Raw genomic sequence first — 63422 nt, 5'->3', positions numbered from 1 at the left:
TCTCTGTGTATCCATGTTTATGTACATAGATATGTGTGTATGTGTGTATGTATGTGTATGTGTGCATATTTGTGTGTATGTATATCTTTGTGTATGTACATGCAGATAAATATGTTTGTATATATGTGTGTGTACAAGTGTTGCAAGCGTGACAGTGTATTGGTGTAACCAAACATGCTCACATATGTGGAACCAGAGCAGGATAGGATGTTGCATGTCCTCTGTAGCCGGAAATTTCTCTGGTCCCACCTGACCCTGTGGTCCAGACGAATCTCTTCCACCCATGGTCCCACAGTCGCTTATAAAATAATCACTCAGAGGCTTAATAATAATTACAAACTATATGGCTTATGGCTCAAGCTTTTTGCTAGCTAGCTCTTATAACTTAACTCAACCCATTTCTATTCATCTATGTATCGCCACATGTTCTGTGGCTTTATCTGTGTCCCATTACATGTTGCTCCTTGGATGGCAGGCTGGCGTCTCCCTTCCCACCTGTCTCTTTCCTGTCGCTCTGCTTGGATTTCCCGCCTGCCTGTAAGCTGCCTTGCCATAGTCTAGTGCAGCTTTGTTTATTAGGCAGTGGGAGCAACATGTATTCACAGCGTACAGAAAGACATCCCCCAGCAGTCCTCCTCCAGAACTCTCCACTCTATTCCTTGAGGCAGGGTCTCTCACTGAACCACTGCTGTTTGGGCTGGGCTGTCTGGCCAGAGAGATCCTGGCATCTACCTGCCTCTGCCTGTCCCAGTGCTGGGGGTATAAGCACATGCAGACATCCCTGGACTTTTATGTGGGTACTGAGGATTCAAATCCAGGTCCTCACATTGCACAGTGGTCACTCTTACCCACTACACTATCTCCCTAACTTTACACATCATCTCTCAAACTTTTATTTATTTATTTATTTGTAAATTTGATTGTTTCAAAAAATTATTAAAATTTTAAAGAGAGGAAGTGATCTAATAAGTTGCTGCTTAGCTTGGATGTGGCTTGTTTAATAAATATACAAGCAATGTTTTGGAATATTTTATAATTAACAGGATCAAATCTCTGTGTTCACTGGTATTCTGAGAAGTCCTGTAGGTGGCTGTTGCGGAGATGAGGAACTTGGTAAATTGTGACCTTGATTTGAGGACAGAGGCTTTCTCCAGTCATTCTCTCTTGGCATCTGGCCAGTGGAAAAGGCTAGCCACAAAGGACTCCAAACCTCATGCACATGTTCATTTTATTGTTAACCATACACATACTGCATGAATACATTATCATAATTTTTAAAGATTTATTTTATTTGTGTGTGTGTATGTGTGTTCATGTGCACACGTGTGTATGAATATGCCACACCCCAAGTGTAATGCGCTCAGAAGCCAGAAGCCAGTGTCAGATCCCCTGAAGACAGAGTTATAGGCAGTTGTGAGCTGTCTAAAGTGGGTGCTGGGAACAGAATTCAGGTCATCTGAAGAGCAGCAAGCACTCTTGACCATCATCAATTTTAATTCAGGGTTGAAGGTGGAGCTCAGACAATGCAGTGCTTGCCAGGCACACAGGAAGCCCTGGGTTTGCTCCCCAACATCATACAAAGTGGAAAGTGGTAGGTAGCCCTTATCTGTGAGTCCACATTTGGGGAGGATGAGGAACACAGGATCATCCCCATTTCCATAGCAAATTGGAGGTCCCCCTGGGCTACATGAGACCCTGTCTCAAAACAATTAACAAATACAATTGAACACATTAGAGGCAAGTTTTCCCTCTTTGACCACATTCATTGGCCTCCCACCCCAAACCCTGAGAGCAAGCTTCCCCAACAGGCCTTTTTCTATGCCCGCGGGCTTTCCTCTGAACCAGGCTTGTTGGGTGCCTTAGCCTAGCTGGCTTCAGCAATCAGGGCTGCAGTGTTCCCAGGCAATGATCGCTCACACTCTCCCTCTCATGGATTCTCATTTGTCAACTTTAATTTCCCCTCACTCTTTCGTGACAAAAAGCACAGTTATGGTTAGGGAGCGTAGTCCAGGGGCAGAGTACTTAACTTGAGTGTGTGAGGCCCTGGGTTTTATTTCCAGAACTTGGGGGGTAAAAAAAAGTCTTCACTGTGCAGCCCTGCTCTACACAGAGGCCTGGAATTTATTTCCATCTCAGAGTGAGGTTCTAGTTTGCACCCTAGAGCTGTCACAGAGAAAGTCTAACCAGGGTTGCTGCGTGGTTCCCTAACAGAGATCTGTGCTCTTTAAACAGCTGTGACCGCGAAAGGGAATATATCTTACATTTAAAAACGAGAAAGAACTCGGGAGGAGGGTGCGCTAGCTGGGAGGCGGTGCTCTCGTCGGTGGCTGTGGGTAAAGAAACCTTTATCAAGTCAGTTTACCCAGAGCCTTCAGAAAACGGACTGAGCTGGCAGCTGAGGACACCTTCGTTTGTTCGTGGGTATTGGGGTATAGGTCAGAGCTCAAGGGCTGGCAGTGTGAGCTTCCTGCCTGCTATGGTTTGAACTGGGAATGTACCCCAGACACTTAACACTTGGACCCCTATTGGTGGCGCTATTTGGGGAGGTTATGGAACCCTTGGGGTGGAGTCTTGCGAGAGGAATGGGGGCGGGCTGTGGGAGCTCACCCCACTCCCAGTTTGCTCTCTTTCCTGTGGGGAGGTGGGATGGGAGTTTTCAGCTCCCTTCTGCCACTATGGCTTTCCTCCCGCTGGGGACATGTAGCCCTCTGGAACCATCCTAAAGCAGACAAACAAACACACAGAAACGGAACAAAAAACCCAACAACAACAAAAAGCCTTCTTCCTTAAATTGCTTTTGGTCACAGTATTTCAGCAGTAGAAAGGCAGACTGGAACACTGCCCAAGGTTCTGTATGCTCGGAAAAAAGGACCCGGCACTGAGAGCAAATAGAACTCTCTGAGAGTCCTAGTAAAACGATAAATGAACATGACATTCTCTTAAGCTCACCTGCTCTACAGAGGGAGGTGTCAGGAGGGTTGAGAGAAGCCCTGTGAAGGCCACCCTCGGTCACCTCTACAGGGCAGGGAGTCATGCCTTTCTTCTTCAGGTTCTAGTCTCCACTCCCAACCAGGACTCAGTCTTGACTCACGCGTAGTGTGAGGAACATGGAACACACTACTGTGTGTGTGCGATGGTTCGCTGCAATACTCATTTATATCCGGATCCTGAGGAGATAGCCGGGAACGGGGATTTCTTGGCCCTTTTTATCACAGGTCCCCTATCCATGTCTAGGATTTGGGTGGCCAGAGTTGGATTGTGTGGGACTCTCAGAGTTGGATTGTGTGGGACTCTCAGAGCTCCAAGAATCAACACCACCAGGCAGATAGGAGTAAGAAGATAGGAAACCCTGTAGCCCAGGCTAGCCTCTATGTATAGGTGTTCCAGGATGGCCTTGAACTCCTGATCCTCCTGCCTCCACCACCCAAGTGTAGGGGTTCCGGGAGCTCACCACCATGCCTGGCTTAGAGGAGGAATTTGAGAGCACTCCTTAGAGAAAAAGAAGCAAGGAGGCGCAGGTCAGAGAGGCTGCCTGGGAGCTGGGACGTGGGACCAGCAGACCCTCCACTGAGACCATTGGCCTAGGTTTGTTTCCAAGGCTGCAGAGATGCCACCTTGAAGATTAGTCTAGGGTGATGGGTCTGGCAAAGCCTGGCTGAGGATCATAGGGCTCCTCCCTGAATCTTTTAGATGGCACGATTCCCTCAGGACATTTGCACAACCCCCAAAAGAGAGGGGCCTACAAACCATGGCCAAGATGGAACTTTCCAGAAGCTAGGGAGGTGGGGAGAAGGAACTTTTTTTTTTTTTTATCCAGTGATCAGGGAGCTTGACCCACACCCACTATATAAACACTGACTTTGAGCCACAGACAGTCTCCATCCTGGTACCTTAAATTTGATCTCTATGGGTGGATTCCGTTTAATAGTTCACGAGTCTCACGTTGCATTTTGGCAGCACAGAAGGCAGGTATCCTCTTGTTTGCTGAAGCCTGGGGAGGAACTTGACCCACACATTCGTCCAGGAGGCCTCCCCTGGGTGTCACTCTTGAATCCACTGGCCTCAGGAGTCCCCCAGAACTTGCTTGCCTAACTCTCACTCCACTGTTGGCCTTGTGCCCTTGCATACGAGGGCACCCTATGGGTGTCCCTTATCGGTGCTCCAGGCCTGGCTGTGACCCCAGGAAATCCACATAGGGATGTGTCCCTCTTGTATTTGCACCCTGTTCATATGATTACACCTGCTGTGGGCACTTCCTACGGCCAGCTCTGGGCGAGGCATTCTCAGCGGGCACCTCGCTTGCTCTTGTGTGTGGAGCAAAACCACCTAGGGTGGTTTGAATGAGAAATGCCCCCCATAGGCTCAGCTGTTTATCACTCGGTCTCCGGCTGGTGGTGCTGTTTTGGGGAGGTTATGATGAGGTGCAGCCTGGTTGGAGGAAGTAAGTCACTAGCTGGGGGCGTTGAGAGTTCTTAGCTTTATCCTACTTCTTGTTTGCACTCTGCTCCATGCTTGTGGTTGAAGATGTGATCTCTCAGCTTCCTGCTCCTGCCGTGTGCTGCCATGGCTCCCCATGATAATGGACCCTTGAGGCTCTGGGACCAAAAAAGCTAACGTAAACCTTCTCTTCCATAAGTGGCTTCTGGTTGTGGTGTCTTGTCACAACTATAGAAAAGCAGCCGATATTGCCTGAAGTTTAGAGTTAGACTCTGCAGGTCAGGAGGGACATTCAGAAGGCCATTCAAGGCCACCCAGATAGGAACTGGTGTGACAGGGATTCCCACCTTCCTTCCCTGAGTTCAAGCTTCCGGTTCCCAGGCTTCTGGCTATTTTCACGGAGAAAGTTAAGGTCGAGGGCTGGTGGCTCAGCTGGTAGCGCGAGTGAGCACTTACCTAGCAGGCAGGAAGCCCTGGGTTTGATCCCCGGCACTCATAAAATGGACATGGAGGTGTACACCTCTAATCCCAGCACCTGGGAGGTGGGGGAAGATCATCACAAGTTCAAAGCAATTCTCGGCTACAAGTTCTCGGTAGCAAGTTCAAGGTCAGCTTGGACTACGTAAGACTGTGTGTGTGTGTGTGTGTGTGTGTGTGTGTGTGAGAGAGAGAGAGAGAGAGAGAGAGAGAGAGAGAGAGAGAGAGAGAGAGAGAGAGAGAGAGAAAGAGAGAGAGAGAGAGAGAGAAAGAGAGAGAGAGAGAGAGGAGCTATCTACCCTGCTCTGCAGTTGCCCAAGGTGTAGGACTCAGTCTTGACCTTTACCTTAGACACGTGGCCACAACAGCAACCCTAATTCTTGTGCCTCAGTGTCCCCAAGTGAATCCCATGGGACAAACAGCTGTTGCACTGGATGTTTTGTGACCAAGAGAAGCTGCCGGCCAAGTGTGGGGATGGGGTTGAATTGCAGAGGGACGAGTGACGTAAATGTATCTTACAGTGTCTCCTGAACCTTTTTGACTACAGAATTTCCTTGGTCCCCTTTAAGTGGAGTCTGTGGGTCGGCTTTCAGCTGCTCTGATAAAATATCCAAGATAAAGAATTTAAAGGGAAGAAAGAGTTAATTTGGCTCCGGCTCTCTGAAGGTTCAGTCTGTCGTTGATTGGCTCCGTCACCATGGGATTTCAGTGAAGCAGAGCATGGTGGTAGATGGGGCACAGAGGAGCGAAACTTCCCACATTATGATACCCAGGGGCAAAGAGAGAGAGAAATGAAGGGGCCAGGGATAAGATACAGCCTTCAAAGTCATGTCCCCATGACTCGCCTTCTCAAAGTAGGCCCCGCCTCGGGGTAGCTCGGAACAGCATGACCTCGTGAATTAGTCTACTGACGAATTCAGAGCCATCTTGACCCAGTCAGCTTTCTGGGGTCCCACTTCTGAATGCTGCTGTCCTGGTGACTTAGCAGTCAACGCAGGAGCCTTTGGGGGAATGTTCCACATTTAAAGCACACCCTGGGACCCCTTCCAGAGCCGCCTGAAGCAGGAGAAAACTTTCTGACTTCACCATGGTCTCGCAAGAGTTCAAAGCATCTCAGTTTCTCCCTCTAGCCCCCGACAACCACCAAAGCCATGTCAGTCGGTCGCTGCCAAGAGCTAGAGGAAAATCTGCGCAGATGCGCCTGTCCCTAGCAGAAGGGATTGACAGGCACAGTCTGAAGGCTAAATGATGCCAGAAACAGCCCCCTCAACTTCACAAGGGACAGCTGTGTCCAGAAAGAGAAGATGAGCCCCCCTAGCCACGTAGCCAGGACTCCAGCCCCAGAGTCTCCATGCTTGGCATCAAGGGGTTAAACCTCACCAAGAAGCAGGAACTTTGTATGTTTTATCTTGTTTAACTTTGAAAGAACATGTGTACACAGAGCATATGTGCTTTTGACTTCATGGCCGTAATAACCATAAAAAGGAGAATGCCAGGCCATAGCCAAGAGGGCCAGCTGCACAGAATTTCAGACAGAAACAAATAATACTTGTACTAAAAAATAAAAAGTAAACCTATCCATCACTTATCTGTATTTTTTGTCCATTAACTACTAACTCCTACATGGGTCCAAAGCCCTTGGAAGACTTCTGGCCACGGTCCAGAAGGAAGATTGGAAGCATTTTGATATCTGGTTAGGATCCTAATTTGGCTGTTTGCAGACTTTGTGACCTTGGAAAAGTTACTTAACCTTTTGGTGCCATGAAGAGCTGTATTCAAATTCACTCAAGAGCTCACTTCCAGGAAAGTGAGCTGCACAGCACCCGGATATAACTGGCCCTCAAAAGACGGCAGTTATTTCATGATTATAATTTTCTGATTTCTCAGGGACCTGCCCTGGTGAGAAAGCATGAACGCTGATCCTCGGGACATCATTTGGACATAAGTACATGCCCTCACCACCCTACCACCCCATCTCACCATGGCCAGAAAGATTGAAAGCATGAAGTACTGTGAGCTCTGGCAAGTGTAGCTGCCTACTAGGAAGGTCCAGGCCATGCAATTGGGTGGGAAGAGGGTTAAGAAAAGAATATAAAATCATTATGTGGGGGCAATGGATGGGGCCTGCCTTGGCATGTTAGGTTCCTTAGTTTTGTAGTCAACCTACAGAGATGTAACTTCGTATCCATTTTTAATTTTGAATAGGATTCACTTTCTTTTGGTAGCAATATTTCTAGCTTTAAAAACGACAGGTAGCTCACTATTTCATGCTCTCTTACATCTAGGCACGGCTGTATGACCTAATTGTGGCCAAGGGATGCCAGCTTCAGAGAACCAGGAGTTCAAGGTTATTATTAGCTGTGTAAGTTCAGGGCCAGCCTTGGCTACATAAAGCTCTGTCTCAATAGCAAAGCAAAACAAAACAAAGCATTCTTTCTTGAAATAAGGATGCTGCGACATCTCACCACCCAGGGGATAAAAACTACAGGTTAATATGGCTGATGAGAAAGATGGAAGACCTCTGGATCCCTGGAGGCATCGTGGAGCTACTGCGGTTGTTCTGGACTGTCTGTTTCTAGAATTCTTGGGTGTGAAAAATAAATCCTTTGATTCTAGACACCTAGTCTGGTTTTTTTTGACACATGGAGTCAAATATAGATTTAGCTGGACCAGCAGCAGACTAGTGCTGGGTTCCAATTCTGACTCTGACACTACTTTTGTGACTTTGGTCAAGTTATCCAAATTCTCTGAAATTTGATGGTCATATTTGTGACAAAAAATCTGTAGACTCACTGTGTGTATGGGAGCTAGTGTATAACAGAAGTCACTTCACAAACAAGCATGGGGACAGATTATTTAGTAGGTGGTGCTGATGTTTAGTAGGTGGTGCTGGTGTGTAGTAGGTTGGGTAGTGCTGATGATTAGTAGATGGTACTGGTGTTTAGTAGGCAGTGTTAGGGACATTGAGCTATAAGAGGAAAATAAAGTTAGATTATTATATCCTATACTATGAAAACATACCTAGATAGACATACCTAGGAAAGATATATTTTTTAAAAAATCAAAACTGAGCTTCATTCCTAAATCACAGACTTCAGAAGAAAAAAAATTAATTGTATAAAAATTAGTCTATTATTTATTCATTAATTTTTGTGTTTTGTTTTGGAGAAAGGGTCTCTCTATGTAGTCCTGGCTGTCCTGGAACTCACTTTGTAGACCAGGCTGGGTTCAGACTCACAAAGAGCCACCTGCTTCCGTCTCTCAAGGGCTGGGATTAAAGGCATGTGCCCCACCATGTCCTGCTTAGAATATTATTTAAACAAAGGATGCCATTAGCAACTAACAGATGAATAGAGCAGGGACTGACTTTAATATTAAGAGTCTTGGATATTAAGAATCTGGGACAGTGGTTCTCAGCCTTCCTAATGCTGTCTGTGATCCTTTAATATAGTTTCTCATTGTGGACCCCCAACCATAAAATTATTTCATTGCCACTTCATAACTGTAATTTTGCCACTGTTGTGAATCATAATGTAAACATTTGTTTTTTCCAAATGTCTTAGGTGGCCCTGTGAAAGGGTCATTTGACCTCTAAAGGGGTCATTGGCCACAGGTTGAGAACCTCTGGCCTAGGGCCTGGCATGGAGCTCAGTGGTACAGCACATTCTTAACATGCATGAGGCCCTGAGTTTGATCATCAACACTGTAAAAATATGTGTTTTTACATTCTAGTTCTGAACTGTCCCACGCAGTGCTCACTAGCCACATGTAACTAGTTCTTTATTTAGGACACTGTCCAGATTGAGACACACTTGTAAGACACACATCAGCTTTCAAAGTCTTAGCATCTTCAAAGGACCATGAGACATCTCCATGTTTTTATACCCATGACACCTTGAAGTGATATTTTTTAGAAAGATTTGCTTATGAAAACACACTGCTAAAATTAATTTTACCTATTCATTTTTACTTTTTAAATGTGACTATTGATAAAAAAAATTTGAGGGGCTGAAGAGATGGCTCAGTGGTTAAGAGCACTGGATACTCCTCTAGAGGACTTGCATATGGTTCTCAGCACCCAACCCACGTGACAGCTCACACTGTCTATAACTCCAGTTCCAGGCATTATGATGCCCTCTTCTGGCCTCCTTGGGTACTGCACTCATGTGGTGCATATACAGACATGCAGGCAAAATACCCATCACATGAAATAAAAACAAAATTTAAAAATTTTTTAAAAGAAAGAATTTTAATTACGTGTGTGTTACCTTACATTTCTATTAATCATCACCATTCTAAGTTGTACAAGATATTTCCGTACATCTGCAGGCATAAGGAATGGAGTGCCCAATATGAAAAATGAACCAAAGTTGGGAATTAGAATTCACAGAAGGGGACTCCCATGCTAACTCTGTGGGAAAGCACAGCCTCACTAACAAACGGAGGAAACGGTTGAACGCAAGAATGACTCTGACTTGACACCCATCAAACATGTGCACGATTTATCCCACGGCAGCTGGCAGAATGGCAGGTGGAAGCTACCTTGGTGTCTGCAGAACGAGGGGCTGTTAGGTAAAGTCTAAGACTTCAGTGAACTGTAAACCCATGGGTGGGGCTGGAAAGATGGCTGAGGTGGTAAAGTGCTGCTGGGCCGGCATGAGGACCCGAACTTGAGCCACAGAAACTATGGGGAAAAAAAAAGAAAAAAAAAAAAAAGAAAAAGCTGAGTGTGGCGGCATGCTTGTGATCCCAACACGGAGGATCCAGAGATCCCTGGAGCTGCCTGGCTCTGCGGCGAGCCTGATTGGCAAACTCCAACCAGTGAGAGAGCCCACCTCAAAAAGGAGGACCCAGGTGGTGGTGGCGCACACCTTTAATCCCAGCACTCAGGAGGCAGAGGCAGGCAGATCTCTGCGAGTTCAAGGCCAGCCTGGTCTACAAAGTGAGTTCCAGGACAGCCAGGGCTACACAGAGAAACCCTGTTTTGAAAAACAAATTTTAAAAAAGGTGAACAGCATCTGAGAAACAATGCCTGAGGACACACACACACATCATACACACCCCTCCCACACACACACACCACACACACACACACACACACACACAGAACACACACACACACCACACACACATCACCCCCACCATCACACACACACACACACACACACACACACACACACACACACACACAGATCCAAACTTACCTGTGGCAACACTTTGGACAGGTCTCAAGAAGTAACTGTTGGGAATGGGGAGGGAGAAGGAATGGTGAGAGGTACAGGTAAGTAATTCCTTTGGTTTGAATTAGAACAAACAGAAGCAAATCAGCAGGATACCATTTTCAACTTTCCCCCTAAGTCAAAATAAACAAGGGAAGGCAAGTTAGATGCATTTGCATTAAATGTGTTAGCTGATGGACAGACAGAACAGAAACAGACTTAGGGAATGGGGGTGGGGAGAAAAACAGTAAAATAGAACAAAGTAATAAAATAATAAAACCACCGTATGCCTTTTTCCTCCAGTTGTTCAATTTAGTCAATGACAATAATGGCCATCCGATTAAATGCGAGGGACAGGTGAGTAACACACCACTTTGCATGTGCATATCAAATACGCCTGGTTAAATTTGCGTTTCTGAGAAGTGCCTAGTTGTAAAGTTATCAGGTACAGTTGTTGGTAACTTGGTCCCTGATTCCCGTGATGACGTCTGTAGGTGAACCCTGGCACTAACTGTATCTGTGTCACTAGGTATCACCGGGCTCTGTCCTCAGCAGGACTGTAAGTGCTCAGGGTCTCTCTGGCCCTTTCTAGTAAATAGCCACTCCTGATGCGTGTTTAGCCGAGGCAGTGTTGAAGGCCGGTTCTTGGGACCATCCTGAGAACATCCAGGCCACCATTTCTCACCTCACCGTCACGGGGTGGGGGGGAGTGAGGGGTGAGGGGGTGGGGGGGAGGTGCACATGTACTCACAGCACGTGGAGATGGAAGCAGGAAGACCACAGGTTTCGGGCCAGCTTGCTGCCCAGTGAGACTGCGTCTCAAGACCTCAGCCTTAACTAAATCTCAGTTTTGTGGCTTAGAGGTTGCTTCCCTTCTGAGCCTTTGGGTTTTCATCAATAGAAATGGGAGAGAAAAAAAATTCAGATCCCTCACAAGGATCACAATAGAAGGGAAGGAGAGGGAGGAGGGGGAGAGAGGAGGGAAGAGGAGGAGGGGAGGAGGGGGAGGAAGGGGAACCATGTACAGACACCACTGTGCAGCTATTGAAAATATATATATTACGGTGCATAGAAAAATACAGAAAGAGACAGAACAATGGCTGAGTAAATACTAAATGAAATTGAATGTACTGCTTGACACATGATAATCAATAATGCCAATTATTATTTAGATCCAGCGCTCACATAACAAGCTGGAGCTGGTTATGCACACACCTAGGACCCCAGCCTTGCTGAAAATCCTTGAGCCCTGGGTTCAGGGAGAGACACCACCTCAAAGAGTCAAGGCAAAGGGAGATAAGAGCACACCAGATCACTCCTCTAGCCCACTAATGTACACATGAGTGCACCTCACCCCCCCCCACATACACACATACACACGTACACACCATGTACACATACACTACATACATACACACAAAATAAATAAATAAATAAAGTTAAAACTGGGCCAGCATGGTGGCTTCTTCAGTAAAGGCAGTGTTGCCAAGCCCCAAGACCAGAGTTTGATCTCCAGGATGCACATGGTGAAAGGGGGAGGAGACTCTGAATTGTCTTCTGACCTCCTTAACGTTGACTACATAGCTAATTTGAGGCTAGCCTGGGCTACCTGAGATCCTCTCTCAACAAGGAGGCTGGAGAGATGGCTCAGCAGTTAAGAGCATAGCTGATCTTGCAGAGGACCTGAGTTTGGTTTCCAGCACCCACACTGGGTAGCTCACAACTGCCTGTAACTTCAGTTCTGGGAGATCTGACACCCTCTTCTGCCATTGTGGACATCTGACACTCACAGGACGCACATACAGACAAGTATCAGACATACATTCACATAAATAAAGAATAAAAATCAAACAGACAACAAAAAGAAACAAGACACAGACTACTAGTAGCCCAGGCCTACCCAGAAGCAAGATCATGAATGTCACTGTCCTCGCCACATCTTGTCCCTCAGGAGGTCTCTGTCCCACAGTCGGTCATCTCCTCTGGTAACAGTGTGGTGGTATTCTAATTGTACTGAAATGTGATTTTGATCGTATGTTAATAAATAGTTACCCGGGGGTCAGAGCTATTAGAGCCATAGCAAGAGTGTGGCGGTGGTGGCACACGCCTTTAATCCCATAGATCTCTGTGTGTTCAGGGATACAGCCAGCATTGGAGACATATGCCTTTAAGACCTGGGGGGCTGTACATACAGACAGTGACGAGGCAGTCACGTGTTTGGGTTTACAACCAATGAGAAGGCAGAACAAAATACTATAAAAAGACGGACAGACAGGATATAGCTCTCTTTCGGGAAGCTGGGACACCGCAGGAGGAAGGGTGAGATTTTAGCTCTGAGCTCTGACCTCTCAGCTTTCTCTTTTACATTGGTTCTGTGTTTCTTATTTAATAAGACGGTTGGTTACATCTACAGAACAGTGCCCACTTTGGAGTATGTCCTGAAGAACCCAGCTGAGTCTTCTCCATAACGTTTGCTTGGTTGTTTCATTTAACAACCAATTAACTCAGTTCGTTATCACAGTTGGTTGCTGCTTTGTGTTGTTTTGCTTTGAGACAGGCGCTCACGTAGCCCAGGCTGACCCCAAACTGCATTGTTCACCGTGGCAGAGTACAACCTTGAATGTCTGATGCTGTGTTACCCACGTGCCAGGATCGCTGGCCTGCACCACCATCCTAGTGGATCTGCTCTGGAGATCCAGCCCAGGGCTTCATGCAAGTGAGGTGAGCACTCTACCTACTAAACTACAGCCCTGGCCCTTTGTAGTGAACTTTTTAATAAGTAAAAGGAGTCTACCTCAAATACCAATGAAAACACACTGCGGAGAATACTCAAATCAGAGACATAGTCACTTAATCTCACCAAAGATTACAGGGTGTGAGAATTATGGGCACTAGGGCTCCCCGGCCTGGAGGGCAGAGAGTCTGTGCTTATGCAGACTACAGCCATACACAGGACCGTACACGCAGCAGTAACAAAACACTACCTAAAAGCCACGAGGGGCAGGAAAGGGTCTATTTGGCTTATGCTCTCATGTCCAGAGCCAAGGGAAGTCGCAACAGGAACTTGAGCAGGAACCTGGGAGCAGGAATTGAAGCAAAAGCCATGGAGGGATGTGCTCAGCTTGCTCCCCATGATGTACTCAGCCTGCTTTTTTTTTTTTTTTTTATAGCAGCCAGGATCACCTCCCGGGGTGGCCCCACCCACAGAGAGCTAGGTCCTCCTACATCAGTCATTAAACAAGAAAATGTCTTACAAACTCGCCTAGGGGTCCAATCTGATGGTGAGAATTGCCCAGATGAGGTTCCCTCTTCCAAGACTCTAGTTATGTCACATTGACAAAAAAACAAACAAACACAAAAACAAAAAAATAACCTCACCCGCACAGCATGCCTCCTCCCACCCCTCCCGAGGTTTAAGCAACCACTTACTTGCTTCCTCATTTTTAAGCACTCAACAGATAGAGTTGGATTCTGTATTTTGGAGGCCTCTTATCAGTTAAAGCACCAGCAAAGCAAACAGCAAGGAATGCTGTGAGTTCCCCTAAAATCGGGGGAGAAAATATTTATGCGAAGGAAATAAAACTGTAGCTGTTGAGCGTCCTTCCTAGGAGCCTTTACCTTAGGGAAGAGGTTTTGTTTCTTTTGACCTGAATAAGGGCAGGAGATTTTTAGCCAGTGTGCCCGATCAGGAAAAAAGGTCCATTTGGGCAGGGATACACCAGCCGCCATGGTGCTGAGGCTGACATCATGTCCCTCGGAGACCAGCTCAAAGGGTGGGGCTCTGGGCCAAGTGTCTCTATGCTTCATCCTGAGCTGAAATGGGGACAGGACCTCCCCAGAGGTGCCCCTGGATAGCAACTGAACTTCATGCAACGTTGAAAAATGACTCAGGGACACGTGCCTGCCTGGCTCTTGGCCGTCGGGGTGGTGGAAAGAGCATTCCTAGGTGTGTCCTGGTTGTCATGTCAACCTGCACGTCAGTCATTCTGTACCTACCCTGCTGTTTTCAGAGAAATCCTCTGCTTTTCCTAGTTTCCTTTGATCTGGGGTTCAGCTCCACAGCCATGGCTGTTTTTCTATTATGTTTACATGTTCATGTGAGGAATGTCCATGTAGGTACAGACGTACCCGTGTGTGTGTGTGTGTGTGTGTGTGTGTGTGTGTGTGTGTGTGTTACAGACAACAGGAACTGTTCACCAGGCACTGTTCCACTTTTTGTGGACATCCTCAGAATATTTAGAAGTGCATTTGAAGCAATACATGTGTTTTTATACAGTGCCCGTGTGTGTGCGTGTGCGTGTGCGTGCGTGCGTGTGCGTGTGCGTGTGTGTGTGTGTGTGTGTGTGTGTGTGTGTGTGTGTGTTCACGCATGCCCTCACTTGCCATGACCCTTGTGAGGAGCTCTGAGGAAAACTTTCAGAAGTCAGTTCTCTCCTTCCACCATGTGGGTCCTGGGAAGCAAACTCAGGTCATCAGGCTTGGCAGCAAGCGTCTTTACCCACAGAGCCATCCTGAGAATTCTAGAATCACAGCTCGTGTCGAGGTGGGCAAGGAAGACAATGGAGGGTCTCAGACTTAAAAATGCCTGTTGTTTCCTAACAAGAGGAATCCGTAAGCCTTTTACTCCCAAGGCTTGGTTTCCTAATCTGGGAGTGAGGTTAGCAACTGAGTCTGTAGAGGACCATGGCAGGTTACATGAACGATTTACAGGAAAGTGCTTGAATGACGTCATGAATGCGACCAGCAGCACTTTGAGTGGCTATCCGTGCCCAAGAAATGGAGGATGCTCCTTTCTCCTCCCACTGGTTCCCTGGTCTTTCTTGTACTGTTTTGCTTAGAAGTGGTGTCCTCCAGTGAAGTCCCCTTTTGGGGAATATTATTTTAAAGGGTGTTACTTTTGTTTATGTTGCATTTGCTTAACTCTGTGAAACTGTGTTACTGTGACTGTCTAAAACACCTTATTAGTCTAATAAAGAGCCGAATGGCCAATAAAGAGGCAGGAGAAAGGATAGTCGGGGCTGGCAGACAGAGAGAATATATAGTAGGAGAAACCTGGGAGGAAAAAAAGAAGTAGCAAGAACAAGGACTTCAGGGGCTAGCCACCCAGCCACACAGCCAGCCACAGAGTAAGATTTACAGAAGTAAGAAAAGGAAAAAACAGAAGCAAAAGGTAGACGGGATAATTTAAGTTAAGGAAAGCTGGCAAGAAACAAGTCAAGCTAAGCCTCTGTGTGTGATTTACTTGGGAGTTGAGTGGCGGACCCGAAGAGTAAAGAGTGAAGAGCAAAAACAAACAAACAAACAAACAACAGTCCCCTGCGCGGGAAGGCTTCCAGGGCTGAGGGGCAGCCTGAGGGGCAGGTTGAGGTGTTGGATTCTGATCTCGGGGGTTGATTCACCTGCTTGGGCTGAGAACTGGCAAAGTGGGCAGGACTAAGTGTTTCTCTGTTGCGGCCCCACCCTCGCCTTCTGATTTATGGGGCTGACAAGAAGTCTGCTTGGTCGCTAAGGTGTTCTGATCTCCCGTGAAGATAGCTGTATGGCAGTGGCAACAATGTTGCTGTTTACAGAATGGAAGACTGAGCTTCAAGGAAATTCCTCCCTGTTCCTGGAACTGAAGACTTGGCTCTATTTAGTCTCATGTACATGTAGGGTAAAAACACGGAGGTTGCTACTGGAGAACCGGCATCCTCGGATTGATATTTGGGTCTGAATGCGTGTGGTAGGACAGATGATTCTCAAGTTCTTGACTTTTGTTTAACTCTCTAGTGTGGCTGGGCAGCAGTGGCATACACCTTTAATCCCAGCACTCAGGAGGCAGAACCTAGTCTACAGAGTGAGTTCCAGGACAGGGTCCAAAACTACACAGAGAAACCCTGTCTCAAAAAACCAAAAATAAATAAATAAATAGATAAATAAATAAAATAAAAAACCCAAAACTTTAGTGTGTGTATATGACACATACACACACAGGTTAATAAACACATGTCTAGCCCCAACCATTCCCAGACAGCATGAATAGAAAGGAATCTATATTTGGATGTTTAACGACAGAAACATTAAATGTTAGACTCTGATGACTCTATATTCTTGGGACACCCTTCCATGGTGCCCATTCTAGCCAAATGCTATCCACAATTCAAAACTTGCTTCAGATCTAATAAATACCACAATGTTTCTGATCCCTCCTCTCAGCCCTGAGTGAGGAGACCCAGCTCTTGGTTCCCACAATATCCTGAACTTGGCTTTTCGCACTCATGCCTTGCAATGAGTTCTTTCTCTTTTTTTTCTTCTCTTTCTTCTCCTCTCATACAATACATCCCAACTTCAGCCTCCTCTCCCTTCCCTCCCCCCCATCCACTGCTCCTCTGTTGGCTCTTTCAGAAAAGAGCAGGCCTCCCAGTGATATCATCTAAACACAGATGCAATAAGACAAGGCACAAACCCTCATATCGCAGCTGGATGAGGCAACTCAGTAGGAGGAAAAGGGTCCTATGAGCAGGCAAAAGCGTCAGAGACTCCCCCACTCCCATTGTTAGGAGTCCAACAAAAACCCCAAGCTAAACAACCATGGCATGTATGCAGAGGGCCTACCACAGACCCATGCAGGCTCCATGGCTGCTACTTCAGTGTCTGGGAGCCCTAGGAGCCCTGCCTATTTGGTTCTGCGGGCAGTGTTCTCATGGTGTCTTCAACCCTTCTGGCTCCTACAATCCTTCCTTCCTGTCTTCTTCAGGGTTTCCTGAGCTCCATTTAATGTTTGGCTGTGGGTCTCTGTGTCTGCTTCCATCAGCTGCTGGATGAAGCCTCTGATAACAATTGAGCAAGTCACTGACCTATGAGTATAGCAGAATAACACTAAAACTCATTACATTGACTTTTTTTTTTTTTTTGTCAGTCATGTTTGGTTCTATCCTAGGTCTCTGAGATGTCCAGCTTCCAGATCCTGGCCATCCAGGCATGGTCAAGCATGGGCTCTTTCTCAAGGCCTGGGCCTCCATTTAGACCAGACATTGGTTGGCCACGTCCACAAACTCTGAGCTGCCATTGCCCCAGCAATCTTTCAGGTAGGACTGGTTGTGTGTAGGTTTTGTGGCTGGGTTGGTGTCCCAGTCCCACCACTGAGCACCTTGCCTGGTTACTGGAGATGGAGTTCAGGCTCCATATCCTCCACTACTGGGAGTACTCGATAGGGTCACCCTCGTAGGTTCCAGGAAGTTTCCACTGCACTAGGGTTCCACATGGCTCCCTCAATTCCAGTCTTCTTTCCCTGTACCCACCCTCCCTCCACCTCCCTCCCTCACCTGGCCCCTCCTGCTCCCATCTCCACCCACCCCAGGTCCACCCACAAAAATCTATTCTTTATCTTTCTTTTTCTCCACCAGGAGAGCTTCAGGGTGTGTTTGTATCACTCACCATGATTCCCCAGAAAAGGGCGGGGAAAAGCTTGCTGAAGGACAGAGTTACAGGTATTCTTGAAGCTGCACTCTTCTCATCCCAGAGACGATGGAGCCCATCTCGTGCGCTTTCTCTAGTTACATGAGATACGATGTATGGATCAGATGTTCACAGTCTCACACAGCCACGCTGCACTACAGCACGCCCAGTCCTACCCTCCAGGGAGTATGTTTCCAAAGCCCTGTGATGGATGTAGGAAACTGTAAGCGCAGATGGTACCAGATTGTGTGTGTGTGTGTGTGTGTGTGTGTGTGTGTGTGTGTGTGTGTGTATTTCCTATACTCACAATAAAGCTTAATGTAGAAATTAGGCACAATAGAAATTAATCATAATAATTGGGAAATAGAACAATGATAACAACATATTGTAATGAAAGTTATGTGAATGTGCTCTCTCTCTCCCTCCCTCTCTCTCAAAATATCTCAGTGCAGAGGCTGGAGAATGTCTCAGTAGTTAAGAGTGCTTCCTGCTCTTCCTGACGGGTGCAATCCAGTTCCCAGCACACATCTCAGCAGCTCACCACTGTCTGAAACTCCAGCCCAAGGGGGTCCTATGCCCTCTTCTGACCTCCCCAGGTAACTCCCATGCACAGGCATAGGTAGGCTGACACAGACACAGACACACACTCACACATGTATACACAGAGACTCACACATACACAGACTCTCTCTCACACACAAATGCTCAAATAAAAATTAAAAAAAAATTAATGCACTGTATTCATTCTCCTCCCTTTTCTTAGTCCTGTGGTACTGAGGATAAGTTAGGGCTCGTGCGTGGTAAGCAAAGAGCTCTGTCACTGTGTGCCCAGCTCTCCTTTTTCTTATAAGGATGTGACACGGCACAGTACATAAGTGATGAGATGAAGTGAGATGGCCGATACGGGCATTGGGACATCACCCCGGGCTTGGCACAGGCATCTGGACACCACAGCAGTGGGTCTGTTACCCAGACAGTGGCCAGGTGATGAGCAGGTGAGCAGCATATACAGGGTGGACACAGTGAGCAGAAGGGGGAGGTTCACAGCCCCAACAGGACAGAACAGGACACACTAGATCTCAGCATGCTACCCGGAACATTGTACAATTTAGACCTGGTGAACTGGGGGGCTGGTGAGGTGGCTTCGTAGTTAAGAGTTTGTACCATTCCCCCAGAGGGCCTGGAGTCTGATTCTCAGCACCCACAAACTGTAACTCCAGCTCCAGGGGATCTGATGCATGTAGCCTCTGCAGGCATTACACACACACACACACACACACACACACACTTAAAAAATAATAAAATAAATAGGAAAAAAAACCACTGAGAAATTGTTTATTTCTGGAATTTTCCAGGGAGTAGTTTTGAACCATGGTTGGCCATGAGTGACTGAAATGCCAGGAAGTAAAACTAAAGACAGATGGCGGTGGGGGCTAAGATGTATTTGATTTCCAATAGGATCGATAACTCTTTATTACAGAGCAAGCTATCAGTCCCGTCCTAATTGACAGTGACAGTTCACTGGGCTAAAGGGAGGCTGTCTGTTGAATGCCTATGGTGAGCCACATACCCTTCTATGAACTATGTAGCATCATCTCAGTTTCAAATTGACGGAAGCATGAAACATCCAGTCATCCATGGTATCTACGAAGGGAACCCATCCCAAGGTCCCCCTCACAGGGACCTAAAACCCATGCCCATATGGAATTCCTTGAAACGGTGTTGTACGTAGTGTTGTACAGATGCCGTGTGTTTCTTCCTGTGTACTTTAAATCACTTCTACTTACCTCATGTACCCAATACAATGAAAACACTATGCATACACTTGCCCTGCTGTATGTGAGAGAACCAGAGAAATAACCATGCAGATTCGACACAGACGAAATTAACAGTGCATTTCTAATCTACAGTCGGGTGTGACCATGGTCATGGACCTTGAGGACATGGAGGGCCCGAGGCAGCCTGCTCCTGTCTTTTTAGATGCTTGAGAATGGAAATACTTAGGGAGATCTCAGCCCAGAACTGTTCTGGAGAACGAGGAAGGAGAAAGAGCTGGTTTGTGCCCTGGGAAAAACTCTCATCTGCCAACTCGGGGCTCAAGGAAAGAGAGATGGCCATGGGGCAGGCCTCTCCCCTCTCCTGTCTGCAGAAAACCAAACCAAATAAAACAAACCCCTCTTGTTAGCATAAAAGTCTGCAAGGCCCTGGGGACTCTTAGTGATCTTAGCCCAATGTCTTTCCTCCTGGAGTCGCAGCCTTCTAAGAAATACACAATTAAAACTATCAGCTCTGGAAAGGGTGAGGATGGGTGAGAGCTCAAAGTCTTGAGACTGACAAGGAAGGGGTCAAATCCCACACCAGGTGAAGGTAGCACTCCACCAGCAGCCACTGGGGGTGGATACACGTCCCTCCTCCCCGCATCCAAGGTGGCAGACTATGACACACTCATTCCACACTCGTGCTGTAGGGTTGTGCTAATCCGTGCCATGCTAGATGCTGGCATTTCAGAGACCCTAGGATCCCAGCAGCTTCGAGGCCCAGAAGTTTGTTTTCTCCTTCTTAACCATCCAATGAGAATGTTCCTGGGACAATGGACATTTCCTCCACATGGGGACTTGGGGATCTGGGTCCTGTGCCTGCATGTTCTGGTAACAAAAACCTATCCCATAGTTGAAGGGCAGAGAAATGGAATCCAGAAGCCAGAATAGAGCAGTCGTTTTTCAGCAACCATTTCCCTGCAGCTCTGGAAGGTGGCACGTGAATTTTTGATGGACAGCTAGCCATCTCTTTCTTATCTTCATTGTCACCATCGTCACGGTCACTCCCTGTGTGAAAGCCCCAAAGCCTCAGTAACTTCCCCAAGGACCAGAGCAAGTAGGTGGAGAAGGCAGAGTTTGAATCCAAGTTATTTGACTGTAATTCCCTGGGCTTACTGCGGCATTCAGCCAGCCCTCAGGGTACATGCCGGAGGATTTCCACAAGGTTGAAGCCGCTCTGGTCTGCATAGTGCACCCAGGCCGACCAGGACAATAGAATGAAACCCTGTTTTAGAAACTAAACCAAACAAAAGTAATGACTGATGTCGCATACCTGTAATCACAACACTTGGGAGGCGGAGATAGGAGGATCCGAAGTTCAAAGTCACTTTCGGCTGAGATAGCTGAGTTTGAGCCCCATGTCTCCTATTCTCTGGGGAAAAAAAGTCTGGGCTGGGGAGACGGCTCAGTCAGTAACGTATTTGCTGTGCAATCATGAGGACCCGAGTTCGATCCCCAGCACCCATGTGGAAAGGTGTCGTGGACCTATAGGCCCAGTGCTGGGGAGGCAGAGACAGGAGGATCTCTGGAGTTCACTGGCCAGACAGTCTAGCAGAATTGTCAGCGCCACCTTGTCTCAAAAATAAGATTGGGAATGATACAGGAAGCCATCCAATGTGGACTTCTGGCCTTTACACACATATGCCTACATGTAAGCATGTACCTGCACCCCACTGACGTTACATGTACAAAACATGCACAGTCTTCTCTCTCTCTCTCTCTCTCTCTCTCTCTCTGTCTGTCTCTCTCTCTCTCTCTCACACACACACACACACACACACACACACACACACACACACTGAGTTCTTACTCTTCAATTTTCTGCTGAGGCAAGGCAAGCCAATGATTGGCAGCTACGATGGGTCTCGGCATTAATGGATTTGCTTACAGGTTGTCACAGTGATACATCTGCATGAACTGAAGTCAAGGGCGACCTTGACTGGAGACTGGAGGATGAGGGATCTGACATTCTCCCTGAAGAACCTGTACATTCTGATGCCACGTGCAGCTCGGGAGCAGGCTGAGAGCAAAGGGCCAGGTGTGCTGGAGGCTGCTCACCCTTTCAAATGCTTTTCTTAGGAACATCGGCAAGAAATCTGTGTGGTCTGAAGTTTAGAAAGCTGTAAACACACAAATAGTGCAAAGAAATGAGAGCCCAGAGGCAACCAGCTTACCATGGTGTGTGTGTGTGTGTGTGTGTAGCGGGGGATATGACTCTGTCTTTCTGTCTGTCTGTCTTTGCCTTCTTTCTTTACAAACTTTTTTTCATCCAACAACACACTCTACACACCATTCCAACCCAGCCTAGCTGCTATCTTCAAGGAGACTCCAAATGGCTCTCCTCTCTCTCTCTCTCTCTCTCTCTCTCTCTCTCTCTCTCTCTCTCTCTCTCTCTCTCTCTCCTTTATCTTCTCAATCCCTCTCTTTCTCTCCCCCACCCCTAGACAAGATCTTTTGTGTTCTGGCTGACCCAGAATTCACGATGTTACCCAGGCTGGCTTCGAGCTAATGGCAGGTCCTCCTCTGTGCATGGCTTTTCTTCAGTGGAGAGAACATAGTTCATTTGAAAATTCCCCAATAGTCAACGCTTAGTTTGTTTTCAACCTTTCCCATGATCCTAAGTGCCCTGTGACAGCTTTGGACCTAGCAATTGAGCTGAATGGCATACATGGGCCCCTTTCAAGTATGATGTATTTTCTGCCAGAAAAGTGGAGAAACCCCAGCAGATCTAGCTGTGAAAGGGCTAATTTTAAATTGAGTTTGTGATTTTTAAAGAGTTATTTTATTATTTAATTGTATGTGTGTGTGTGTGTGTGTGTGTGTGTGTGTGTGTGTGCATGTGTGTGTACACACATGAGTACAAGTGTCTGGGGAGGGTCAAAAAAGGGTTTTAGATCCCCTGGAGCTGGGGTTCCAGGTGTCTGGGAACTGCCCAACATGGGTGCTGGAATGGAACTCCAATCTTCAGGAAGAACAGCAAGTGCCCTTAACTCTTACCTGATCCACCTCTCCAGCCCTGAGGGAGTGATTTTACTAAGTAAAATTAAAATGCTTATTTTTATTTACTAGATCTGCTCCAAAAGCATCACTTTGACCTTGGTCATTTTTTTCTAAGAAAACTCCACAAATATATCTCTATAACTGCGTGTCTAATCTTCATTTTGGCTATCTATATCTGCATCTAATCTCTATGTCCAGATCGAGAGGGGTGCTTATCTTTGGGTTACTAAGTGATGGAAATTCCAGACTGCCCTTCCTTTTCAGATGCCTGTGAGTTTAGGATTTTCTATCTGGCAACTTTGGAGAGAATGCCCACTTGTCTGGAGATAGCCATAGTCTGAATATTTTAAGGGAAAAATTCCAGAAAGAAACAGTGTGTAGATTTCCAGTTCTGTAGCTGAGCAGTATAATAAAACCCGTGCCATTCTGCCCCGTCCCGCTCGGGCGTGAATCATGCCTGTGCCTGGCATGTCTGGCTTATGTAACGCTCCCCGCCCATCTACCACTCGGTTGTTCTCTCGCTTATCAGATCAACTGTTGAGATGCCTTAGGACTTGAGTTCAGCTAAACTAACTTATTTTATGCAATAACGGCCCCAAGGGCAAGAGTGGGGAGACCAGATGGAAGACACATCAAGAATGCAGGGCTGGGTCTGCGGTCTCGGGCCTCCTCTGGACTCCACAGATCTCCCATGGAGGGGGATGGGTGGGGTGGAGGAGGTGAGAGGTGGGGGTGAGGGGTGGGGAGTGAGGGGTGGGGGAGCGACCATTATACTTACATCTTAGGAATGGAAACTGGGTCCTTCTCTTTCCTCCTACATGGTCCAGACAGGGTGCCGTAGTACTCTGAGTCTAGAAGTGACATCAGGAACTGTCTGCCTCTCCCAGATTCAAGAGTCCCTCTTGTTATTGTCAGGGCTGCTTGCTGAGCATCAGAGATTTTTTTTTTTGGTGTGTGTGTGTGTGTGTGTGTGTGTGTGTGTGTGTGTGTGTGTCAAGGTGTCATATAGTTCAGATGGGCCTTGAATCCACTATGTAGCTGAGACTGGTCTTGAACTTGTGACTCTCCTGACTACTGGGATTACAGATATATATATATAAAAAACATATATATCTGTTAGGTTTTTTTTTTTTTTTTTTTTAGCACACCAGATTTCATCTTTTTCCTCCTCACATTTGACCATTCTTTTTTAAACCTGGCTCCTGGGGCACCACAGAGGGCTAAGCAAATCAGAACACTTAAGAGTTAAATAAATAAATGAATAAATAAAATTAAAGCTGGGCCATGTGGAGTATGCCTTTAATCCCAGCTATCAGGAGACAGCTGCAGGAGGATCTTTGTGAGTTCCAGGCTAGCCAGGAATATACAGTGAACTCTGTCTCACATAAATAAAGCAAATGAGTCAACAGAAGTCACATGTGTCAACATGGATAAGAAAATTAAAGTATCTGTACACTGTTTAGATAACAATAAAGATCGCCAAAGATAATATCCAATTTGGTCTTCTTTATATGAGGTTGGATGTGGTAGGCAACAATACATGCTATCTGGGGATACAAACCCAGGCACAGAAAACACCCAGTTTGTGAGTTGGGGTCGCAGGGAGGGGGTTCCTGAAGCTGAGAGATAAGATAAGGGATTTCAGTTACAATGTGACATTGTATTTCTCAAGCACTTCTAGACACATTTGCAACTTTAGACTTTAAAGACACACACATGCACATATGTGTAGAGTATTATCTTCATTTTGTATTTTAAAGTGTTTTATGTTTGACGTGGAGGAAAGGGAGCAGGTTAGACCACACAAAACTTTGATTTGTGTAGGGCACAAATGATTAACTGGGATTGGGCATGGTGGGTCAGTCCCTAATCCCAGCACTCTGGAGGTTGAGGCAGGAGGATTGCCCATGAGACTGAGGTCAGCCCAGGCTACATAGTTAGTTCCTGGTCAGCCTGAGCTACAAGGAGAAACCCTGACAGAAGTGGGAGGGGTGTCAAATATCAACAATATCTTAGGGCTGAACCTGACACACCAAACAGCAACAACGATTGTCCCAGAGAGTGTGAATATGGGCCACTTCTTTGTCTTTTTACAATGTGACGTCATTTTGAAGTTTTTATATCATGAACACGTTATGTCTTTTTCATGTTTGAAAAACCTCAATGCTCATGATTGCAGACCCCAGAGGCTGCTCAGGTGAGGGAGATGGGAGGTCATGGGCTGCTCCCTCCGCTGCTACTTACCAGCAAAAATGACTCACAGGCCCAACTCAGCTTCTCAGGGCTGAGGTCTTCTGGTGGGGTGAAACAGCAGTGCTGCATTAGTGCACACAGTTTTTCAGAACACCTTGGATGCTGCCCAGATGTGCCAACCCCAGCACGTCTCTCTGCTGCCCCCTTGTGGGCTCCGTGGGGCCAACCGACATCCCTCCCTGCCTGCCTGCGGGGCTCCTTGTGTGGCAGGGTGGGTGTGGTCCTGCTGCCAGGCACAGGGAAGGAAGGATGGAGCAGTTGAAGTAATGAGCTCGTGTAGCATGAGGATTACAACAAACTCCTTAGGCAATTCGATCCTGCCACAGGGATGCCAAACAAAGAAACTGCTTCGGAGTTGTAAAAAGTAAGCCTAGGGCTCAGGGGCCAGCAAGTTCAAGAGAAGCCTGAACAAGCCCTCCGGCCCCACCCTTTGCCCATTTTCCCCATTCAGGCGCAGAGATAGAGTGATGAAATCAAGGGACGGTCACCTGCAAACAGAAACCGATGTGTCTTATTTCCCCTGGGCGCAGTTCGCTAGGAAAGTAATAATGGTTATTAAACTCTTTGTTTGCATATATAAATAATTTAGTATGCGGACTATTGGCTTTATAGGAGAGTGGGGAGGGAGGCAGACGGTGGAGCTGGGAGAGATTGTGGAAGCACCACTGTGCTGGTGGCTGTGAGGGGCAGAGATGGAAAAGGTCCCGATGGCATCCTTCCGTTCCAGAGCATTCCCTTTAGATCCTGTACATTAGGAGGGTGAGACCAGGTGCTCTAGAAAGTCCTGAGAAAAAGGACAAAGTCATGAAGGGCAAGTGGGACTAACAGGCACAGATGGTGGCCAGCAGCAGCACCACCAGCAGAAACCACACAGAAGAGGAGAAAGGGGAGGGGCTGGGAAAATGGCTCAGGGCCTGTGGTGTAAGCATGGGGCTGGAGGTCTGTCCTCAGCATCCATGTAAAGCTGAGTGTGGCTGTTAAGTGTGTAATCCAGGCACGGGGAAGGTGGAGACAGGAAGATCCCTAGGAATCAAGGGTCAGCCAGCGTAGTTGCATCCATGGGCTCCAGGTTCAGTAAGAGACCCTGTCTCAACAAGTAAGGTGAGGAGCCATTGAGGAAGCTCCTGGATGACTTCTGGCCTCCACACAAAGAGACAAGTATGCACACATACATACATGTGTATGAAAGATAAGAGGAGAAAAAGGGACCACAAGTTGCATTCTGTGTGGACACATGCAAACATGCAAATATATCCACCAAAATAGAAGCAGAACCCCCCCCCACACACACACACAGAGAGAGAGAGAGAGAGAGAGAGAGAGAGAGAGAGAGAGAGAGAGAGAGAGAGAGCTTTTATTGAATGTCATGCTTCATTGTGGCCCACTAGAAGATTGTCACAGACATCATATGTTACATATTTGCAGCATCAAGAACAAATACCAAAAGTCAAATCCCATCTATAATGGTACCATGATCTCTACAGTAAAATCCCATCTATAATGGTACCATGATCTCTACAGTAAAATCCCATCTATAACAGTACCATGAACTCTACAGTAAAACCCCATCTATAACAGTACCATGAACTCTACAGTAAAATCCCATCTATAACAGTACCATGAACTCTACAGTAAAATCCCATCTATAACAGTACCATGAACTCTACAGTAAAATCCCATCTATAACAGTACCATGAACTCTACAGCCTGGGCATCCTTCTTAGCGATTGCACAGACAGCTGCCTGCACAGAATGCTGTGCTGAGGTCACTGACCGAGTGTGTCTGGGTGGTGGGCAAAGGGGTGCTCCATGTCCTGGCTGAGTAGTGATGCCTAATTTGTTCTCTGTGCCCAGCAGGCAGAGTGAGATGCCATTTACAGAAATCCTAGAGATGCACAGCCTGAGACAATTGGACACGGCTGAGTTGACATTTGACATTGCTTAGGGAGTCTGCCTTCATGACAAGAGCAAATGGACAAGATAATCAAGATTGATCCAAGGGTGACATGGAGAGAGCACAGTGCCAAGAATCCCTAAGGTCTTCAATGACCAATGTCCCATTTCTAGAAGAAAGCAATAAGCGTATTATGAGTTCATGTTTGTTGATCTCACAGAGCTCTGTAAGGCTTCCATTTGAAAGAAATAATATATTTTGTTACCAGAGCAAAAAAAAAACCAATGAATTATAATTACACAATTTTAATTATACATGAATCCAATGATACTTGTGAAAAAACACATTAAAAGTCAGAGCAAGGCCTTTTTAAAAATTCTTTTCTCCCTTGTCAATGTAGTGTGAATTTTCCCATACCAGTTCCCTTGTCTTTCAGTCTGCATGTACGTATGTTTTCATCTAAGTATTTAACATGCTTTGAGCATATCCCCCCATATCCTAACTCCATATCCCTTCCAGTCCCCCCACCCCAGCCACCCCTTTAGTCCCTTGTTAAGAGACAGCCTAAAGAGTGGCATGATATTCTGGCTAGCTGTATATCTGACAGAGGATTAATATATAAAACATACAAAGGATTAAAAAAAAACCCTCAATTAAAGACCAGGAGATGGTGGTGTACACGTTTAATCCCAGCACTCAGGAGGCAGAGGCAGGTAGATCTCTAAATTCAAGGCCAGCCTGGTCTCCAGAGAGAAAGAGTTCCAGGACAGCCAGGGCTATGCAGAGAAACCCTGTCTTTGATACACAAACAAACAAACAAAGAGCAAAACAAACAAACAAACAAAAACATTAAAAAACCAACCCCCACCTTCTGATATCTTCTCCAATTTCTTTCTTTAAAGACTTGAAATTCTTGTCTAAGTCTTTGACTTGCTTGGTTAGAGTTACCCCAGGATATTTCATACTGTTCATGGCTATTGTGAAAGGTGTTGTTTCCCTGATTTCTTTCTTAACCCTCTTATCATTGGCATATAAGAGGGCTACTGATTTTTTTTTAAGTTCATCTTGTATCCAGCTACCTTGCTAAAGGTGTTTATCAGCTGTAGGAGTTCCCTGGTAGAATTTTGGGGGTTGCTTATGTATACTATCATGTCATCAAATGTGGTACATTTATACAATGGAGTATTACTCAGCTGTTAAAAACTATGACATCGGGAAATTTGAAGGCAAATGGATGGAACTAGAAAAAAAAATCATCTTAAGTGAGGTATCCCAGACCCAGAAACAACCCAGTACAAACATGGTATGTACTCACTCATAAATGGATATTAACTGTAAAGGATAACCATGCTACAATCCACAGACCCAGAGAGGCCAGGTAACAAGGAGTGCCCAAGGGACCTGGGGAAGGGGAGATAGAAGATACCTCCTGTGGGACTGGGGGAGGGTGGGCACGTGAACGTGAGGAATTGGGGTGGGCAGAGGGGGAGAGTGCTGAGAGAGATACCTGGAAAGGGCAGAAGCCTGAGGCAAGGGAAACTCCCACGAGTCTCCAAGGATGGCCCAGCTAAGACTCCTGGCAGCAGTGGATGAACTGGCCATCCTTGTGATTGGATTGGTGACTACCCCAGTTGTCATCGGAGAGTCTTCATCCAGTGACTGATGGAGGCAGATTCAGAGACACTGGGCCACCTCGGGGAGTCCTGCTGAGGAAGAGGAGGAGGGATTGTAGGAGCCAGGGGAATTAGGGACCTCACAGGAAAACCCACAGAAACCTGGCTCATGGGAACTCACAGAGTCTGAGCCAATAATCAGGGAGCCTGCATGGGACTGACTAGGCCCTGTGCATGTATGTGACAGTTGTGTAGTTCGGTTTATTTGTGGGACTCCTGGCAATGGAAGCAGGGCTGTCCCTAGTGCTTTGGTGGGCTCTTGGGAACCTATTCCTCGTGCTGGATTGCCTCGCCCAGCCTAAATACAGGGGGAGGGGGTGCTTGGTCTTACAGCAGCGTGCTATGCCATGCTTGCTGATGCCCGTGGGAGGCCTGTCCCTTTCTGAGTGAATATGAAGGAAGGGTAGATTGATGGGGGAGGAGGGAGTAGGAGGAGAGGAGGTTGGGGAAGCTGCAGTTGGGATGTAAAATAATAAATAAATTAAAAAAAAAAAAAGAAGAAGAAAACCACCTTACTCTGGTCAGAATGGCAGTCATGGACAAAAACAAATGCTAACTCAGCAAACGCTGCCTGGGATGCTGGACCAAGGGAGTCTCTCCCATTTGCTTTATGTGGGTGGCTCTCTGCTTTACACTAAGGCTACACAGAACGGCTCATTCTGCCATACGCTGTAGATGTAACCAACCGTCTTATTAAATAAGAAACACAGAAACAATGTAAAAGAGAAAGCCGAGAAGTCAGAGCTCAGAGCTAAAATCTCACCCTTCCTCCTGCTGTCCCAGCTTCGCGAAAAGAGACCTACTTCCTGTCGGCTCGTTTTTTTATAGTATGTTGTTCTGCCTTCTCATTGGTTGTAAACCCAAACACATGACTGCCTCGTCACTGTCTGAATGTACAGCCCCCTAGGTCTTAAAGGCATATGTCTCCAATGCTGACTGTATCCCTGAACACACAGAGATCTTATGGGATTAAAGGCGTGTGCCACCACCGCCACACTCTTGCTATGGCTCTAATAGCTCTGACCCTGAACACACAGATATCTATGGGATTAAAAGCGTGTGCCACCACCGCCACACTCTTGCTATGGCTCTAATAGCTCTGACCCCCAGACAACTTTATTTATTAACATACAATCAAATTAATATTTCAGTACAAATCAAAATAATATTTCAATACAATTAGATTACCACCACAATACGCTGTGTAAAGGAGAGCTGCCCATGTGACTTGGTCTTATTTTCCCCTGGCTTCCTTCTTTTAAACATTGTGTGGTGTTCGATGACTGTTCCAGTTCAGGGGAAGTGGTGCTCCTGCTGAAGTGGACTGAGGTTGTTTCTAGTCGTTTGTGCTCACACATCAAGGGCTCCTAACAGATGTGCTCCTCATATGCAAGTGCACAATTCTCTTTAGGAGGGAGGAAGAGGTGACTGGGACATGACAGGCATACTCCTTCCTCCACAGAGTCCAACTTCATTTCTATTGCTGTGATAAAATATCCGACGGGGCTGGAGAGATGGCTCAGAGATTAAAAGCATTGGCTGCTCTTCCAGAGGACCTGGGTTCAATTTCCAACATCCACATGGCAGCTTACAGCTGTCTATAACTCCAGTTCCAGGACTTCTGACACCCTCACACAGACATACATGCAGACATAACACCAAGGAGCATAAAATAAAAATAAATTATTAAAAAAAAAAAAAACAACAGCAAGGGGCTGGAGAGATGGCTCAGAGGTTAAGAGCACTGGCTGCTCTTCCAGAGGACCTGGGTTCAATTTCTAGCAACCACATGGTGGCTCACAACCATCTATAATGAGATCTGGCGCCCTCTTCTGGCATGCAGGCATATATGCAGGCAGAACACTGTATACATAATTAATAAATATTTTTTAAAAACTGACAAAAAGCAACTTAGGGGAGCCAAGATTACAGTTCATCACAATTATAGTCTATTATTGCAGGGACGTCAAGGCAGGAACTTGAAGCAGCTCATCACACCACAGCCACCGTCACGAGCAGAAGGAAATGAATGCGTGTATGCTCAGTGCACAGCTAGAGTTCCCTAGTCTTACCAAGTCCAGGGCCCCAGATCAGGCCATGGTGCCATCCACTTTCAGACTGAGTCTTCCCACATCAACTAACGTAATCAAGACAATTCCTACAGAGAAGCCTGCAGGCCAACCTGATCTGGACAGTCCCAGAGACTCTCCCCCTGGGCCATTCTTGATTGTGTTGTATTGACAAAACTAATCATCACAATTCTATTCCTTGTCAACTTGACACACAGCCACATCACTTGAAGCCATAATCCTCTTATCCCTGGTCCTCAAGTGTAGCTAGAGTTTTCCTGCCTTGCCCACAGTCAGGACAAATCTCTGTCACCCGCCAGTCCCACAGCCGCTCAGACCCAACCAAGCAAACACAGAGACTTATATTGCTTACAAACTGTATGGCCGTGGCAGGCCTCCTGTTAACTGTTCCTATATCTTAAAGTAACGCATTTCTACAAATCTATACCTTGCCACGCGGCTCGTGGCTTACCAGCATCTTCACATGCTGCTTGTCCTGGCAGTGGCTGGCTGCGTCTCCTTCTGCCTTCCTGTTCTTTTATTTCTCCTCTGTTAGTCCCGCCTATACTTCCTGCCTAGCCACAACCAATCAGGTTTTATTTATTGACCAATCAGAGCAACTTGACATACAGACCATCCCCCAGTACAGCCAAGTGCAGACCATCTCAGACACCTGCACTCAGGCCCATGGTCCTAATCATCCTCTATGCAAACCTGCTGGGTAATGCCACAAGGAACCCAAGAAGGGCTCCCACAGGACATACATTAACATCCCACAGCACTTCCCCTTTTCTTTTTTTTAAAAAGGAAGGTTTTAACTTTTACACATCTCCAAAGCCAGCTTGGTATATTTGGGAATTTGGGCGTAGCTTCTCTTACTACTTCCTGCTGGAGGGGGGCGCTGTATCTTATGGGGACACAAAGAATATTTAAGGATCATGGAGTAGTCCGTGAGGCTGTATCGTCTGAGCCAGTTGCCTTGAAACAATTCTGGATGTTGAATCATCTGGGCCATGGTGTCATCAGAGACCTTTCAGGTGGTCTTGGCTGGTCAAACCTGATGTATCTTAATCTGGAACAAATCCATAGCCTCTGGCTTTCTGTAGAAACAAAAGCAGAGTCTCCTTTCCAAAGCAAAACATCCTTAGACATAAATTTCAAAATTGAAATACCTTTAAAATATACACATTGATTCAACTGAGCACTCTTTACAATCAAATGTCTTTCTGCAGTTAAAAATCCCAAAGACAATATAATCCAGACTCTCTGTGTGATATCCATCTTTACATGGCTTATTTTTTATATTACTTTTACTTTCTCTTTAAAGACTTTACTATTTTAAAACTTTCTATTTCTTTTTTTTTTTTTTTTTTTTTTTTTTTTTTTTTTTTTTTGGTTTTTCGAGACAGGGTTTCTCTGTGTAGCTTTGCGCCTTTCCTGGAACTCACTTGGTAGCCCAGGCTGGCCTCGAACTCACAGAGATCCGCCTGCCTCTGCCTCCCGAGTGCTGGGATTAAAGGCGTGCGCCACCACCGCCCGGCTCTATTTCTTTTTATAACTGTCTATGTTCCTTTTCCTCTCTCTTCCAAGCCTATGTACATTTTTACACACATTGTAAAGCATTTAAAGTCTTGTTCCATCTGAATCTGTCTTATTGTGAATCCACCGCCTTAAACTGCAGCATTTGTAAGACTGAAACAGCGCTATGGCTGCTGGCTCCGCCCACCTCAGCTTCCCAACATGGCGGTGGTACGTTTACCGCCAGCTCTGGGAGCTATCATGAGTCTATGCTTTTATCCAAGCAGCGTGCAGCCCAGAAACCTTTTTTGTTTTGTAACTAGCAAAGGCTAAATCCACCACGCAGCTTAATGTGCCACTTGCAGAGGCCTCATTTCCGCCTTACTGCAGGTTAAGCGCACACGCCAGGAACGCACAAGTAGCTCAAACCGGCAGCTGCCGCTCATTTGAGAGACACAATTAGGAAGCTGTTTTTAGCTCCATTTTAGAATCTTTTCTCAGGTTTTATGTAGAAACTCTTGCCAACACGTTGGACGCCATTTGTAGCTAGAGTTTTCCTGCCTTGCCCACAGTCAGGACAAATCTCTGTCACCCGCCAGTCCCACAGCCGCTCAGACCCAACCAAGCAAACACAGAGACTTATATTGCTTACAAACTGTATGGCCGTGGCAGGCTTCTTGTTAACTGTTCTTATATCTTAAAGTAACGCATTTCTACAAATCTATACCTTGCCACGCGGCTCGTGGCTTACCAGCATCTTCACATGCTGCTTGTCCTGGCAGTGGCTGGCTGCGTCTCCTTCTGCCTTCCTGTTCTTTTATTTCTCCTCTGTTAGTCCCGCCTATACTTCCTGCCTAGCCACGACCAATCAGGTTTTATTTATTGACCAATCAGAGCAACTTGACATACAGACCATCCCCCAGTACAGCCAAGTGCAGACCATCTCAGACACCTGTACTCAGGCCCATGGTCCTAATCATCCTCTATGCAAACCTGCTGGGTAATGCCACAAGGAACCCAAGAAGGGCTCCCACAGGACATACATTAACATCCCACAGCACTCAAGGTCTCACGTTTGCCACATAGTATGAAATATAGCCTGACATTTAAATATTCCCAAGTCTTTGAAAATTCTAACACCTCAAGTCCTAAGTCTCTTAACTATGAGCAACTATAAAAGAAAGAGAAGTTATGAACTTGCAACATACAATGCCAAAGAGCAGACATTCTTATCCCAAGAGCAAAGACCTGGACCATAGTCAATGAGCAGTTGCACTAAAGCAAAACCAAGACCTAGCATGGAGAACATCAAATCTTGCAGCTCCATGTCTAGCATCTGGAGCTCGGAATTGAATCTTCTGGGCTCCAAAGGGCTCAGTTAGCTCCACACTTTTAGCTCTGTCATCTGCCACAGACACTGCTTCTATCAGGTGTAGGCTGGCTCCATTCCACATTTGCATTATACATTTCTAATGCATAATGGCAGATGCCCACCATTCTGGCATCTCCAATATCCTAGGGTCTTCACTGCAACTGAGGCGTCACCTTCACAGTTTCATGGAATGACCTCTCGGGACCTCTTTGTGGGAACTGCAAGGCTGGAACATGGTGCCTGGTCTCAACTGTCCATGCTGGCTAGCTTTCATGGTAGTGGAAGGAGCTGTGTCTACTGGGGGAGAAAAGACATGGATGGTCTTACCCAGCTGTGAACCATATGAACTACAATACCAACCTGCCCGGCAAGATGTGTCCCCTTGTGCAATAGTGGCATTGACTGAGATGGAGGTAACCAATCACTCTCTGATTGGATTTGTGAATTCCCTCACAGGAGAGAATTTATGCCTTGTACTGTAAACCCTGTCAAAAACCCACAAATGAGGATGTCCTAGACTTTTGAGGGAACTTACTGCTGTTTTGCTAAATTAGCCTGGTGCCAAACTGCTTTCTAAATATTTATGTTTGGACTCCTAGACAAATGCTGCTCTCCACCTTGTCAGAGAAGCGTCGATTTGGATGAATGATGTGAGTGGAAAGAACCATGGCTGCTCAAGGCGCTGAGAATAAGTGGCAGTTGCATGCCCAGACTTAAACAAGGTATTTATACCACCACCCCCAGGCTCTGGGAAATCACAGAAGAGGGGCCGAAAGAATGGAAGAGGTGAACGACAGGGAGAAGGGCTGGGCACAAGACAGTCACTGCAACCCACGTTACAGCAACTGCAACCACAGTCATGGCAACCGTGGCTGTCCACACAAGACAGACTGGCCCGTCCACAGTCGGTCATGGGAGTGGGGCTCACAGGGCCCATTCCTGTTTGCTAAACTCTTGACTACTAATGGGTTCTCGAGGAGGGGCAGCCACGTCACCAGTTGTATGCTCACTGGTGAGTCCACCGGCTCCCAGGCATGACTCCAAACTCGTGGTCTTTGCTGATTTCATATATGTTTATAATGTGTTCTGAGTACTGTCACCCCGCGCCCCACAGTCTCTCTTAGCTCTCTCCTACCCCGTCAACCCTCCCTGCCTTCCACACTCAGGGCTCTGTGTGTCGGTTTTCATTCAGCCGGGGTTTGTTGTTTGGTTCCCAGCTGCCGAGTCACTGACACTATTGATCACCCATGGCCACTGTGTCACGGACACTATTGATCACCCATGGCTGCTGTGTCACGGACACTATTGATCACCATGGTTGCTGTGTCACGGACACTATTGATCACCCATGGCGAGTGTCACGGACACTATTGATCACCCATGGCCACTGTGTCACGGACACTATTGATCACCCATGGCCACTGTGTCACGGACACTATTGATCACTCATGGCCACTGTGTCACTGACACTATTGATCACCCATGGCCACTGTGTCACGGACACTATTGATCACCCATGGCCACTGTGTCACGGACACTATTGATCACCCATGGCCACTGTGTCACGGACACTATTGATCACCCATGGCGAGTGTCACGGACACTATTGATCACCCATGGCGAGTGTCACGGACACTATTGATCACCCATGGCCACTGTGTCACGGACACTATTGATCACCCATGGCCACTGTGTCACGGACACTATTGATCACCCATGGCCACTGTGTCACGGACACTATTGATCACCCATGGCCGCCGTGTCACGGACACTATTGATCACCCATGGCTGCCGTGTCACGGACACTATTGGTCACCCATGGCCACTGTGTCACGGACACTATTGATCACCCATGGCGAGTGTCACGGACACTATTGATCACCCATGGCGAGTGTCACGGACACTATTGATCACTCATGGCCGCCGTGTCACGGACACTATTGGTCACCCATGGCCACTGTGTCACGGACACTATTGGTCACTCATGGCCACTGTGTCACGGACACTATTGATCACCATGGTTGCTGTGTCACGGACACTATTGATCACCCATGGCGAGTGTCACGGACACTATTGATCACTCATGGCCACTGTGTCACGGACACTATTGATCACCATGGCCGCCGTGTCACGAACACTATTGATCACCATGGCCGCCGTGTCACGAACACTATTGATCACCATGGCTGCTGTGTCACGGACACTATTGGTCACCCATGGCAAGTGTCAGACAGCAGGGGCACTCTGCTACTTGTCCTCAGAGACCAAGTTCCTGGCTGTCAGATCTTACCAGATCCAGACTAGCTGAGTTCACTTGTTTTGTGTTACTATAATAAAACGCACTAGTTTGGGTATTTTGTAAATGAAGAGGCCATTTGGCTCACAATTTTGGTGCCTGGAAGGTCCAGACAGTGTAGTGCTGATATCCTAGCAATGGCCTTCTGGTACATCACAGTCCAGTGGAAAAGAGAGGGAGCCGGCTTCACGCAGAAGACCAAGGAGTTGGAGGGCCTCTCTTTGTAAGAACTCATTCTGGAAATACAGCATTTATCCTTCACCAGGGTGGAGCTCTCCTGAACCACTTCTGGAAATACAGCATTTATCCTTCACCAGGGTGGAGCTCTCACGAACCCATGTCTCTTTAAAAAAGATTTAATTTTTATTTATTTGTGAGTGTGTATGCATATGCGTGCATGTGTACATGAGTGCAGTACTTGTGGAGGCCAGAAGAGGGCTCCGGGTATTCTGGAGCTGGAGTTACAGGTTAGGAGACACCCCACGTGAGTGCTGGGAACTGAACATCTATATTCTGAAAGAGTAGCCAGTACTCTTAACCACTGAACCAGCTCTCCAGTCCTAGACCCCACTTCTTAAAGGTCCCACCACCTCAGCACTGGCACGGTGGACACCAAGTTTCTGATGCACGAACCTTTGGAGGATGAACCATATGCAAACCACAGCATGGCTTTCCTTCCATCTCCTGCCTCGGGGCTCAAGCCTCACATTCCTTCAGTTCCTCAAAGCCCAGGTGTGGTGCTGGAGACCCAATTCCCTCTGCTCTGGACCACTTCTACCCATCCCTTTAAGCTTCAACTGAGAATCTTCTCTTCTGAGAAGTCATTTTGCATCTTTTCACAACTTCTCTTTCACTCTGCTACCTGCTATACACCTTGCTAACAGCATTTGTCATACAATATTGTCATCACTGCATCCTTGCTTATAATAAAACCTTTGGATTCTGGGCTCCCTGTAGGCAAGGGCCGTGTCTCTAATTCTGCAACTTGTCTGTTCTGTGTAGCAATCTCCTCTGAACTAAAACATTCCTTCCAAAAAGGAGGCTCATGAAACTCAGGAAGTGAACAACCTATAACTCTCAGGAAGTTCCTGAAGCTAATAAAACCAGTTTATGGAAGCAGATGAAGGAGACTCTCTGGCCTGGTATGTGGCCTGCAAGTCATGCAGGGATCTCTGGAGATGCAACTTTTCTGAACTGGGACATTCAGGCTGGGGTGGGTCTCAGTGATGCAGCTGCCTTTGAGTCATTTCTGCTTCTGTAAATAGCTCTTCATTCATCATATAAGTCACCCCAATAAACTTGTTGGTTTACTAAGCTGGCCTTTGTGGAATCATTTATTATTGATTTTTATGAGTCAGTGTTTCACTCTAGCTTAGTCTAGCCCAATAGCACTCTGAAGCCCAGGTTGTCCTCAACTTCATAGCACTTTCCTGCCTTAGCCTCCCTACTGTCCGAGTTCTAAATGTGAGCTCCCATGCCTACCTTGTGTTCCCAGGATAGTTAATGAAAGATCTCAACTGGATAGAAAATCCAAAAGAGAAGACAGTGACATTATTGTGGAAAGAGAGAGGGTAAGATAAAGGAGCCAAGATGAGAGAGATGTAATTACTGGTGGTGTTAGCTCCCAGAGCAAGTAGGCATGGCTTAGGGCAATCAACTAGCCTGGTTTTTGCAGCACTATCAGTTTTGAAACAGAAAGTTCTGCATCCCAGGAACAGCTTCAGTCCAGGCAAACCTAGCTTAGCCATCCCAGGATGGAATCCAGATTAATGGACAGAAGGGCTCTCTCCTTTGGGTTATTGGGAAAGGGCAGGAATAATGAAGCATGTGGGCTCTGGATCAGGGCAAAGCCTTGCTTCTCAACAACCAGCCCTTACAGTTACTTAACTTCTTGGGTCTAGTTTCCTGTAAACTGTAAAGGAGGAGCAACATAGAAATGCCTCTCTCAATGAGGACTCGCATTTGTGTGTATGTGTACCTGTGTGTGTGTGTGTGTAACATGTGGAAGCCAGAAGTCAGAGGTCAGAGGTCAGCATCCAGTGTCTTCCTCATTTGCCCTCCACCTTTGTTTTTGAGAATATTAACCTATTTTTATTTTATGTGTATGGGTGTTTTGATGCATGCGTGTGCCCGAGTGGTATGTGTGTGTACACCAGGTGCATGCAGTGCTGCAGAGGCCAAAAGAGAGCACCAGATCCCCTGGGACTGGAGTTACAGATGGCTGTGAGACATCCTGTGGGTCCTGGGAACCGAACCCAGGTCCTCTGTAAGAATCACAGGTGCTCTTAATCATTGAGCCATCTCTCCTGCCCCGCCCCCACTATTAAAATAGAATATCTGTTATTTATTCTTTGACAATTTTGTACATGTAAATAATGCATTTGATTGTATACAGCCCAAACTTCTCCCTCCCATTCTACTAGGAACCTCCATCACATGCCCCTTGAAATAACTGATTAAATTAGTGCTGCTTTTTGGAATATTGACTGACCTTGTGCAAGTAATCATAGCCACAGTGAGCTCATGGTCCACCATTTTCTTGTGACAGGGTCTCTCATTGAACTTGGAGTTCACTGATTGGCTGAGCTGGCTGGCTGGTAAACTGTTGTGGATTATCTCTGCTTCCTCGGTGATGGGATCACAGGGCTCGATGACATGCCTACTCTTCTTTAAAGTAGGTGTCTTAATTAGGGTCTCTATTGCTGTGATGAAACACCATGACCCAAAAGCAAGTTGGCAAGGAAAGGGTTTATTAGGCTTACACTTCAGCATTGCTGCTCATCACTGAAGGAAGTCAGGACAGGAACTCAAACAGGGCAGGATCCTGGAGGCAGGAGCTGATGCAGGGGATGGAGGGGAGCTGCTTACTGGTTTGATTCCCATGACTAACTCAGCCCACCTTCTTATAGAACCCAGGACCACCAGCCCAGGGATGGGACCACCCACCATGGGCTGGGCCCTCCCCCCATAGATCACTAAATGAGAAAATACCTTACAGCTGGATCTCAAGGAGGCATTTCCTCATCTGAGGCTTCTTCCTCTGATGACTCTATAACTTGTGTCAAGTTGACACACAGAACCAGCCAGCACAACTGACCCCTTGTCAACTTGACCCACAAACACATCACTATTAAGTCACAACCCTTCCTTTCTTATTCATCCCCAAAATCTTAAGTAAGTTTAAAAGTCCCACAGTCTTTTACAAATTCAAACACATTAACATTTCAGTTCCTTTAAAATAGTCAATCTCTTTAAAAATCCGAAGTCTTTTAAAATTCGAAGTGTGGGCCCCAGTAAAATATGTTCTTACTTCAAGGGGGAAGAATCAGGGCACAGTCACAATCAATGCAAAGCAAAACAAAATTCCAACCGTCCAACATCTGGGAGTCACCCATGATCTTCTGGACTCCTCCCAAGGGCTTGAGTCACTTCCCCAGCTCCGCCCTCTGCACACACACAGCTTGTCTTCTAGACTCTGGCTGGCTCCACTGCTGCTGCTGTTCTTGGTGGTCATCCCTTGGGACAGGCACCTCCAAAATGCTGGGGTCCCTTGCTGCAGCTGGGCTGCACTTTCACCAATAGCCTCCCATAGGCTCTCCTCATGGTACCAAGCCTCAACTTCTCTTCATGACCCCTTCAGTCCTGGTCCTTCAATTGCCACTGAGGCTGCACCTTCACCAATGGCCTCTCCTGACCTCTCACAGTGCCAAGCCTCAGCTACTCTCCATGACCCCTTCATGCCTTCAAAACCAGTACCACCTGGGTGACTCTTACACACTACCAAGTCCTGCTGCCGACATGAGGTACAACCTTGCCCACCTCTGGAACACAGCTTCTCTGTGCTCTCAGGAAACATTTCCCAGAATATTTATTTTACCTCAATGATGCTGGTCTCTTCTTAATCACCGCTAATTTCTTAATTCCAGCCGACCAGCATCAAGTATCCCAGCAAAACGAAGTTTCACTTTAGTAGTTCTTGTTAATCACAGCTGATTCTTCAGCCCCAGCTAACCAGAACCACAGGATCTTAATTCAAAATAACAAATGGCCCTGGTGGAGTCTTTAAACTTCCCTCTGAAATGTCACAAGCCAGGCCTCCATTTTTTGCATTTCTCTCAACATTCTTATCTTCCAGGTTCCCACAGAACAGCCCAGAGATCTTAATACTCAATGGCTCTTCTAGCTCAAAGTTCCAAAGTCCTTCCACAATCCTCCCCAAACATGGATAGGTCTGTCCCCACAACACCCCACTCCTTGTACCATTTTGTCTTAGTTAGGATTTCTATTGCTGCAACAAAACACCATAACCGAAAAGCAAGTTGGAGAGGAAAGGGTTTATTTGGTTTACATTTCAGCATTGCAGTTCATCACTGAAAGAAGTCAGGACAGGAACTCAAACAGGGCAGAGTCCTGGAGCAGAAGCTGATGCAGAGGCCATGGAGGGGAGCTGCTTACTGGCTTGCTTCCCATGGCTTACTCAGCCCACCTTCTTATAGAACCCAGGACCACCAGCCCAGGAATGGCACCACCCACCATGGGCTGAGCCCTCCCTCACTGATCGCTAAATGAGAAAATGCCTTACAGCTGATCTCAAGGAGGCATTTCCTTATCTGAGGCCCCTTCCTCTGACGACTTGTGTCAAGTGGACACACAAAACCAGCCAGTACAGTGGATGATGGTGATCCAAACCATCATCAAGCTTGTAGCACAAGCACTGTACCAGCTGAGCTATCTCCCCAGCCACTGTAGGCTCAATCTTTAAAATGACTGTGCATGCCCGCGCGTGCGTGTGAAATCGAACTCGGATTTGCCCATTCTAGACAAGCATCTTCCCACATCACCTGTCTTAATTTCCTTCTTTTTCGGAGTTTTGCATCTGCTCTAGACTCTTCTGACATCCTCAGTCTGTATGTCCTTGACCTTCACTGTCTGGTCCTTACTCCTCACTGAGCACCGCCTACCACTAGGGGGCAGCAGAGACCCAACCGAGACAGGTGCTTCTCTAGCTCTCCTAGCGCTCTCTCTATGGTGCCTGCCGGCCCAGCCCTCCGGGGGCGGGGCTACCACCACGTGACTCGGGTGCCAGGCGACCGCGCCGGCGCAGTGGCCGTGTCGCCGTCGCCGGGGGCGCCGTCCCCGCTGCGCCGCTCCGCCGGGTAGCCGGCTGAGGCTGCGGACCCGCGCTCTGCGGCTCCCGCTCCGGCTCCTTCCGCGGCGGGCCGTGTGCCGCAGCCATGTCCCGAAAGCAGGCGGCGAGGAGCCGGCCGGGCAGCGGCGGCCGCAGAGCCGAGGCGGAGCGCAAACGGGACGAGCGAGCGGCCCGCCGGGCGCTGGCCAAGGAGCGGCGGAACCGGCCCGAGCCGGGCGGCAGCAGCTGCGAGGAAGAGTTTGTGAGCTTCGCCAACCAGCTGCAGGCCCTGGGGCTGAAACTGCGGGAGGTGCCGGGGGACGGGTGAGGCGGACCGGGAGTGCGGGAGGTGCCGCTGGGGATGCGCAGGGTCGGTCGCCGTGAGGGAAGTAGGGACCGGGCCTGGTGGAACGCTGCAGCAGGTGCCCCGAGCGCCCGGGGCCGGTCTGAGAGGTGACCTCGAGGTGCACCTGTCATGAAGCCGGATGGGAAGGGACCTTGGTCCCGCTCGGTGTCACGCTGGGCCACCTGGGCGTCCTCGCTTCCTTCCGGACTGGGGTAATGAGGGCGGAGAGCTGAAGGCATCTTCCCATGCCTTGGGTTCCCTAAGCAAAAGGACTTACCCATTGCTTGAGAATCCCGGGCCAGCTCTTTCAGGTAACCCGATATAACACTAGTAGCAGATGGAAAGAGGGAACGGACGAAGGTGAGGGGAAGGAACTTAATGGAAAGGGGACGTGGGTCCAGGAGCGTGGGGAGAGAGAAGGAAAAGGGTAAAGAAGACAGGAGAAGAAGGGTTAGCAGGTCCGAGGGCGCCTGGTTGCCAGGTGTGTTGTTGCAAGAGGCACTATTCGTGTTTTCTCCTCCGTGAGTGGTCAGGTTGAGCTGCGGGAAGAGTAGATATAGCTGAGGAGCATACAGAGCCAGATGTGGTGGCTCCTGTTTGTAGTGCTAGCACTGAGGCAGCGGGGTTGCTGTGAGGTTGAGACCAGCTTCGGCTGTAAGCGTGAGAGGGTTTCCAAAAAGAAAGAAAGAAAACCAAAGAAACTTCGATAGCCTTAGAAATTGTGGGAGAAAGAATTGCTTTCTTTCTCCCTTCTATTTTTTTTCCTTTTCTTTCTCACTGTGTAGTCTCGGCTAGCCTGGAACCCCCTGTGTAGTGTAGACTAGGTTGCCCTTAAACTCACAGCCGCCTGCTGGAATTAAAGGTGCGTGCCTCCACCCACTGCACACAAAAGTGTTTTTCTTCATTTCATACTGTGCTGAAGTGTATTGATCAAGAATTAATCATTCAGCCCCATTTGTCTTTCCTGTCTTCAGAGCTTCAGGCCAATTGGATTTTGTTCTGTTCACAGAGTTGGGTACACCTTCCTGCCTAGGTGTTTTTTGCTTAAGTTGCAATTAGAATTTAATTGCATTCAGCCATCACTAGAACAGTTCCTGAGTCATAGAAGGCATCTACCACTGCTTCCTGAGTGCTGGGATTAAAGGCATGGGCCATCACCACCCAGCACATTTTTTTTTTCATCTTTTTCCTGAAGGAAGGGATAAAAAGTATCAAGGGAGGCCACCTAGCTCCAGCAGAAGCCAGACACTGCTGTAGACATCGAAGAAGCAGCTGAAGCCTGGCCTGGTGGCGCATGCCTTTAATCACAGCACTGGGAAGGCAGAGGCAAGCGTGATCTCTGTGAGTTCGAGGCCAGCTTGGTCTACAAATCGAGCCAGGGTTGTTATGCAGAAAAACCCAGTCTCGAAAAACAGAACAAAACAAATGAAAGGCATCAACTGAATGCAGGGGACCCAGGTGGGACTGGCCTGCACATGACTGGACTGTGTCAGACAGCATGGCTTCTCCATGTCAAAGGATTCTGCTGGGGAAATCGATACTTCACAGTTGCTCATGAGCAGCAGCTGAGGGTCCAGAGTGAGAGTCCTGAGGACCTCCGTGAGGTGCTGGGCAAGTTTGGGAGTATTTACTCTCTCCTTCCCCCAGGAGAGCAGACTTCTTCAGTTACTCCTCACACATGGCTTGAATGGAGTGCTGGAAACCGGTAGACAGCTAAGGTCTAGAAGGGTTCACAGTTGAGAGACGTAACAGTAGGTCACTTATATTCTGGTCTATGACCGCTCTGTATTCTTACAGATTTCTGAGGAATAAACACACGCACAAGTGCTGTGTGAGCCAACCTCTGTATTTACAGGAGTGTTCAGGCGCACACCCGTTGGCCACCCATGCTTCCAGACAGTAGCTCCCACCCCCTGAGACAGGGTTTCTCTGTGTAGCCCAGGCTGTCCTGGAACTCGCTCTGTAGACCAGGCTGGCCTTGAACTCAAACTTAGATTCACATTTCTATGCTTCTGAGTGCTGGGATTAAGGGTGTGCCCCACCATGCCCAGTGAGATGGTAGCCTCTTGGAAACTACTGTATACTTGTAAGAGAATGAGAATGAAGAAGGTAAAGATTTTTGTTTTGAATGTATGGACACCCTGAAAGGGTCTCAACAATTTAATTAACTTGGGGAGCAGTTTGACTTACTCTTAGTAACCGATGATAGTGGTACTATTGAAGGAAGTGGCTAACATGCCTTGAAATGTCCAGGAAGACCTTTTCTTACTCAGCCAGCAAAGAGTCAGTGACTTCCATGTGCAAGATGCCTCTCAGAAGACATGCTGGAGCCCTTCAAGAAGGAGCAATACACTGGACGGTGGCGGCACACAACTTTGATTCCAGTACTTGGGAGGCAGAGGCAGGCGGATCTCTGTGAGTTCAAGGCCAGCTTGGGCTACAGAGTGGGTTCCAGGACAGCCAGAGCTACACAGAGAAACCCTGTCTTGAAAACCCAAAATAAAAAGGAGCAGTAGGAGTTCCCAAGAGAACATTCCCGGATGAGTGCCACACAAGGCCTGGAGCGCACCTCACCGTTTCTGCCAGCTCCTGTGCCTGTGCGGTGGAATGGGAGCCCAGTTAATAGGAGCAGTAATGTTGGGAAGTGAGAGGGCAGAGGCTAGCCTACTTCTAGTCTGTTCTTTGGCAGTGTTAGGTGCTTCCTGAAGCCAGCCTGCTGTACAGAGAGCTGTGCTTGGGTGACATTGGTGTTTCCGGGCTGCTGCTCTCACCCATCACTGCGGTGAATGGTGTTTCCGGGCTGCTGCTCTCACCCATCACTGCGGTGAATGGTGTTTCCATGGATGTGGTTTGGGAAGTGGCAACTGAGTCTTCCTTTCTTTTTTGGTTTTGCAAGATAGGGTTACTCTGTGTATCCTTGGCTGTCTCGGAACTTTTGTGTAGACAGGCTGGCCTCGAACGAAGAGATCGGATTGCCTCTGTCTCCTAGAATTAAAGGCATGTATGTACTACCACTGTTGTGCCCAGGTCGTAAGACCCCCAAGCAAGACCACCACAGAGCCGATATCTGATGCAAGCACACAGAGGTTTTTAATAACAAAACAAGCAAGCTCGGGGCTTGGTCCTGGAGTCCAACATCTGACACAGCGGTGGAGGAGGACGGCCAAGCACTCACTTGAAGGGGTTTATATAGGAGAGGTTTACATACAGCTTGGGATTGGACGAGGGGGCTGGGGTGAGGTGGTTCTTTGAAGTTACTGGCTGAACTAGAAGCATGAGGTTACTGATGGTAACAGGATTCAGGGTATCTACAGAGACATCCATTTTTTTACTCCCAATGTCCTGTTTTTGCTGAACCCAGGATATATACATTCAGATTTATTGTTACAGTCCTGTGTTCTCATAAGTTCAATTTCTAGTCAGTTGATTCCCATATCCTGTTTTACCAAATCCAGAATATATAGATTTATTGTCTCAGCCTTATCTTCCCATGAGTTCAATTTCTGGTCAGTTCTAAAACTGCTGGTCAGCAAATACCTTTAGATGGGGAGGGGGAGCGGGAACCTCTCTCAAGAGGGCTACTGATTTTTCTTTTTCACCACCACCACCTGACTAACAGACTTTTTTATGCGTTAATATTTGTTAAGTAGTATTAGGTTAAGATATAGTGATATTTTGCTGATATAAAAAATGGTTACAAGTTTCCACTGTTTCTCTTATGTCCTGATTGTAGTTTGGATGGCCTAAGATGGTGACTTGCTGTAGGTGTGTTCCATGTAGCATTCTGTAATCGCTTGTTTTTCTGAACTCAGAGCAGGGCCTTACATCTGTGTATCCCTAAAGCGCAGTGGTTCTCAAGCAGAGATGGTTTTGTCTCCCGGGGGCAATTGGACTGTCTGGAGACATTGTTGGTTGTCACAGCTGGTGAGGAGGGAGGTGGTGTGGGCCTGGCATCTGGCGGGCAGAGGCTAAGCATGTTCCCCAGGACTGGCAGTGAGCAGGACATTTCTGGCAGCACAGAGGGACCCCTGGTGTCAGTAGTGTGGGCACTGAGAGGCCCGGCTGCCCGGCAGGGGTGTGAGTGGACACTTGGGAAACAGCCGGATCTCCTGGAGGCCCTTGGGGCCGTGACTGTGTTCTCACTGACATCTGCGGTGTGTTTGCAGGGCTTCCTAAGGGAACCCAGGTCACTGAAGTGTTTGTTATGTTCCTGTGTCGCCACCTTGTAACCCATCAGAAAAACAAGTCATTACAGTGTTTATGACTTGATGTTAGCGGGCTCAAATAAAGTACGGCAGATGAAAAGTATGTTAGTTGAACATGGGGGTAACTACAGCTAATATTTTGGTATTAATGTTTGTCAGTCATGACTGGAGCGGGGTTGCCCAGGTTTGCATCTTGGTCCCAACACTTCACCCACTCACCATTTTGCTAGCCCTGCTACTAGAATTTTAATTTTAGAAAACGAACATGATGCTTAACAATGGCATTGCTGTTCCCTGGTGACAAGGTGAGCAGGCAGGGTCCTGCCTGTCCCTGGTGTAACCTTCTGTGTCCAGGCACTTCCTCCCCGGTTTTCGTCGCCGTGTTCTTAGCTCCCTGACATGATGTGGACTGCAATTTGTTTTATCAGCTTGACACGCTGATGTCTTTTGAGAACTGAATGAGAGGTGGCTTAGCTGGGCAGTTCTAGTGAAGCTGGGTTCAGAAAGGGATCGGTAGGTGTGACGTCATTTTGGAAGGGGTCTGGAGTAGTTTGAGAGGTCTGCACCCTGTATTGAGGAGCTGATCATCAGCTCCACCATTGAACCGACTGAGGCCCTGAGGAATTTAATATTTGTTTTGAGCCCACCAGCTGGTAAGTGGGCCAGGAGTCCTTATTTGCTGCCTTTCCAGTGGGTGATCTGCAGAGCTGAGGTGTCTCCTCTCCTGGTGAGAGACTGCCGAAGACAGCTGGCACAAGACGCTGTGTGTTAGGTGAGCTAAGTCTAGCTTTGAAAGACCCTGACCAGCATCTCTGTTTCCACAGCAATTGCCTGTTCCGAGCTCTGGGGGATCAGCTGGAGGGTCACTCCCGGAACCATCTCAGACACCGACAGGAGACGGTTGACTACATGATAAGGCAGCGTGAAGATTTCGAGCCCTTCGTGGAAGATGATGTTCCTTTTGAGAAGCATGGTAGGTTCACTGTGGGACCCTGGGTCCTTCAGGAGCCATGCTGGGTCATCAGCCCACCCCCACCCCACCCCCACCGCCCAGGGTTTGCTTATGTAAATTATGCCATTGGCGCAACAAACACTTATTCACATATTCTGTGATAAGCCCATGCTGTGCAACGGGGAATCTAGATTTGGATGTATGTCTCCTTGAATAAAAGTGATGGCCTTGGTGGGTAAGGGTGTGGCTCAGGGATAGAGTGCTTGCCTCACAGGACTTGGTCCTCACTCAGCACCACTACCACCTTAGAAAAGAAAGAGGAGATGATGATAATTGACAGAGACTTTTGACCTCCTACCAGTGGGATGGGAAATAAGCTGTAAGAGTGCATGCACACAGAATCCACCTTTTAGACTGCGTGCAGGGTGGAGGTCTGGACAGATGCTAGCATTTTGTGGTAGTTCCTTATTGCTTCTTGAAATTTTTATCAAAAGGTGATAGTAAAGCACCCATCTGAAAGGATTTGTTGTTGGTTCTTTTTCTTTGGTGAAGATTAACTTAGATAAAAAATTAAATTCTTAAGTTTGCTGTCTGGGGATGATAGTGTGAATTGTCTTCTGTAGTTTTTTTTATTTTAAATAATCATGTATTTATAACTAGAAAAAAGAAATCAGCAAGCCCATGTTAACATCTCATCAAAAACCTAAAAATATACCCTCGCCCCTTTTTGGAAATAGTGTCTTTAAAACAACTGTGTCAGTACTTAGTTTTGCGTGTGTATATAACCTGACCTTTGATCCTCCCAAGTGTTACACATGCCACCACCCCCAGTTTATGGGGTCCGGGGTGGAACTCGTGGCCTCTTCATGCTGAGCAAGTGTTTTCCTTACTGAGCTGTATCCTCACGCACAACAGCATCTCCACCACAAGGCTGACATCTGTGTCTTAGCAGGATGAGGGCACGGTCTCTGTTTGGAGGACAGTGTGGGGGCCACATTGAGAATGGAGGGGAGCAAGTCTGGGAGGGGAGGCTGGTGAGGAGGCTCTCCGTATGGGCAGTTCCGAGAGGGATGTGAAGGGCCAGTCCCAGAGCAGTTGGAGGGGTAGTTTACTCAGGCAAGGGGACCAGCGTGGTTCACAAGGTCCTGCTTAAGAAGATCTCCAAGCATGGAGCATGGAGAGGGGGCAGTCTGGAGACACTGCTGTGTCTTCACCGGGAATGGGTACATGGAGCCCGGGGGGGGGGGGGGGGGGGGGGGGGGCGGCGGCGGGGGGGGGGGTAGTGTGCACCTGTCACTGAGCTCTGGTGGTCCTCTTCCTGGGGTCACTTTTCAAGCAGACGGGCAGTATCAGAGTTCGCATTTTACAGGGGTGTGTGTGTGTGTGTGTGTGTGTGTGTGTGTGTGTGTGTGTGGCAGATTTTGGAGCTTTGTGCTGTTTAAAATGAGACATGTTGCTGGGTGCTGGGTGTGCTGATACACACTTGTTCTAGCACTCAGGAGGCTGAGGCAGGGGGATCAGGAGACTGAAGCCAGCCTGCATAGAAAAAAAAAATGAAGAATCTTGTCACTTTTCAGTGTTACTTGGATGAAGTTCGTGACCTGATTCCACTTGAACACCATTAGGAAAGGTCTTGTAGTGGATTTGGGGTGTACCAGTGTATCAGGACAGGAGCTCAAAGCTCCGGCTGCCAGTGTGGTGTCACTTTAGTTGTGCAGTGGAGAGGTGTTGTTTTCTTGAAATGTCACTGCATGACTGAGTGCTGATGCATCAAAGTGTGAGCATCAGGGAGGTGACAAACGGCTTTGACGGCCGGAGCAGAGATGAAGTACGGCAGGGAGTCTGCACATCCTGGTGTGCTGAGGGTCAGACCCATTGCCTTTACCTCTCCTAACCAGTTACCAGTTTCGAATGTCTGTCTGCCTTAGTATTCTGGAAGTTTCTCAGGGGCAAGGTGTTGTGCCTTTGTTCCGGATCCAGCCATACCTGACATTTGGAGGTATTCATATAGTATTTGCTGGTTTAATAAGTGAATGTCTCACTTTACTGGTGAGGACCAAGTGACTGTTGCCCTTGGCTCTACAGGAGTATTCTCATCTTCTAGGCTGTGGCTCTGAAGAATCAGCACCTTCTCTTCCCATCTGTATAAAACCTGGATCAGACCTCGAGCTGTTTGTAATGCCTCATCTGTCTGTCTCCTGTTACTGTTCCTTGTCTCCTGACCTTTTCCTCTGCAGTTCCCTCTTCCCCTTACCTCCTGTGTGCTTAGTTTTTTCTGTCAACTTGACATAACCTGGAGTCACCTGGAGCGGAGGTTCCCTCTAACCTCAGTGGAGGGATTGCCTAGATCAGATTGGCCTGTGGTCATGTCTGTTGGGGATTGACTTGATTGTGAAGTGATGTAGGAGGGCCCAGCCTGCTGTGGGTGGCAGCATGCTAGGCTGGTGGTCCTGAGCTGCATAAGAGAGCTAGCTAAGCATAGGTTGATGAGCCAGAGACAAGCCAGCAAGCAGCTTGTTTTTTTGAGCCTGCCTCCAGGTTCCTTCAGTAACAGACTGACCCGGCAGTGTACGATGAAATAAGCCCTCTTCTCTACGTTGCTTTTGGCCATGGTGTTTGTCATAGCAACGGGATGAAACTAGAACATCACTTCTGAAACTGGTGTGGTAGCCATTTCACCAGGTACCCTCAGTGCAGTGTGGACTGGCTGTATGTCCCCTTGATCTCTTCAGCCTGTTTGAGATCAGTCCGAGTTGTGATCCAAGTTTGTTTCCCTCCAAAGTCTGTTGCTGCTTCCCACAGACCTGAGGTCTGAGCCTGCACTTTATAGCCCTTCATGATCCGTGGTTTTTAATTTCTCTCCTCTCTCCGTTTCTTACTGTGTTTTCTCCCTCTATCTCTGCAGCTGGTTCCTGCCACACAATATAGTCCAGGCTCTTGTTGTTTGGAATATCATCCCTTGTTCCTTTGAACTCCTGCTTGGCCTTGGAGCATGTTTAGTAGTCGGCCTAGCAGCTCATCTGATGCACCATGTCCTCCACCCTTCCCTAAACACACACACACACACACACACACACACACACACACACACTTTGTGTTTTTGACTTGAAGCTAAGGTACGAGGGCACAGCTGTGTAAGATTTCCCTCACCTCTGACACTGCCTGCAAGGTTCAGATTGCCCCACATTCACGGGAGCTGTTCTGACAACAGTGGTTTTGTGGGAAAGGGAACAGACCAAAGTCAGCCGCAGGGGAAGACTCAGTCCAGCGCAGTCCGGTCTCCGAAGGTTCCAAGCACAGTGCTTCTTTGTCTTTGGAAAATGTTATGCTCTTGGTATTTCAGTGAGCAGTACACACAGTGCTGTCAACAGGGAAGCCTGCTCCAGCCTCAGAGTCCAGAGTTTGCTTTTTTTCCATTTCTTTTGTGGTAGCATGTAGCTGCTGTATGGTCTGTTAGCAGCTGTGGTCCAGCGCCCATCATGAAAGAGCGACGTGCCCTCCTCCTTTGGAAATTCCAAAGGATTGGCAGTTACTTTACAGAAGCCTGGGGTAAAGGCCAGGTCAGCCCTTTGCTGAAGCACCCGGTTTTCAACACTGTCCATATTGTTCTGACAGTAGTCTTCTCCAGGGCAGAGTGACAGAGTGGCCACGAGCCAGGGCTGTGGAGTCAGCTGCTGGGGTGAAGCTCAGCTCACCAAGATCAGGCCTTCATTAGCTGTCCTCACCTCCATCTGTTCATCTCTCTGGTGGCGAGTGTGATAATCCTTCCAAGCATTGCTTTGATAATGAAAAGTGATGGTTTCTGAGAAATGATCAGCACTGCTTGACACATGCATGTACATCGGTTAGTGCGAGCCATTCTCTGGCTGTTGTACACGCCATGTCTGTCGGGCAGATTGGAAGCACACAGCATTTCCTGAAGGAATTAATCAGCAGATCCTTCTCTGATGATGAGCAACCCTGAGTACAGTCTGCATATTGTTCGCCTCTTAACTCCCTAGACTGACAGCTGGTCACCTTTGCAGATGTGTGTTCTCGCTTCTCACGGCTTGCAGCCACGTAAATACCAATCATGTTTGCATTTGCACTTTCCATCATAAAGACTTCATTTTTCTCTCCTGTTTCCATGCAGTGGCCAGTTTGGCAAAGCCTGGTACTTTTGCTGGCAATGATGCAATTGTAGCCTTTGCAAGAAACCATCAGTTGAATGTGGTGATCCATCAGCTTAATGCCCCTTTGTGGCAGGTAGGTCACCTGTTTAGGAATGTCCTTAAGATGATGGGGCTTGACCTGTGATGCTGAACTCCTAAGAAGAGCTTAGACCATGAGCTAACCAAAGACAGGAATCTTGTGGTGGTTTGGAACTAACCCCAGGCAGGTGCAAATGGAGTCTGGAGTGTGAGTGAAAAGTATTTTATGATCCTGGGATATTACTCAAGAGTCAGCTAAGTGGGTATTTGGGGACAGAGCCTAATGTGGAAATGCATCAGATAATTTTATTAAACTATCTTACCATATGAATGTTTAGTACATAGAAACTGTAGTTTTGAAGTAAGCCTGTTTCCTGTGGTTTGTATGTGTGTGGTTTTAGGAGAAGTGTCAGAAATCCATTATAATGACTGCATTCACTATAATGACTACAGAGTGTTTTTATTCAGCTTTAGTTCCGTGTTTTGCTTTTTTGTACAATAAAGATTTTATAGCAAATGTTTGCTCCAGGCTGAAACAGTTGTTAAACCACACAATCCTCCACTGTGAAGTGTCTGCCCATTCAACTCCTTTTCTTTCTCTGTCTCCTACATTAACCTCACTGGTCAGTTCATCAAACCAAACTTTCTAGAGCATGCTGACCAAAGGTTGCTGACTATGTGCTCACCTACTCCCCTGTCATCCTCCCAGAATTCAGAGGGCTTTGCGGCACTCTGCGGCTCAGCCTCACTCAGATACTGGACATGTGCTTTCACTGACCCTCTGCTCTACGTCTCTGTTTTGAACTTTGATTTAGAAAGTCAAAACGTTTTAATTGAAGAAAAACTGGGAAGTAAGAAAAGCCCCTTGAGGTGGGTGAGAGTCACTGGAGTCTCACTGACTGGAGTTAGGGCTGTTAGCATTTTTAGTCAGCGTCCTACCATTCACCCCACACTTGGCCATAGGTGCCAATCATACATTTTAAACACACACACATACACACACACACACACACACGCGCGCGCGCACACACACGCAAACACACCTGCGTGCGTTAAGGTAATGGCATCTTTTCTTGGTGTGCTGCCTGCCTGCACCCTTTGTAATTCCCTGAGTCGTGGCCTGCACTCTTTTCTTTTAAAAAGAGGGTCCAGTTTTTAGAAATATAAATGACACATGCCAGAATTCACCCTTTTCTGGTTTCTATTTCTATGTTTTGATGTGCATGTAACACCACATCAACGTATGGAATAGCTCCATTCTACCAAGAAGTTAGTGCCTGTCCTGGGCAGTCACTGCCCACTCATCTTTTCCCAACCTCTGCTGTTTAATTTTTCCCTTTATTTGTGCTTTTCTGTCACAGAAATGGGAGTCTTCAGCCTTTTGTATCTGGTACAATGTCTTTTTAACAGAGTTACGCAGGACAAAGTGACGGAAATACTGGCAGGGCTGGTGAAAACATCTCCCTCAAGGATGCAGTGAGCAGGAGGGAAGCAGGGTCCATGGCCTTGGTCCAGTGCTGCCAGATGTCAGGATAGCAGTGAGAGCAGCCGTGTTCAGGGGGTGCTCTTCAGAGTGATCTGCTGGCCAGGAACACGGTCACCCCCAGTTCCGGGCATTTGTTACTAGTGCACACTGTCAGTGGAGTTGTCAGGACACTCGAGTACACAGTGTGGGGAGCCTGATCTAGAAGGAGAAACCCAGTCAGTGAGGTAGCCTTTCCCTAACGGTAACATTTCTGCTGCTTTCCCTAACGGTAACATTTCTTAATTGCCCTAATTCTTACATTTTTTTCAAATCTGTTTCTGTAGCGTTCTGGTTTATGACTTGCAAAACAGTGGAAGTATATACTCATAACAGGTTTATCCCAGGATCTCCCCTGCCTGGTGGTACAGCTGCTGTTCTGAGCTCTTGCATTAATGATGAGTTGGCTCAGACTGACCGTCGACACCGGAACCTACATCGTCTCCTGCATTGGCATGTAGGACTGTGTGAGCGGGTTCCATGTATTATGTAGCCAGTGACAGGCTTGTTAGGCATGAGCCTATTGCCATGGCTCCTAACAGTTTTGGTGACTCTTCGAGTTGGTTTTCTATTTATAATATCCATATGTTGTTACTAAATATGCTAATGCTTTAGGAACTTTGTCATGTGAAGACAACGTGAAACATGTCCTCCCTCCATCAGTGTCCTTTCTGGGAGACAGTGTTGCTGCTGCTGCTGCATCTCCTGTACATCTAGACTCACTGTCTCCCAGACCTGTACGGGCTACTATAGAAGCTTTTGCACTTTCCACACAAGATCTGTGTGATCCCTGCTTGTCCCATGGCTGGCTGTATTTGTGGCGTTTTTTGTTTGTTTGCTTTTTCTTTTTTTTCTTTTGGTTTTTGTTTTGGTTTTTGTTTTTCTGTATAGTCCTAGAACTCATTCTGTAGACCAGGCTGGTCTCAAACTCAGAGATCCACCTGTCTCTGCCTCCTGAGTACTGAAATTAAGGGCGTGCGTCACCACCACGTGACTTGCTGTTTTTGAATCTTGAATACTGTTAATCTTCATCTCAGATTACTTGCGACTTTTAGTGAAAATAAGGAGGGCTGATGTTTTAGAATTTTAAAGGAAGAACAGTTACCTAGGGGCAGAATCGAAATTAATTTAGTTTCTGGTTTATGGTTGTTTTGGAGGGAATCTACCCAGCTCAGCACTTAAAAGTTCTGTATGCTTTTTTTTGGCATGATTTTAAGGAGTCAGTTCTAGTTGTATCCCAGGGCACTGTTGGGATTTAACACTCTGTGGCCATTGCCCAGAGCTGCTCTGTGTGCCCAGGGCTGCTCTGTGTGCCCAGGGCTGCTCTGTGTGCCCAGGGCTGCTCTGTGTGCGCAGGGCTGTGAGGTGTGCACAGGGCAGTGAGGTGTGCACAGGGCAGTGAGGTGTGCATAGGGCTGTGAGGTGTGCACAGGGCAGTGTGGACAGTACCAGGGCTGTGAGGTGTGTCCAGGGCTGTGGGGTGTGCGCAGGGCTGTGAGGTGTGCACAGGGCAGTGAGGTGTGCACAGGGCAGTGTGGACAGTACCAGGGCTGTGAGGTGTGCACAGGGCTGTGAGGTGTGCGCAGGGCTGTGAGGTGTGCGCAGGGCTGTGAGGTGTGCGCAGGGCTGTGAGGTGTGCGCAGGGCTGTGAGGTGTGCACAGGGCTGTGAGGTGTGCCAGGGCTGTGAGGTGTGCGCAGGGCTGTGAGGTGTGCGCAGGGCTGTGAGGTGTGCGCAGGGCTGTGAGGTGTGCCAGGGCTGTGAGGTGTGCGCAGGGCTGTGAGGTGTGCGCAGGGCTGTGAGGTGTGCGCAGGGCTGTGAGGTGTGCGCAGGGCTGTGAGGTGTGCGCAGGGCTGTGAGGTGTGCATAGGACTGTGGGGTGTGCACAGGGCTGTGAGGTGTGCATAGGGCTGTGAGGTGTGCACAGGGCTGCATGGACAGTGCCCAGGGCTGTGAGGTGTGCACAGGGCTGTGAGGTGTGCGCAGGGCTGTGAGGTGTGCACAGGGCAGTGTGGACAGTACCAGGGCTGTGAGGTATGTGCAGGGCTGTGAGGTGTGCCCAGGGCTGTGAGGTGTGCGCAGGGCTGTGAGGTGTGCACAGGGCTGTGAGGTGTGCGCAGGGCTGTGAGGTGTGCCAGGGCTGTGAGGTGTGCACAGGGCTGTGAGGTGTGCCAGGGCTGTGAGGTGTGTGCAGGGCTGTGAGGTGTGTCCAGGGCTGTGAGGTGTGCACAGGGCTGTGAGGTGTGCCAGGGCTGTGAGGTGTGCGCAGGGCTGTGAGGTGTGTCCAGGGCTGTGAGGTGTGCTTCGGGCAGTGGGGACAATGCCCAGGGCTGTGAGGTGTGCGCAGGGCTGTGGGGTGAGCTAGTACGGTTTTACTCTGTGGGATTTTGTCTTGGAACTGGTGCGATGGCAGGTTTTGAGATTGTTGGTGCTTATAAGGGAAGAGAGGTGAATTTATTACAGCCAGCAAGCCATGTCAGGCTAGGTTTGTGTGGTTCCATTTTAAGGTCTTCCAGAGGGTCTAGAAGCTTCATACTTGACATTTTACTCCTTTTTTTCCCCCAATGACAATCTTCAGTCTGTTTAAGCTTCCGGCTCAGCAAATCTGCGTCTGCTTCTGGGTCTTCCCATTGGAAGGAGCCTGTGCACTGGCAAGGCCAGGTAGTTAATTTTATCTGACTTCACTGCAGGCCTGTCTCTGGCTTGTTAGTCCCTTCCATATGGAGTCACTCACATATTGGCAGATGTTACATGGGCACATGGAAGCCTGCAAGCCTGCAAGGCGGAGAGCTCAGAGACTGTCCTAGCTAGAGTCCTGGTCTGTTGTATAGGGCCCACTGGCCTGGCCTCCTGGTCAGGTCCCAGTCCCCACAGGCCCCACCTTCCAGACCCTCTCTTGTGTCTGCAGATTCGAGGTACGGACAAAAGCAGTGTGAGGGAGCTCCACATCGCCTACCGGTACGGAGAACACTATGACAGTGTCCGGAGGATCAATGACAACTCAGAAGCGCCGGCACATCTTCAGACCGATGTGAGTGACGCCCCAGGTCCTTCTGTTCCTTCTGCTTGCAGACCTGCAGGAGCTGAACACCAGGGACCAGCTGTTGCTGCTGCTAATGAAAAGTTGCCGTCAGGGAGCTGTGGCTCTGATGGATAAAGTGTTTCGGCCGGTGAAACACGGACTGCCTAGCCTGAGGACTCGGGTTTGATCCTAGGAACCCACATAGTGGAAGAAAAGAACCAGCTCGCACAAAGTGTCTTCGGACATGCGCATGAGATCATGGCATGGGTGTGCACACACACACTTGTGTGCACACACACATAAATATAAAAAGCTAAATGTATTTTGTATTTCTTTTTAGTGAGGTGAGAGACAGATGCTTGTTGTCCCTTTACCTTCCTCCAGTAGACACCTATGGTTAGGTGTATACACAATCTGTACCATGTGTGTGCCTGGTGTCCTTGGAAGCCAAAAGAGGGCATTGGATTTCCTGGAACTGGAGTTACAGATGGTTGTGAGTGTCCATGTGGGTGCTGGGAATTGAACCTGGATATTCTGAAAGAGCAGTCAGTGCTCTTAACTATTCAGCCTCCTGCCTTTTTTTGAGACAGGGTTTCATGTAGCCCAAGCTGACCTTGAGTTTTGTATATAGCTGAGGATGTGAACTTCTGATTCTCCTGCTTCTACCTCCCAAGTGCTCAGATTATGGACACATGCCCCCATGTCTGTTCTGTGCTTTGCCAAGGATTGAACCCAGGACTTTGTATATGCTGGACAACTATTCTATCAACTGAATTACATTCAGAGGCCCTTAATTGGAATCGTACTGGATTAATTAAAGAAAAATTGCTGTCTGTATAACTTAAGTGGTCCTAGCCAGGACCCGGTGAGCTTTGTTGACGGATGTAAGCTCTGTGGGAGTGTTCTTTTCAGATGGAGCTTGCCTTTTTTTTTTCCCCTTGGCTTTTATTCTTAGATATTTTGTGTTTGTTCCTGTTATAAGAAGTGGACTTTTTCTCTTCGTATTTCCTAGCTGGTTATCATTTGGATGAAACCTCTTGATATACACCCAGAGATCCTATAGAATTCTTTCTCTTACACACTGAGATCAAAGCCACCTACCGTGAATCACTTCACATGTAGTATCTGCTGCAGCTGGGACACCCCAGGCTTCCTTGACCATGTCCTCTTGGTTCCAAAACCGTCGCACCTGGCTCTGGACATTGCTGTAAATGGAATCATGTATTTGATGCGGCCTGGCCCTTTTCACTTAGCATAGTGTTTTTGAGAGTCAGCCATATTGTAGTGTGTGTCAGTACTTTTTAATGGTATTTCCTGGTGTGGGTGTATCACACACACTCTTAGTTACTTTTCTTTTGCTGTGATGAAACACCATGACCAAGGCAATGTATAAAACAAAGTGTTTAGTCTGGGGCTTAGAGTCCATGCTAACCACGGGTTAGAGTCCATAGTGACAAAGCAAAGACATGGCAGCAGGAACAGCTGAGAGCTCACATGTGGATGGGCAAATAGGAGGGGGAGAGAGAGAGAGACACTCACACGTCTCTCAGGTGAGAGTTGGATATTTGTGTTTTTCAAGGCTAGCATTTTAAGTTCAGTAGCTTGGCAGGTGTGAACACAGGGACCCTCTTCTGTACTCAGCAAGCAGAGGCAGACAGATGTGTGCTGTCAGGCACAGCCATGATTGCCCAAGTACTGCTGTCTAAATACCCTGGGTCCTTGCTGCTCTTCTTCCTGAGTGGTTCCTCTCAGCTCTGTACTCAGGGCTGTCCCGGATTCTCAGTGTGGGTGATTCTAGCTGCTGCTCTGCTCTTGAGGTTGTTCCTAGAATTCTTCTTCTGTGTTTGGATGGTTTGTGATTCAGGTGTCTTTCTGTGTTAGAGAGCTGAGTGGAATTTGCTGGAGCCCATGGTTCCTGTGCTGTTTCTTTTAGTTCCAGATGCTTCATCAAGATGGAGCAAATAAAAAAGAAAAGATCAAGACAAAAGGGGTCGACTTTGAAGATGGCCCACGGGATGAAGTGGAAGATGCTGTCCAGAAAGTTGGCAATGCGACTGGATGCTCAGTTAGTATCCTCCCCCCAGCCATGCCTCACAGCTGGATGCTCAGTTAATATCCCCCCCCCCCCCCCGCCCCATGCCTCACAGCTGGGTGCTCAGTTAGTATCCTCCCCCCAGCCATGCCTCACAGCTGGATGCTCAGTTAATATCCTCCCCCCCCCCCCCCCCCCCCCCCGCCCCATGCCTCACAGCTGGATACTCAGTTAGTATCCTTCCCCAGCATAGCAGATGCTGCCATGCCATAGATGGCCTGCCAGAGGCCCAAGAGAGTGGGGAGCTGTTAATTAATTCCCCTTGTTTGCTGGATGTCACCCATCAATGCTCAAAATCCTAAGGAGTGGGTTTAATTTTTTCTGAGAGAAATTTGCCCTAGTAAAGTTGTAGCTTTATAAAGAGAATTTATTTATAAATGCATTGGAATGGCTACTGCATGTGATGGCCTTGTTTGAAATTATGTTTCTTGGTGGTTGAGGTCTTGGAGCCTCGTCAGTTCCTCTGTTGGTGTTTGTGTGTATCAGGCTGCTGAAGCAGAGCTCGTGAGTGTGACACATTCAGAGTCTTGAGTGTCTCTCTGCTTCTTCAACAGGATTTTAACTTAATAGTCCAGAACCTGGAAGCTGAAAATTACAATATTGACTCTGCAATAATCGCCATGCTTCAGATGAACCAGGGGGAAGGAAACAGTAAGTTCACAACCTAGATTGTGAATAAGCTTCAAGTGGTATGCTGGTGGCACCCTCCAGCTGGTATGCACAGGCTCCATGATTACTATAGTGTCCACACTCAGCATCCGCCAGTCATGACGTGAGCAACACTGCCTCAGTTTGTGCTGCACAGTGTGGTGGAATGCGCATGTGCAGGATGAGATGGGCCTGCATGGTGTGTGAGTTTTAGTTACTTAAAATCTTAGCAGCCATGTGTGGCTGTGGCCACTGTATTGGACAGTGTAGGGTTAGGTCATGTTTTGTTCTAGATTTGGGATACAAATGAATGCTTTATCCCTAAAAATTCTTTTTAAAGTTCATCAGAGAGAACAAACACTGCTGGCAGAAGTTGGCTGTGAGCCTTGGAGCCAGCCAGAGGCTCCAGATGTTTCCTGTATCCTTCCTGACCATTGACTTGAGAGTCGAGTTCCATCTCCAGGGATCTGGGGACCCGGGATCCTGCAGTCATGTAACTGTGGTTGCTTTGTGTAACTGTTGGTTCTTGGCTTTAACAAAATGCCTTTCTTTGGAAGATGCGGAGGAGAACCTTGAGCCCAGTGCCCAGGTGTCGAAGCAGTGTGACCCTTCATTGGAGGAGGCAGGCAGCGGCTCCAGACTCATGGAAGGCCAGACAGAAAATGGTACAGCCCAGGCCAGACCTAGTGAAGAGAAAAGAGCAAATAAAAGCCAGATCCTAAAGGTACGGCATGGTCGGGAGGCACGGACACTGTGGGGGTCATATAGCAAGGGTGGGGGCTGACTTTCACCCTAGTGTGCTTGGTGTATATAAAAGTAGGTTATTGTAAGCATCTGGGGGCGGGGGGCGCACTAAGCATACTAAGATGCAGAGGGAAGACTTGGCTTGTCCCACAGTCACAATAGTCAGTAGCCCTGTGTACAGATGCATAGCTGCCTTCTCCCTTCTCATGTGACTGTCAAGGGTGCGAGTGTCTTTGCGTCATCTGTAGTAAACTGTAGCTTGATTTTTCCGCCTTGCCCACAGTCAGGACAAATCTCTGTCACCCACCAGTCCCACAGCCGCTCAGACCCAACCAAATAAACACAGACACTTATATTGCTTGCAAACTGTATGGCCGTGGCAGGTTTCCTGCCAACTGTCCTTATCTTGCTAACTGTGCTTTTATCTTAAATTGATCCATTTCCATACATCTATACCTTGCCATGTGGCTGGTGGCTTACTGGCGTCTTCACATGCTGCTGGTCATGGCAGCGGCTGCAGTGTCTCTGGTCATGGCAGCGGCTGCAGCCTCTCTGGTCATTGCGGCGGCTGCAGCGTCTCCTTCTGCCTTTCTGTCCTTTTATATCTCCTCTCTGTTAGTCCCACCTATCTTTCCTGCCTAGCCACGGCCGATCAGGTTTTATTTATTAACCAATCAGAGCATACAGACCATCCCCCAGCACAGCCAAGTGCAGACCATCTCAAACACCTGCACTCAGGCCCATGGTCCTAATCATCCTCTATACGGACCTGCTGGGTAACGCCACAAAGAACCTGAGAATGGGCTCCCACAGGACATACAGAACATCCCACAGCAGTAAACAACTTGGTGTGTAAATCTTTGCATGTTTTCTTGCATGGTGTCCCCGGTGAAATGAAGAGCATGTCTCTAGAGCTGCTTCAGGCTCTTGGTGACTTGTCAGGTGTACACCTCCATCCCTGCCCCGACTCCCACCAGTGGACAGGATGTCACTCGTTTACCCCGTTAGAAACTCATCTTAAAGGCAGATGTTTTGGGCTAGACCACCACCTAATGTGAGGGAAGTGATGCACAATATGAGAACTTTATTGCCCTTACCTAGAGTCTTAAATGATGGGGAAAGTGTCTCCAGTCCCCTGCGGTTGTCATCGGTGGCTGGACTTGGGGCCCTGTCTTGGTGGGCATTTGGGCTGTTTTAGGAAGAGGATTGATTTTACTTGATGCTTCAGGAAGGAAACATACATTTCAAAGGATATTTGAACAGTAATGAAAGAGGAATCCTTTAGTCTCCTGGGCTGGTTTTCTCTGTTCGTGCTGAAAGCATTCTGGGCCTTGTGCTATCAGCCCTAGTGACCCCCATGGCTACCGGCTTTTCCAGGTCACAAACAAGCAGCGGAGGGAGCAGCAGCGGCTGGAGAAGAAGAGACGGCAGGAGGAGAGGCACCGTCACAAAGCCCTGGAGAGCAGGGACAGCCACAGGGACGCCAGCAGGAGTGAAGCAGATGCGAACACACAGGTCACCTTGGTGAAGACCTTTGCTGCCCTGAACATCTGACTCTCGGGCCCCCAGAGGTGGGGGATGAACGCTACGGCCCAGGTGTCCCAGCCAGGTGGCCTCCGACAGCGCCCACACACGAGCCCACAGGAGTCGGCGTCCTTCAAGCTGCCTCTTGTGTCTTGAGTTTGTCAGTGTTTTGTTGGGTGACAGTAGGTGAAGCCATCCGCCTTCTGGAGCACAAACAAAGTACTGAGTCCACAAACAAAGTACTGAGCACAAACAAAGCAGAGGTGGCTTTGGAGCGAGGCTTTATTTGCCCTGCAGTTCAGAGCATGGTGATTCTAGGCTCTTCCTTGACGTGTGGCGTGGGTTTGCTGTAATTATTCTTGAAGTCGTTTAGCACAATCATTAGAAATCCAGTGACAACTTCCTTTGTTTCTCTCATTTTCAAGCAGGGATGCACGTCTTGGTTTACCAGCTCAAGAGTGTGTTGAGATAGGATTTGCTTCTGATCCAGGTTACTTGGGCATCCCAGTGATAGGATGGGGCGAGCGGCTCGCAGCAGTCCGGGACATCAACTGCACCTTCCTTCTGTCTGTCTCTGGTATCACCTCAGAGGGAGCGGCTGCCCTCCCCACTCCAGCCGTGTGCTGTGTGTCCCTGGCTGTGGGTGAGCCTGGGTTTTGTGGGGAGCTCCACGGTGCAGCAGAGTTTGGGATTTTTGTCTGGGCGGTTAGGAGATGGTGTGGCCCTGCTTGTGGCATACCTCTGAACTCTGATGTGCAGGGCTGAGTCCATGACTGGGGGCTGGGAGGGGATCTGAGGTTTTTCCTCGGAAGAATCTAAAGACAGCTTCTGTGGGAGAAGTCTCCAGGATGAAGTTTTCCATACTTGAATTTTAATAACTATGTGGGGTTTTTTGATATGCTAGACTCAGAAAGATGCCTACAGAGAAATAGCTGCTCATTTGATCTTACAGGTAGCTAAGTTTTCTTAACATGTGAAAATGAAATCCCATAGCATAGCTGGGCATGGTGGCTCAAGCCTTATATCCCAGCACTCAAGCAGAGGCAGGATTGCTGCAAGTTTGAGGCTAGCCTGGGCTGTATAGTGAGTTCTAGGCTAGCCAGGGTTAGAATAAAGGCCCCATTTCACTCCCTACCTAAGGGAGAAAAATACAGGATACAGCATGTATCCTGTATTTGATTATTTGGGTTTTCAGTACTGGGGAAGTACTTGGTGGCTGAGGCTGCTAAGCTAGATTACAGGGGAGTAGAGGGGGAGACCTGTGCTGCCAGAGGCCTTTGGACGACTCGGTTCTCAAGCACCTTCAAGTAGGGAGAGGTGCTGCTCCCCAGGCTGGGTTATATGAATGTTTACTTCAAACTGTCATGTGTCGGGTGAACAATCAGGATGAAAGTCTCTGCCTTCTGGGAGCCTGGTGTTCAGACTAACGCTGTCTGCTGGGTCAAGAGAGAAGTTACTTGTTGTCACTAGAGGCAAAAGGAAAACAAAGACACAGACACCGCTCACAGCTTGTGAGTTCATCCCGTTGTCTTTTCAGCAGACTGTTTACTTCCTCAGTTAATGTTGTCCTTCAGTTTTCCATTTGTTTGGCTTTGGGACTTTGTGTTTGGAACCCCAGAAGTCTCCTGGAATCTCTCCCGGGATGCTGGGTTACTTCCTGCGTACAGGACATTGCAGTAGTGTGCAGATTTACAGACTACATGGCATTTTTTTCCTCCTCAGCTGGAGCCTCAGGCCTCAGTCCCAGAAAGGGGAGGTGGTGGCTGCCATACCCTAAGGGATAGGAGCCAGGCTGGCTCTGGGAGCCAGTGTTCTCTGGGGACACCCAGGACAGGGTCTGGGTTGGCCGAACTCATCTGAATGAAAGCTCTGTTCCTGCTTTGTACTGCCTGAGTGCAGGATGCCAGGTCCTTGCAGAAAGGTTAGGTTGTTTACCAAACCCAGGCTTGGAAGTCAGAAGTGGCAGACCTGGCCTAGCAGGCTCAGAGGTAGAGACTTGCCTAGTGTGTGGGAAGCCCTGGGTTCCGTCCCCAGCACTTGAAAAGCCAGGCTGCGGCTAGCTAGCTCTCAGTAGCCCCTTGGGTACTCAGGAGCTGCTGTTTGCCTGGCTGGGGACAGCCCCTGGTGTCAGAGCTGCTGTGGGGCTTGTTAAAGAGTGCTGTTATTTACAGACACCCTTTAGTTCTGAGCTCCCTGCTGCCCCCTGGTGGTGGCTGTGCAGTCTTTCCGGGTCACAGTGGCAGTGTCTCCAAAGCACGTTCCTTTTGTCACCAGCCACATTTTCATTGGTGTTTCTTTAACGTGCTGGTTATTGAAAGTGGGGTGCCTGCCCCCAGCTTCAGTGTGTTGTCCAGCTCAGGCTCTGAATGTGACTTCGCTGCCCCAGTCTCACTGAGTGGGGGGGGGGGGGGGCGCTGTAGGCATCACCACTTAAGGGGGCCCCTGACAGTTACCTCATTGGCAGCCAAACTGAGCCCCAGTACAGTGAGCTTCAGGGTGATGACGGTTAACACTTCCTCCAGTCCACGTCCTCACAGGGAAACTGTTCTGGGAAGGGAACGTGCCAGCCTCAGGCTGTGTCTCAGCTGCTACCCGAGAATGTCATGGTCCCTCATTGTGGGGGCACAGAGGAAAGCCACAGTGCCTCCTGGCAGTTCACTGCCCTTATAAACTCTGTGGAAAGGTTCTCTAGATTTTAAGAATAATTTTTTTAAGGTCAAAATAGGAAAAAAAAAACAAAACAAAGAAAACAAAAACCCACTGACGGCAACACTTTTGCCCTGGAGGCGGATTAATTAAAACAACCCAGCCCGACTTCTAGACAGTGCAGCCCACCAGGAGATCGTGCCAGGAATGCATAGGCTCAGTTGGGTTTTCAACAGAACATCTACCTTCGGGGAGCAGAGTCTGCTCTGCTCGGGGACTGTGGCAGGAAGAAGAATCTGAAATGTCCACCAGGGCTGCCTGTGGTTTGTCCTGTGAGCTCGGGAAACACGTCAGCCCCGATTTGATTGTGAAAGTGAGGTGGGCTGACCTTGCAGAGCAGCTGGAGTAAGGCTCAGTGGGGAGCCTTTCTGGAGCTCTGGCCATTACTCTGCTTCCCTGGGTTGCAGAGCAAGGGGAACTGCTGGGGCAGGGCTGGGACAGTGGCTCAGGTTCCCTGGAAGTGACCGGTGGCCTCTGCCAGTGGACTGCACTCAGAGACTGCACTTCACGTTCGGAGGAACTACTGTCTGCCTGGGTTTTACCAGGACAACACAGCACCCTTTCTTTTTTTTTTACCTCTGAAATGTTTAGCTCAGACATCCGGCTGGGTAGGGGAAACCAGGATTCCCCAGAGAGAGTGAGTGGACTCACCCTGAGCAGGGTGTGAGCAGAAAGGAGGAGCCTCCCAAGAGTTGTGGCCTTGGTGGCCCGTCTGGAGCCCCATGTGGGCATGCAGCTCTGACCTCTCGGCCCAGGCCGGGTGCAGGGCTTCAGTCTTGTCCTTCCCTTCACCTGCTCTGTGCTTCCTTTCCCCTGAAGGTTGGGGGTTGCTTACGCCCAGCATTGCCCCACCAGTCCAAGAGGCACTTTCACAGGAGCATG

General features: G+C 48.0%; 1 protein-coding gene across 2 annotated transcripts; it reads left to right on the top strand.

Annotated features, from left to right (window-relative positions):
• Positions 1-40575: 40575 nt before the first annotated feature.
• Otud3 (OTU deubiquitinase 3) lies at positions 40576-62590 on the top strand. Of its 2 annotated transcripts, XM_076565528.1 has the most exons (8): positions 40576-40914; positions 45966-46114; positions 50226-50338; positions 54713-54835; positions 56760-56891; positions 57473-57569; positions 58124-58290; positions 59688-62590. In XM_076565528.1, the coding sequence occupies exons 1-8, from the start codon at positions 40697-40699 to the stop codon at positions 59862-59864; spliced, it is 1176 nt and encodes a 391-aa protein (XP_076421643.1). In that variant the 5' UTR covers positions 40576-40696; the 3' UTR covers positions 59865-62590. The 2 variants fall into 2 exon arrangements, with proteins under 2 accessions (XP_076421643.1, XP_076421644.1); XM_076565529.1 differs by lacking the exon at positions 50226-50338 and having other exon boundaries at positions 40774-40914.
• The last annotated feature ends 832 nt before the right edge of the window (positions 62591-63422 follow it).

Source organism: Peromyscus maniculatus, chromosome 2, assembly GCF_049852395.1.
Source record: "Peromyscus maniculatus bairdii isolate BWxNUB_F1_BW_parent chromosome 2, HU_Pman_BW_mat_3.1, whole genome shotgun sequence".
Taxonomy (NCBI): Eukaryota; Metazoa; Chordata; class Mammalia; order Rodentia; family Cricetidae; genus Peromyscus; species Peromyscus maniculatus.
This window is presented reverse-complemented; position numbering and strand designations above follow the sequence as displayed.

What these genes read in the sequence shown, in the direction of transcription:
- Otud3 (XM_076565528.1), top strand. Translation starts at nt 40,697, where the DNA reads ATGTCCCGAAAGCAGGCGGCGAGGAGCCGGCCGGGCAGCGGCGGCCGC. An exon ending in TTAATGCCCCTTTGTGGCAG is followed by an intron (nt 50,339 to 54,712) that starts GTAGGTCACCTG and finishes TTGTGTCTGCAG; the next exon opens with ATTCGAGGTACGGACAAAAG. An exon ending in ATAAAAGCCAGATCCTAAAG is followed by an intron (nt 58,291 to 59,687) that starts GTACGGCATGGT and finishes CGGCTTTTCCAG; the next exon opens with GTCACAAACAAGCAGCGGAG.